This window comes from Peromyscus californicus, unplaced genomic scaffold (assembly GCF_007827085.1).
Source record: "Peromyscus californicus insignis strain IS unplaced genomic scaffold, ASM782708v3 Scaffold_5__1_contigs__length_169319896, whole genome shotgun sequence".
Lineage (NCBI taxonomy): Eukaryota > Metazoa > Chordata > Mammalia > Rodentia > Cricetidae > Peromyscus > Peromyscus californicus.
In genome coordinates, this window is record NW_026294573.1 from 159479524 (window position 1) to 159540471 (window position 60948).

General features: G+C 40.5%; 1 protein-coding gene and 1 long non-coding RNA gene across 4 annotated transcripts; one reads left to right on the forward strand and one right to left on the reverse strand.

Annotated features, from left to right (window-relative positions):
- Positions 1 to 32209: 32209 nt before the first annotated feature.
- LOC128096550 (uncharacterized) lies at positions 32210 to 38857 on the reverse strand. Of its 2 annotated transcripts, none has more exons than XR_008213670.1 (3): positions 38675 to 38857; positions 37162 to 37311; positions 32210 to 34767 (listed from the first exon to the last, which is right to left on the reverse strand). It is a non-coding gene; the product is annotated as an uncharacterized LOC128096550 (long non-coding RNA). The 2 variants fall into 2 exon arrangements; XR_008213671.1 differs by having other exon boundaries at positions 32210 to 34795.
- On the forward strand, positions 38273 to 59091 carry Snx16 (sorting nexin 16). 2 transcript variants are annotated; one of them, XM_052716214.1, is made up of 10 exons: positions 38273 to 38455; positions 39343 to 39459; positions 40038 to 40284; positions 40372 to 40511; positions 43475 to 43561; positions 44519 to 44667; positions 50088 to 50157; positions 56238 to 56374; positions 56824 to 56943; positions 57984 to 59091. In XM_052716214.1, the coding sequence occupies exons 3-10, from the start codon at positions 40137 to 40139 to the stop codon at positions 58090 to 58092; spliced, it is 960 nt and encodes a 319-aa protein (XP_052572174.1). In that variant the 5' UTR covers positions 38273 to 38455; positions 39343 to 39459; positions 40038 to 40136; the 3' UTR covers positions 58093 to 59091. The 2 variants fall into 2 exon arrangements, with proteins under 2 accessions (XP_052572174.1, XP_052572173.1); XM_052716213.1 differs by having other exon boundaries at positions 40038 to 40511.
- The last annotated feature ends 1857 nt before the right edge of the window (positions 59092 to 60948 follow it).

Genomic DNA, 60948 nt, shown 5'->3' on the forward strand with positions numbered 1-60948 from the left:
ATCCTTCCTTCCAGGTGAATTTTTCAATTGAAAATAAAATTTCAGAAGAAATTTGAAATTTTTTTCTTCTGAAACTTATCAGTCAAGCAGAATTTTGTAGCAAGGTTTATATTCTAAAGTAGTTTGTTTAAGTACAGATTTAATGAAGAAAAGCAAAAGCCAATTCAACAAAAAATTTCAATTCTAAGAATTTCATCCAACATTATATATGTGTAGTTGCTTCTTTTACTCTTTAACTTTCCAACAATTCAGAAAAGTTGTCATTGCCTGTGTTTTATAAATGAAGGTTCAGAGGCAGAAAAGGGCAAGTATTTACCCACAATCATACCACTGGTCATGGTAAGCCTAAGAATGCTAAACCAGATGTCAATCAACAACCCTTCTTTTAATGAAATGGAAATTCTTTGCCTTCTGTCCTACAGTTTCCTCTGCTCAATCACATTAATGTCAACTTTCGCAAGGATGTAGGAAACCTAGAAGGAATATATCCTTAAATGTTTTAGAGAGCATATTACCAAAACCTATCATAGCTAAAAGTGATTGTTCTTTTTCCCTTAGCAATTCACTTTTAGGAATCCATGCTATTAAAAGATTGTTTAATTTTTTTGGGCTACCATACAAGGTAATGGATTTTATCACTGCATTTTCATATGCATGTGTCATTATACTTATGCCTACTTTTTCCCTCTCCCTTCAACCCTCTCCTAACTCCAGCTCCTTCTCTTTACTCCCAGTTAGCCCTATCATCTGCTTTCTCATTTCACACACACACACACACACACACACACACACACACACACACACACACACTTTTAAATCAAGATTCTGTATATAAGAAAAAATATGTGGTCTTTCTGAGTCCAGCTTTACTGAACATAATTTCCATTTGCACCCATTTTCCTGAAAATGTCATGATTTCATTTTTCTTTATGTCTGCATAAAATCTCATTATGTAAGTACCCTATGTTCTCTATCCATTTATCTCTGATAGACATCTAGATTAGTTCCTGTTCCTGACTGTTGTGACTAGCACAGCAGGAAACATACATGTGCAAGTACCTCTATGCCCTTTGTATATAGCAAGATTGGTATAAAGGAGTCATTTCAGTCACCTATTTTCAGTTTTTTGAGGGACCTCCATACTTGTTTCTGTAGTAGCTGGACTATTTTACATCCCTGCCAGCAATGAATAAGGGTTTTTCTTTCTCTATATCCTTGTCAGCATTCATTGTCATACATGCATATAATGTGTGTTGATCAAATACCCTCATTCCTTCCTACCTGTCTCTCCTGTCCCTGCCACCACAACCACTATTCCCTCTCAGTTGTATGTGTTCTTTTTTTTAAATCAGTGAGTGCACTTAGTATGCGCATGCATAGCCTTTCAGTATTCCTGAAAGAAACTGACTGTCCCTCCCCCAACAGTCATCAATCACCAATAGCTCTGAGCTAGGGATGGGACTTTGTGACGTCCTCCCCCTTGGATGCTGGGATTTTATCCCGTTTGATCTTGTGTAAATCTTGTGCATGCAGTCACAGACACTGTGGGTTCATATGTGCACCTGCCCTGTTGGGTTTGAAATAGAAAAACAGTGATACTTTGACTTTTTTCCTTTCCAGTTTGTAACCCATTGCTCTTTAGTTGTGTTATTGTTCTAGGTAGGACTTCAAGTACTATTAAATTCAAGTGCACATGAAATAGATATGGAAAAAGTAGACAGCCTTGTCTTGTTCCAGATTTTAGTGAAATTGTTTTAAGTTTCTCTCCATTTAATTTTATGTTGGTTATTGGCTTCCTATAAATTGCCTTTATTATGTTGAGGCATGTGCCTTGTATCCCTCATCTCTCCAAGACATTATCATGAAGGGGTGTTGGATATTAACAAAGGCTAATGAGAAGATCATGGTTTTTTTTTTTTTAGTTTGTTCATATGGTGAATTGCATTGACAGATTTTTGTATGTTGAAGCATCCCTGCCTCTCTGGGATGAGGGTTCCTTGATCATGGTAGATGATCTTTTTGATGTGTTCTAGGATTCAGTTTGTGAGTATTTTATTGAGTATTTTTACATCAATGTTCATGAGGGAAATTGGTCTGTAATCTTTCTTTGTTGAACCTTTGTGTTGGGTTAGATATCAGGGTGACTGTGGCCTCATAAAATGAATTTGGCAATGTTCTTTCTGTTTCTATTTTGTGGAATAATTTGAGGAGTACTGATATTAATTCTTCTGTGCTAAAACTGTCAGGCCCTGGGCTTTTGGGGGTTGGGAGATTTTTAATGGCTGCTTCTATTTCAGAAAGGGTTATTGGTCTATTTAAATTGTTTATCTAATCTTGATTTAACTTTGGTAAGTGGTATCTATCAAGAAAATTTTTCATTTCTTTTGAATTTTCTTAGTTAGGGTTTTAGTTAGGGTTTCTGTCACTGTGCAGAGACACCACAACCACTGCAACTTTCACAAAGGAAAACATTTGATTGTGGTGGCTCCCTTACAGTTCAGAGATTCAGTCTATTATCATCAGGCAGGACATGGCAGCATGCAGACAGACATGGTACTGGAGAGGTAGTTGTTCCATGTTGATATGCAGACAATAGGAAGTATGCTGAGACACTGGGCAGTATCTTGAGCATAGAACACCTCAAAGCCCTCCCCCACAGTGGCACACTTCCTCCAATAAGGCCACACCTACTTCAACAAGGCCACATCTCCTAATAGTTCCACTCCCTATGAGATTATAGGAGCCAATTACATTCAAACTACCACAGTAGAGTAAAGGTTTTTGAAGTATGACCTAATGATACTTTGGATTTCCTCAATGTCTGTTGTTACATTTCCCTTTTTATTTTTTATTTTGTTAATTTGGATAGTCTCTGTGTCTCTTTTAGCTAATTTGGATAAGCGTTTGTCTATTTTGTTAATTTTCTCAAAGAATCAACTCCTTATTTCATTGATTCTTTGTATTGTTCTCTTTGTTTCTATTTTATTGATTTCAGCACTCAGTTGGATTTCTTCCTGCCATCTACTACTCTTAGGTGTGCTTGCTTCTTTTTGTTCTAGAGCTTTCAGTTGTTCTGTTAAGTTGCTAGTATGCAGTCTCCAATTTCTTTATGAAGACACTTAGTGCTATGAACTTTCCTATTAGCACTGCTTTCATTGTTTTCCATAAGTTTGGGTATGCTGTGTATTCATTTCATTGAATTCTTGGAAGTCTTTAATTTCTTTCTTTATTTCTTCCTTGATCCAGTGATAATTCAGTAGAGAGTTGTTCAATTTCCATGAGTTTGTAGGCTTTCTGTAGTTTCTGTTGTGGAAATCAAACTTTAATCCATGGTGGTCTGATAGGATGCAGGGGTTTTATTTCAATTTTCTTGTATCTGTTGAGACTTGATTTGTCACAGAATGTATGGTCCACACTGCACAAAGTTCTGTGAGGAGTTAAGAAGAAGGGATATTCTTTTGTGATTGGGTAAAATGTTCGGTAGATGTTTGTTAGGTTCATTTGAGTCATAACATCTGTTAGCTCCAGTATTTCTCTGTTTACGTTTCGTCTGGAAGACCTATCCATTGGTGAGAATGAGATATGAAGTTCCTTACTATCAATAGGTGAGGGTTGATATGTGATTTAAGCTTTAGTAGTGTTTCCTTTACAAACATGGATGTCTTTGTGCTTGGGGCATAAATGTTAGAACTGAGATATCATATTGATGGATTTTTCCTTTGATGAGTATGAAGTGGCTTTCTCCATCTCTTTTAGTTAACTTTAGTTTGAAGTCTATTTTATTAGATGTTAAAATGGCTACACTAGCTTGTTTCTGGGGTCTATTTGCTTGGAAAATCTTTTTCCAACCCTTTACTCTAAGGTAATGTCTAGCTTTGATTTTGAGGTGTGTTTCTTGTATGCCACAGAAGTATGGATCCTGTTTGTGCATCCATTCTTTTAGTCTGTGTCTTTTTATTGGGGAATTGAGCCCAATGATATTGAGAAATATTAATGACCAATGATTGTTAATTCTTGTTATTATGTTGGTGATAGTGGTAGTTGTGTGTGTGTGTGCATGTGTGTGTGTGCATGTGCGTGTGCGTGCGTGCGTGCGTGTGTGTGTGTGTGTGTGTGTGTGTGTGTGTGTATGTTTCCCTTCTTAGGGTTTTGCTGGTATGAGATTATTTACTGCCATATTTTCTTGGATATAGTTAACCTCCTTGGGTTGAAGTTTTTCTTCTAGTACCTTCTGTAGGGCTGGATTTGTGGACAGATTTGTGTTCTATAAGCTTCTTGTACCTTTATAGGCATGTCCTTCTTTAAGTCAGGAATTTTTCTTCTATGATTTTGTTAAAAATATTTTCTGCAACTTTGAGCTGGGATTCTTCTCCTTCCATTACTATTATTCTTAGGTTTGGTCTTTTCTTGGTGTCCCAGATATTCTAGATGTTTTGTGTCAGGGACTTTTTTAGATTTAATGTTTTCTTTGACTGATGTATGCAGGAGGCCATGGGAGTATACAGCAGATGACAACTAGTATTCAACAGTTCAACCTAGCAAATGAATAACTGATGGGGAGCCTCACTTGGTAAAGACTGTGGAGTCACTGAAGGTGAGTCCATTTGTTTCTGTTTGTAATTGTTCTCATGTGCCATTACATTTCTTCCCTTAAAACAGCTATGGGTATTTCCCCACTGCTTTTATGTTTATCTTATTAATGTATTTCATCTACTGGACACACATATAGCTGTGGATTGTCAGGAAGATGATTTCTGCTTAAGCTGTATAATTTTGATGAATAGAAATAATACAAGGATTTTTTCACAACTCAGATTGACGTAGGAAAATGATGGTATTCTCAGCTACAACGACAGCTTTTTACACACTTAGCTAATTTTAGAATTTGGAGAAAATTCAAATTAGACCAGTTGCCCTTGCAAAATATGCACAAAGGCAAGTACCCAGGTGTTTGTTTGTTGAACCAAAGTCAGGCTGATAACATTAAGACATAACTCCCTGCGCAATTGACTTTCTGCACATACTCCTAATCTCAGTGTATGATACAAGACTCAAGGTTCAACCAACTGTTTACTGTCAATGTCATTCTTGGTCTGGGAATGCTTACTTTACTCATTATGCCCAGTCAGTGTGACATCACTAGCCTGAGAGAAACTGTCATTTCTCAAGACTCAGTTTCTTATTGTTTACCTAAGAAATGCTATGTGACCCTGAAAATGTAACTCATATCAGTCTAGACTTTTGCTGTTGAAGGTGGTGATATAATGTATGTGCAGAGAGAGTTATGTAGAAGAGAGAGCTGTGTAGAAAGATGGAGCAGTAGCTGTGTAAAGATATGTGTAAGAAGAGATATGTAGAAGAGATGTATGTAAAAGAGAGGTGTGGAGAAAAGAGATGTGTAGAAAATGGAGCCATATAAAGAGATATAGCTGTGAAGGGAGATGTGTGGCTGTGTAGAGAGAGATGTAGCTATGTGTGTAGAGAGAAAAATTTTTAAGATGAAGTAAAAGAGAAAGTTACCACCAGAAAGTGTGTGTTTCTTTGTTTTCCCTTAGATAGAAAAGTTTAGTTCTCTCTGCATTCATGGACTTTTTGTATATCCTGGGCTGCTGGAGGCTGGCCCTCCAGTTGGCAATAGATGTATCTATTTCTTCTATGGTATCTTCAGTGCCTGAGATTCTCTTTTCCATCTCTTGTATTGTGTCGGTGATACTTGCATCTGTAGTTCCTGTTCTCTTACTCAGGTTTTTCCATTTCCAGAATTACCTTTGTTTGTGTTTTCTTTATTGCTTCTGTTCCCATTTTCACGTCTTGAACAGTTTTGTTTCCTTCAACTTTTTTGCTGTGGTTTGTTTGTTGTTTGTTCTTCTTAGCTCTCTTGGATTTCTTTAAGGGATTTATTCATTTCCTCTTTAAGGACCTCTATCATCTTTATAAAGTTAGTTTTAAGGTCGTTTTCTTGTGCTTCAGCTGTGTTAGAAGATCCATGGCTTGTTGTAGTAGGATAGTCGGGCTCTAGTGGCGACATATTCCCATGGCTGTTGTTGACTGTGTTCTTATATTGGTGTCTAGGCATCTGGGTTTGGAATGATTGTAAGCCTAAGTGCCAATTCCTGAGTTTGTCTTTGTTGGATGGGTGTTTTGTTCCTTGGTCTCTGTTTCCACTCCAGGCTTCAGGCTGGAGTGGCCTATGGTTGAGTACAGGGTCTCTGCCTGAGTTGGTGGTTGGACTTCTGATGGTTAGGATAGCCTTTGGATGAGCAGGGAATTACTGCCAGAGTTGGATGCTGGAAATCTGCAGTTGACATTGCCTCTGGTCTAGTTGGGGGTCCTCTGGGGTACCTGAATGGCATCTGGTGGAGTAGGGTGCTATGGATCTGGGTACCAAGGTAGCCTTTGGTGGATCAGGGGGCTTCCACCTGGATTTCTGGGTACTGGCATGGCCACTAGTGGGGCAAGTGGCTTCTGCTGGAGATATGGACCTGGATAGCAATGACAGCCATTCAGATTGGGTAAAATAAAATCTTAAAATAGCTCTTATTTGCATTTCCCTAAAGGCTAAGAGTATTGAACAACTTTTCAAGTACTTATGTCCATTTGCATTTTTTAAGACTTGTTCATTTAGCCCATTTATTGATTGGATTTTTGGTGTTTAACTTTTAAATTTATTTATGTATGTTCCATATTAATCCCCTGTCTGATACATGGTTGGTAAAAAAAATTCCTTTCCCATTATATGGTCTGTCTCCTCAGTCTGGTGATTGCTTTGCTGTGTAGTGGCTTTTCAACTTCATATAATTCCATTTGTTGGTTCCTGGGATTATTTCCTGTACTCAGAGTTCTAGTCACATACTCCTGGCCTATACCTATATCTTAAAGTGTTTTCCACATGTTTTGCTTGAATGCTAAAAAATTCTTGCTATGAATAAGTATGTCACTGGAGCATGTAAGCTCCAGTGACAGAAAATGACTAAGGTCACAGGATGTTGAAGGAGATGCAAGAAGTCCCATGCAGACAAGCCATACTTCGCTCACTCTGGATGAAGGAAGCCCATCAGATGGCTAGGCAGGCAGTTGCTGTCAGGCAACCAGGCACACACTGGCACACACAGGCCACACATAGGCAAACTGAGGCACACATGTAGACTAGCACACAGACCACACGGAAGTAGTTACACAGGCCTATAGGAAAGCATACACAGGGTGTCAAAGGTAAAGGCGGACTCTGGCCTCTGACCTCAAGGCCATGTTTATACAAAAACCTACACAAAAGTGACATTCCACCAGAAATAGTTACGAACAGATTTCATCGCTGCTACATTTGGATGTCCAGTGTCAGCCATCTTGTGCTTCCTTAGAGCTGCCCCCTTTATCAGATGTCCAGCACTGCCCATCTGGGCCTGTGTCGGATATCCATATCAGCTCTGTTGTCTGAACATAAACTGACCCATAGATACCTCTGTTCCCAACAGGATATTACTCAAGATTGCAACGAAAAACATGAACCCTGGGCTGTTTCAATATAATATAGTGTGTCGCCTCACAATAAAATGCATGATGTAGTTTCATAGGAAAGTCCCTAAGATGCATCTGTAAGAGTAAAAGCAAACCAGAATGCTGAAAATGACATGATCTCTTTTATGTGGTTTTATTAAAATATGAATAGATAATAAATAACAGAAGAATGATAGAAGGAAGCTAGCCCACAGATACCCTCTTGTGTTGCCCCTGGTATTGTAAAATTGGGCCCTACAAGAAGATAAGGTGAGAGACAACAAAATAGGAAAGGAGAAAGCAGGAAGGAATTCAGGAAGGAGGGAGGGAAGGAGAGAATGGATTTGCCTATCTTCCAATGCTAGTATTATTTTGATTTTTGTAAGCATGGCTTTTGTGTTTATTCATAGAATACTAGACTGTGTTAAAGAACAAGAATTAAAATCTCTGTGACTTTCTCATGGGTCCATGGGAGCTCCAGGACTGAGCCTTCCACTGCCACACCAATCACAGAGCACATGTGACGCCATTTTCAAGCACTTTCACTGTAAGCATCTAAACTCACCTCCCTGTGACTACAACGGTGCTACTCTGAGCAACCCAGAAGTAACAGTCGCTCTATTCCACAACTGATTTCTGTGTGAAACCAACCTAGTCACTTGACAAGAATTCATTGACTGTCTGATATGATCTAGACCCTCATAAGTGTTGTCAGCGTAGAAAGATGAACCAAATTAGACAAGTATCTTTCTGGAGTAAAGCAGCCAGCATCTGTGTAGAGGGGGTAGTAAGTATCAACACATGTACAAAAAATAACATCATTTAAATAATAATCGATGCACTTGAATAGTACAAAAATCAAGGTAAAAATTCATCAAGTGATTTGTAAATCCTGCACTCAGAGAGCCTTCAATAATAAATTCTGAACTCAGCTGTGCGTTTAATTGCTCTTGCTTATTTTTTCAATAATTCCTTTGAAATCTTACTGGTTCTAACACATTCTTTCACACTGTCTGATCAAGTAGCAAGCACATAAAATTAGAGATGCCTATGTCTGCTTGCTGGCCAGGGCTAGACATATGCATGCTGAGCCATCTAGTGATCACAGGCCCTGCCTTCAAGACTTCCAGCCAAGGTCACCAATCCTAAGGCACAGAGACAGGTGAACCCTGTCCAAATGACGCACCCATAATATCCACAAGCACCAAAAATGACTATTGTAAGAACTAGTGTAAAGACTCAATAAAATCAGAATGAGGACAGTGTTGGGAGAGTTGTTTGAAAGGTTAACTGAGGCAATACGAGGTGTTTGGTACAATTCAAAAGCACACTGAAAATTCTAAATAAACAGGTTACATTTCCATGTTATCCCATCGCAAAGCCTGTCCACTTTGCTACATTCAACATCTTTTTGCTACCTCCCCTTTGCATCTCAAAGGTAGGAAAGTCTGGTCCCAACAGATATGGTGTCACATGCCTGTGATTCCAGCACACATGTGAATGAGTTAAAAAGATGAAGACTTCAAACCATCCTGGGCCACAGAATAAGAAACTGTCTAAAATAAAAACAAAGTCCAACCCCATTCTGAAACTGTACCCCTTGAAGAGTAAGAGAAGTAAAGATTATAGACTCAAACAAGCTCTCTTTAAATAAGCGTGAACCCTGAAGGTAGACTAACAGATGACAGGATAGACACAGTAGCCACAAGTGACAAAAAGGACAATTTTCTAACAAGCCTGATTTCTGTTTCCCATTGTCATATAAGCCAGTACATGGCGCACGCGCGCGCACGCACACACACACACACACACACACACACACACACACACACACACACGAGTTGTCATTTGAAAAGTCCATGGATGTGATCAGAAATCACACTGATCAGTATTTGGAATAGGAGCCTGAACCTTCCCTCTCTGTGCATGCCTCTCTTCCTCCCTCTTTTCATCCCTCTCTCTCTCTGTTTCCCCATCTACCCACTCTGTCCCTTCATCCTTTCCATCCTTCACCAAATAGACATTGACTTAGTACTTTGTCCACACCAGGTGCTGTGAATACGAATTATCCATTAGCACAGTCTACATAGTCAGTGGCCTTTATGGCAGAGGAACGCATGCATGTGTTAGTTAACATTGACTGGATAAAAAAAAAAAAGTTAAGTGAGTAAATATCCAATCAATGTCTTGTGTAAGCAGAAATATACAGTTTGTTCCACTTCAGTCATTAGCTTTGCAACAAGTCAAATCTTTTTGTTTTTATTATTTTTTAAATAATATCTCACTATGTTACCCAAGCTAACCCAGAGCGCTTATGTTCAGGGATTCCTCTTGTCTCAGCCTGTTGAGCAGCTAGAACTTCAGCTCTGTCCCACCACACCTGGCTGATACCACCCTTTTAAAAAAGATTGACTTTTATGTGTATGAATGTTTTGCCTGCATGTGTGTGCGTGCGCTATGTGCATGTCTCCTTCCCTCACCAGCACAGGGCATCATATCCCCTGGAACTGGAGTTATAGACAGTTGTGAGCCACCATGTGGGTGATGGGAACCAAACCCAGGGTCCTCTTCAAGAACAGTGAGCCCTCTTAACTGCTGATTCATCTCTCCAGCTCAATACCATCTTTTAATCGATGAATTAAAATATTTCAACTTATCTCCTAGCTTCTACTGCCTCAATTCTTATTTTGTTTCTAAGTCTAGTATCCATATAGGGACAAAAGGAAATTTGTTTTTAGTAAATTTGAAAAATCAAAAGTGAGGCCTCTGCATCCAGGAAGAGGAGGTAAGTGTGGTTTTCCCTATTTCCTCTGTTAAATAAACGAAATTCCCTGGGTACCATGAGCAAATACAGGAAGAATCAAAGATGGAAAGAATAACAATAAGACACAAGAAATAAGTCAGAAGAAATTGTCCCAACTTTTCTGTATATCTTATATATCCTGCTAAGTTAAATAGCTAAGGGGCCTTTAACTGAGGCTGTCTCCAAACTTTGAATTCTAGCATCCCAAACTTCAACTGAACTTAGGGGTTTAACAAATAGTTGAGCTTTGGCCAATCACAGGCGGCAATAGATCACACGATGCCCAAAAAAGCACAGAGAGCCAGCTGTGACCAGTCTGTGACAATCTGTGACTTGCTACTTTGCTTCTGTGTTTGGCCTGTGAGAAGCCTGTTTGTTATACACAGTGCTGGGAAGTGCTCCCTGAATTTCCTTTGGGTCTCAGTGTTACTTGATTTTTTTTTTTTTTTTTTTTTAGTTCAAATCATTTTAGCTACTCTGACTTTTTCTAAAAGCCCTCGTTTAGCAATCTAAGATTTGGAATTGGCAAGATGGAGTTGGCAACCCAGAAACACCAACAACCACAAGTAAAAGTTGAGGAGAAAGATGAAGGAATGAGAAGCCCAAGGGAAAGGAGATGCGGAGCACTCTGGGAGCACTTCTGGCTAATTTCAGACTTCGGTGGAGAAGGAAGCAAGAGTTATCCAAACGTGTGGCCACTTCTACCTCAGTCCCAGTGCATGCTCACTAAGTTGCAAATTCACCATTATATTCAAATAATGAGACTTTTTGAAAGATATGGCAACTGTAGATGGAAAGACTTTGAAAATTGTAGATTAAAACAACAGCAACAATACTATAATATTTTATATATGCATAAATATAATCATATAGTTCAGTAATCATACTGTGTGGTTATCTTACAACATTAATACATTTTACTTTATTGTCCAATTGATTTTAGAGTGGCTTGTATTTTTTATTTTGAAAAAATATGCTACATTTTGCCACTAGGTGGCTCTTCTTATATCTTTTTCTTTCATTTGAAGACCTTTTTTATTTAAATTTTTTTCCATTTTCCATACCAACCACAGTTCCCACTCCTCTCCTCCTCCTGCTCACCCCTGACCTTCCCCATCCAGTCCTCAGGGAGGGTAAGGCCTCCCATGGGGAGTCAACAAAGTCTGGCATATCAAGTTGAGGCAGGACAAAGCCCCTTACCCTTGTATCAAGGCTGAACAAGATATCCTTCCATAGGGAATAGGCTCCAAAAAGTCAGTTCATGCATTAGCGATAAGTCCTGGTCCCACAGCCTATGGCCCCACGAACAGCCCAAGCCACACAATTGTCACCCACATTCAAAGGACCTAGTTAAGTCCCATGCAGGTTTCCTAGTTGTCAGTCCAGGATCAGTAAGCTCCAACTAGCTCAAGTCAGCTGTCTCTGTGGGCTTCCCCATCATGAACTTGACCTCTTTTCTCATATAATCCCTCCTCCCTCTCTTTGACTAGACTCACAGAGCTCCACCGGTGCTTAGCTGTGGATCTCTGCATCTGCTTCCATCAGTTACTAGATGAAGGTTCTATGATGACAATTTGGTTAGACATCGATCTGATTACAGGACAAGGCTAGTTCAGATACCCTCACCACTATTGCTTGGAGTCTTAGCTGGGTTCATCCTTGTGGGTTCCTGGGAATTTCCCTAGCACCAGGTTTCTCCCTAATCTCATAATGGCTCCCCCATCAAGATATCTCTTTCCTTGCTCTCCCTCTCTGTTCCTCCTCCAACTCGACCATCCCATTCCCTCATGTTCTCTTGCTGCCTCCCCTTACCTCCTCCCCCTTCCACCCCCATGCTCTAAATTTACTCAGGAGATCTTGTATATGTCCCCTTCCTAGGGGGATCTATGCATGTCTCTCTTAGGGTCCTCCTTGTTACCTAGCTTCTATGGGGTTGTGGATTTTAGTCTGGTTATCATTTGCTTTACATCCACTTATGAGTGTGTACATACCGTGTTTGTCTTTCTGGATCTGGGTTACCTCACTCAGGATGTTTTTTTTCTAGTTCCATCCATTTGCCTGCAAATTCCATGATATCATTGTTCTTTACTGCTGAGTAGCGCTCCATTGTATAAATGTACCACATTTTCCTTATCAATTCTTCTTTGGTTGAGGGGCATCTAGGTTGTTTCCAGGTTTTGGCTATTACAAATAATGCTGCTATGAACATGGCTGAGCAAGTGACCTTGTGGTATGATTGAGCACCTTTTGATTACATGCCCAAGAGTGGTATAGCTGGATCTTGTGGTAGATTGATTCCCAGTTTTCTGAGAAACCCTCCACACTGACTTCCAAAGTAGCTGTACAAGTTTGCCCTCTCACCAACAAGGGAGGCGTTTTCTCCTTGCTCCTCATCCTCAGCAGCATGAATTGTCACTTGTGTTTTTGTTCTTAGCCATTCTGACAGGTGTAAGGTGTAATCTCCAAGTAGTTTTGTTTTGCATTCCCCTGATGACTAAGGATGTTGAACAATTCTTTGAGTTACTTTCAGCCATTTGAGATTCTTCTGTTGAGAATTCTCTGTTTAGGTCTGTACCCAATTTTTTAATTGGATTATTTGGTATTTTGATGTCTAGTTTCTTGAGTTCTTTATATATTTAGGATATCAGCCCTCTGTCAGAAATAGGGTTGGTGAAGATCTTTTCCCATTCTGTCGGATGCTGTTTTGTCTTATTTACTGTGTCCTTTGCCTTACAAAAGCTTCTCAGTTCTAGGAGGTCCCATTTCTTAATTGTTGCTCTCAGTGTCTGTTCCACTGGTGTTATATTTAGGAACCTGTCTCTTGTGCCAATGCTCTCAAGGCTACTTTCCACTTTCTCTTTTATCAGGTTCAGTGTAACTGGATTTATGTTCAGGTTCTTGATCCACTTGGACTTGAGTTTTGTGCATGGTGATAGATAGGGATCTATTTGCATTCTTCTACACGCCACCATCCAGTTATGCCAGCACCACTTACCTGTTGGAGATGCTTTCTTTTTTCCATTGTATATTTTTAGCTTCTTTGTCAAAAATCAGGTGTGTGGGTTAATGTCAATGTTTTTGATTCAATTCCATTGATCCACGTGTCGTTTTTTATGCCAATACCAAGATGTTTTTATTATTATAGCTCTATAGTAGAGCTTGAGGTCAGGGATGGTGATGCCTTCAGAGGTTCCTTTATTATACAGGATTGTTTTGGCTATCCTGGGTTTTTCATTTTTTCATATGAGGTTAAGTATTGTTCTTTCAAGGTCTGTGAAGAATTGTGTTCGGATTTTGATGGGGATTGCATTGAATTTGTAGATTGCTTTTGGTAAGATTGACATTTTTACTATGTTGATCCTACCTATTCAAGAGGATGGGGGATTGTTGCTAGAGTTTTTCTGCCTGGCCCACAGTCAGGGCAAATCTCTCTCACCCGCCAGTCCCAAGCCGCTCAAACCCGATCAAGTAAACACAGAGACTTATTTTGGTTACAAACTGTATGGCCGTGGCAGGCTTCTTGCTAACTGTTCTTACAGCTTAAATTAATCCATTTCTATTAATCTATACCTTGCCACGTGGCTTGTGGCTTACCGGTACTTTACATCTTCCTTCTCCTGATGGCGGCTGGCAGTGTCTCCCCCACCCAGCTTCTTGTCCTCTCTCTTCTCCTCTCTTAGTCCCACCTATACTTCCTGCCTAGCCACTGCCAATCAGTGATTTATTCATTGACCAATCAGCAACACATTTGACATATAGACCATCCCACATCACTTCCCCTTTTCTTTTCTTAAAAAGGAAGGTTTTAACCTTTACACATCTCCAAAGTCAGCTTGGTATATTTGGGAATTTGGGCGTAGCTTCTCTTACTACTTCCTGCTGGAGGGGGGCGCTGTATCTTCTGGGGAAACAAAGAAAATTTTAGGATCATGGAGTAGTCCGTGAGGCTGTATCATCTGAGCCAGTTGCCTTGAAACGGTTCTGGATGTTGGATCATCTGGGCCATGGTGTCATCGGAGACCTTTCAGGTGGTCTTGGCTGGTCAAACCTGATGTGTCTTAATCTGGAACAAATCCATAGCCTCTTGCTTTCTGTGGAAACAAAAGAGACTCTTTTCCAAAGCAACATATCCTTACATCCAAATTTTGAAGTCAAAGTATCTTTAAAATATACATACTGGTTTAACTCAGCTTCCTTTACAATCAAATATCTCTCTGTAGTTAAGAATCCCAAAGACAACACAATCCAGACTCTCTGTGTAATAGTCATCTCTACGTGGCTTATTTTTTATATTAATTTTACTGTCTCTTTAAAGACTATTTTTTAAAACCATGTATTTGTTTCTATACTGTATATATCACCTTTTTTTTTCTTTCAAGCCTACGTATATTTTACACACATTTTAAACTATTACATCTGAATCTGTCTTATTGTGAATCTGTTGCTTTAAGCTGCAGCATCTGTGGCTGCTGGCTCCGCCCACCTCAGTTTCCCAACATGGCGGCAGTATGCTTACCGCCAGCTCTGGGAGCCATCATGGGTCTATGCTTTTATCCAAGCAGCATGTAGCCCAGAAACCTCTTTTTTTGTTTTGTACTAGCAAAGGCTAAATCCACAATGTAGCTTAATGTGCCACTTGCAGAGGCCTCATTCCCGCCATATGGCGGCAGGTCGAGCGCGCACGCCAGCAACCCGCCAGTAGCTCAAACCGGCAGCTGCCGCTCATTTGAGAGAGACAATTAGGAACTGTTTTTCGCTCCGTTTTAGAATCTTTTTTCTCAGGTTTTAGGTGGAAACTCTTGCCACCACGTTGGACGCCATTTGTTGCTAGAGTTTTTCTGCCTGGCCCACAGTCAGGGCAAATCTCTCTCACCCGCCAGTCCCAAGCCGCTCAAACCCAATCAAGTAAACACAGAGACTTATTTTGGTTACAAACTGTATGGCCGTGGCAGGCTTCTTGCTAACTGTTCTTACAGCTTAAATTAATCCATTTCTATTAATCTATACCTTGCCACGTGGCTTGTGGCTTACCGGTACTTTACATCTTCCTTCTCCTGATGGCGGCTGGCAGTGTCTCCCCCACCCAGCTTCTTGTCCTCTCTCTTCTCCTCTCTTAGTCCCGCCTATACTTCCTGCCTGGCCACTGCCAATCAGTGATTTATTCATTGACCAATCAGCAACACATTTGACATATAGACCATCCCACATCAGGGGATCTTTCCGTTTTCTGATATCCTCTTCAATTTCTTTCTTCAAAGACTTAAAGTTCTTGTCATACAAGCCTTTCAGTTGTTTGATTAGAGTTACCCCAAGGTATTTTATATTATTCGTGGCTATTGTAAAGGGTGATGCTTCCCTGATTTCTCTTTCAGTTCATTTTTTATAATTTGTGTATAGGAGAGCTATTGATTTTTTTTTTAGTTAATCTTATATCCTGTCACATTGTTAAAGGTATTTATCATCTACAGGAGCTCCCTGGTAGAATTTTTGGGGTCACTTATGTATACTATCATATCGTCTGGAAATAGCAAAAGTTTGACTTCTTCCTTTCCAATTTGTATCCCATTGATCTCCTTATGTTGTCCTATTGCTCTGGCTAGAACTTCAAGTACTATATTGAATAGATGTGGAGAGTGGACAACCTTGTGTTGTTTCTGATTTTAATGGGATTGTTCTGATTTCTCTCTGTGTAGTTTGATGTTAGCTGTCGGCTTGCTGTGTATTGCTTTTATTATGTTTAGGTATGTTCCTTGTACTCCTGATCTCTCCAAGACCTTTATCATAAAGGGGTATTGGATTTTGTCAAAGGCTTTTTCAGCATCTAATGAGATGATCACGTGGGTTTTTTTCTTTGTTTATATGATGGATTATATTGACAGATTTTCATATGTTGAACCATCCTTGCATCCCTGGGATGAAACCTACTTGATCATGGTGGATGATTTTTTTGATATGTTCTTGGATTCGGTTTGCCAGTATTTTGAGTATTTTTGCATCAATGTTCATGAGGGACTGTAATTCTCTTTCTTTGTTGCATCTTTGTGTGGTTTGGGTATCAGAGTAACTGTAGCCTCATAAAGAGTTTGGCAGTGTTCCTTCTGTTTCTATTGTGTGGAAGAATTTGAGAAGTATTGGTATTAGTTCTTCTTTGAAAATCTGGTAGAATTCTGCACTGAAATGATCTGGCCTTGGTCTTTTTTTGGTTGGGATACTTTTAATGACTGTTTCTATTTCCCTGGGGGTTATAGGTCTATTTAAATTGTTTATCTGGTCTTGATTTAATTTTAGTAAGTGGTATCTATCCAGAAAATTGTTCATTTCTTTTAGATTTTCCATTTTTGTGGAGTACAGGTTTTTGAAGTATGACCTGATGATTCTCTGGACTTCCTCATTGTCTGTTGTTATGTCCCCCTTTTCATTTCTGGTTTTGTTAATTTGGATTCTCTCTCTCTCTCTCTCTCTCTCTCTCTCTCTCTCTCTCTCTCTCTCTCTCCCTGCCTTTGGTTAATTTGGATAAGGGCTTATCTATCTTGTTGATTTTCTCAAAGAGCCAACTCTTTGTTTCATTGATTCTTTGTATTATTCTCTTTGTTTCAATTTTATTGATTTCAGCGCTGAGTTTGATTATTTCCTACTGTCTACTCCTCCTGGGGGTATTTGCTTCTTTTTGTTCTAGAGCTTTCAGGTGTGCTGTTAAGTCACTTGTGTGACATTTCTCCAAATTCTTATTTAGGCAAGTAGTGCTATAAACTTTCCTCTTAGCACTGCTTTTATTGTGTCCCATAAGTTTGGGTATGTTGTACATTCATTCTCATTGAATTCTAGGAAGTCTTTAATTTCTTTGTCTTCCTTGACTCAGAGGTGGTTCAGTTGAGAGTTGTTGAGTTTCCATGAGTGTGTAGGCTTTTTGTAGTTTGTGTTGTTGTTGAACTCTAACTTTAGTCCATGGTGGGCCAGTAAGATACAGGTGATTATTCCAAATTTTTTGTATCTACTGATAATTGCCTGTGGTCAAGTTTAGAGAAGGTTCCATGAGGTACTGAGAAGAAGTTATATCCTTTTGTGTTTGGGTGGAATGTTCTGTAGATGTCTATTAGGTCCATTTGAGTCATTGTACCTGTTAGTTCCCTTGTTTCCTACTAAGTTTCTGTCTAGTGGTGAGAGTGGGGTGTTGAAGTCTGAGGTAATGTCTGTATTTGAAGTTGAGGTATGTTTCTTGTATGCAGCAGAAGGATGAATCCTGTTTTCGTATCCATCCTGTTAACCTGTGTCTTTTTATTGGTGAATTGAGTCCATTGATATAAAGAGATGTTTATTATTATTATTATTATTATTAATTCCTGTTATCTTTTGGTTTTCATGGTTGGGATGGTAGTATGTGTATGTTTCCCTTCTTTGGGTTTTGCTGTAGTGAGAATATCCATTGCCTGTGTTTTCATGGATGTAACTGAGTTCTTTGGGTTGGAGTTTTCCTTCTAGTACTTTCTGTAGGGCTGGATTTGTGGATAGGTATTGTTTAAATCTGGTTTTGTCACGCAATACCTTGTTTTCTCCATCTATGTTGATTGAAAGTTTTGCTGGGTATAATTGTCTGGGCTGGCATCTGTGGTCCCTTAGTGTCTGTAAAACATCTGTCCAGGACCTTCTGACTTTCAGAATCTCCATTGAGAAGTCAGGTGTTATTCTAATAGGTCTGCCTTTATATGTTACTTGGCCTTTTTCCTTTGCAGCTCTTAAAATTCTTTATTTTGTATGTTTAGTGTTTTGGTTATTATGTGGCAAGGGGACTTTTGGGGGGTGGGGGGGGTACAGCCTATTTGGTGTTCTGTAAGCTTCTTGTACCTTTATAGGCATGTCCTTCTTTAGGTTTAGAAAGCTTTCTTCTGATTTTGTTGAATATATTTTCTGTGCCTTTGAGCTGGGATTCTTCTCCTATCACTATTATTATTAGGTTTGGTCTTTTCATGGTGTCCCAGATTTCCTGGATGTTTTGTGTTAGGAATTTATTGGATTTAACATTTTCTTTGATCAGTGAATCTATTTCCTCTATCATATCTTCAATGCCTGAGATTCTTTCTACTATATCTTGTATTCTACTAGAGATGCTTGCATCTATAGTTCCTGTTCGCTTCCCCAGTTTTTCCATTTCCAGCACTCCCTCAGTTTGCATTTTCTTTATTGTTTCTATTTCAGTTTTCAAGTCTTGAACTGCTATCTTCACCTGTTTGATTTTTTTCTTGGCTTTCTTTGATTTCTTTAAGGAATTTATTGATTTCTTCTAATTTTTTGTTTGTCTTTTCCTTGACTTCTTTTTTTAAGATTTATTTATTTATTATATATACAATGTTCTGCCTTCATGTGTCCTTGCAAGCCAGAATATAGCATCAGATTTCATTACAGGTGGTTGTGAGCTATCATGTGGTTGCTGGGAACTGAACTCAGGACCTCTGGAAGAGCAGTCAGTGCTCTTAATCCTTGAGCCATCTCTCCAACCCCTTCCTTGACTCCTTTAAGGGAATTTTTCATTTCCTCTTTAAGAGCCTCTTTCATCTTTTTAAAGTAATTTTTAAGCTCATGCTCTTGTGTTTCAGCTGCATTGGAAACACATTCAGGTTTGGCTGTTGTAGGATCATTGGGTTCTGGTGGTGCCATACTGCTCTTTAGGTTGTTGAATGTATTCTTACAGTGGCATTTACTCATGTTTTATTCCACTGGTGTGGCTTGGGCCTATGCCTGTTCTTCCAGCTGTTGTGTTTTGAACCTGTAGTCTGCTGTTTTTTCAATTGGTGTGGTTTGCACCTTTTCCTATGTAGTCTGCTGAGTTTGCTGGGGAGGGCTGGCAATGGGAAGGGTGTTCCAGTGCTTGGGGTTGGGGGTCTTGGTGGGACGATGTCCAGTGGGTGGCTGGTGGGGATTGCACCAGGGAAGTGGAGTTCCTGGCTCTTCTTATATTCTATCGTGTGAACAGCTCAAACAAATTTTTGCCATAGAGAATATATGATTCCTTTAAAGTTTTTTAAATAAATACATAAGAATAAATAAGTAGATACTTCCACCATGAATGAAGTCAGTTTAAGAAAATGGGGGAAACTCTAAGGGGTGTATGTGGATAAAAGAGAGGAAGGCTCTTAGAACTCATCTCTTGGAAGATGGTCACGCTCTCATGAAAGCAGGGTGATTATAGAAAGGGAAGGGGTCAACAGGGGAAATAGGAAAGAGGACTTGGAGAGGACAATAAATAAGGACAAAGTATGGAAATGCCATCATAAACTCAATGACTTTATATGATAATTTAAGAAGACTAATCAAAAGGAAAGGACCCTCCACATTCCCAAGTAACTAATGCAGAATACAGGACTAAAGCAACTCTGTAGCAGAAGCCATCTAAAACAGGGTCTCTCACCACTTACTGGAAAACTGGGATTTCACCTCCAGTTTCACAAAATAGCATACCCTCTATTCAATGTCTGGAGGCATTTGAAATTATTCATTCAAGAAACAGCTTTGTGAAATTGCACCCCTTCCCCCTGGGCTCCATACTAGGGCCAACAGCCATGGCAGCCTTACAGGAGGCAAGGCTGGTCCTAGGAACTCCAGGTAAGGCATTGCCCACTGCCCACAAAACCCCATTAAGCCTGCGCAACAATCCCAGACTGCACTCCATCTCCATAACCTGTTCTACAAGTTCTCAAGAAGACTTCTGCTTTACTAGAGGCAATTCCAATAAAATCAGGACCAAGACAAGGTTTTCCACTCTCTCCATACCTATTCAATATAGTACTTGAAGTTCTAGCTAGAACAATAAGACAACTAAAGGAAATCAAGAGGATACAAATTGGAAATGAAAACGTCAAAGTATCACTAGTCATAGATGACATGATAGTATACATAAGTGGACCAAAAAAATCTATCAGTGAACTTCTATAGCTGATAAACACCTTAGTCAAGTGGCTAGATACCAAATTAACTTTAAAAAATCAGTAGCCCTCCTACATACTAACAATCAACAGGTTGAGAAAGAAATCAGAGAATCAACATCCTTTACAATAGCCTCATATGAAATAAAATATATTGGGGTAACTCTAACCAAGCAAGCGAAAGACCTGTACAACAAGAACTTCAAGTCTTTGAAGAAATAAATTGAAGAAGATATCAGAAAGTGGAAAGATCTCCCATGCTCATGGATCAGTAGGATTAACATAGCAAAAATGGCCTTCTTACCAAAAGCAATCTACAGATTCAATGCAATCCCCATTAAAATTCCAACACAATTATTTACAGACCTTGAAAGAACAATATTCAACTTCATACGGAAAAACAAAAAACTCAGGATAGCTAAAACAATCCTGAACAATAAAAGGCACCACCATCCCTGATTTCAAGCTCTACTACAGAGCTATAGTAATAAAAACAGCATGATATTGGCATGAAAACAGACACATTGATCAATGGAATCGAATAGAAGACCCAGACATAAATCCACACACCTGTGGACACCTGATTTTTGACAAAGAAGCCAAAATTGTACAATGGAAAAAAAGAAAACATCTTCAACAAATAGTGCTGGTCTAACTGGGTGTTGGCATGTAGAAGAAGGCAAATAGATCCCTGTCTATCACCCTGCACAAAACAGAAGTCCAAATGGATCAAAGACCTAAACATAAAATCAGATACACTAAACCTTATAGAAGAGAAAATGGGAAATAATCTCGAATACATTGGCAGAGGAGATAACTTCCTGAACAGAACACTGATAGTACAGGTATGAAGACCGACAATAAATGGGACCTCATGAAATTGAAGTTTCTTTAAGGCAAAGAATACCACCAATAGAAAAAAATGGTAGCCTGCAGAATAGGAAAAGATCTTCACCAACCCCACATCCTACAGAGAGCTGATTTCCAAAACATATTAAGAGCTCAAGAAACTAGACATCAACAAACCAAATGATCCAATTAAAAAAATAGGACACAGATATAAACAGAGAATTCCTAACAGAAGAATCTCAAATGGCCAAGAAACACTTGAGATGTTCAACATCCTCAAGCCATCAGGGAAATGCAATTCAAAACAACTCTGAGATTCCATCTTACACCTGTCAGAATGGCTAAAAACAAAAACACAAGTGACAGTTTATGCTGGAAAGAATGTAGAGCAAGGGGAACACTCCTCCACTGCTGGTAAGAATGCAAACTTGTACAACCACTTTGAAAGTCAGTGTGGTGGTTTCTCAGAAAACTGGGAATCTACCACAAGATCCAGCTATACCTCTCTTGGGCATATACTCAAAGGGTGCTCAATCATACCACAAGGTCGCTTGCTCAACTATGTTCATAGCAGCTTTATTTATAATAACCAGAATGTGTAAACAACCTAGATGCCCCTCAACAGAAGAATGGATAAAGAAAATGTGGTACATATACAAAATGGAGTATTACTCACCTGTTAAAAACAAGGACACCAGGAAATTTGAAGGCAAATGGATGGAACTAGAAAAAAAAAAACACCCTGAGTGAGGTAACTAAGTCCCAGAAAGACAAACATGGTATGTACTCACTCATAAGTGGATATTAGCTGCAAAATAAGGGATAACTATGCTACAATCCACAGATCCAGAGAGACTAGGTAACAAGGAGGATTCATGGGAAGATGCCCGGATCTCCCTGGGAAAGGGAAATAGAAGAGATTTCAAGAGTGTCCTAAGGGAGGGTGAGGATGGGAACATGAGTGATCAGGTTCAGAGTGTGGGGATGGAGGGGGAGAGTACTGAAAGAGACTACTGGAAGTGGGGTCATTTCGGGGTCAGGTAAAAAATCTGATGCAAGGGAATCTCCCAGGAATCTGCAAGGATGACTCCAGCTAAGACTCCTAGCAATAGCAGACACATAGCCTGAACTAGCCATTTCCTGTGACCAGATTGGTGCCTAGCCCAAATGTCATCAGCGAGACTTCATACCTCAACTAGTGGAAATAGATGCAGACATATAGCCAAACATTAGGTGGAGTTCAGAGAATCCTGCAAAAGAGGGGGATAAAGGATTGTAGAAGCCAGATAAGTCAAAGACATCATAAGAAAACTCACAGAATTCACTAACCTGGGTTCATAGGGCCTCACAGAGACTGAACCACCGACCAGGGAGCCTGCATGGGACTGACCTAGGCGCTCTGCATATATGTGACAGTTGTGTAGCTTGGTCTTCTTGTGGGACTCCTACAGTGGAAATAGGGGCTGTTTCTGACTCTGTTACTGATGTTTGGGACATTATTCCTCATAATGGGTCACCTTGCCCAGTCTTAATACAAGGAGAGGAGCTTTGTTTTATTGCAACTGGATATGCTATGTTTTGTTGATATCCCTGGAAGGCCTGACTTTTTGTGAATAGAAATGGAGGAGTGGATGGTGGGGCAGGGGAGAGGTCGGGGAAAAATGGTAGGAGAGGAGGGAGGGGAAAATGTGGCCAGGATGTAAAATTAATTAATTAATTAATGTTTAAAAAAAAGAAAGAAAGGAACAGCTTTACTAGCATTTGAGGAAAACTGAAAGAACAAAACAGCCATTCATTCCAGCAGGGTATACTTTCCCAGACTATATTTCATCCACAGTAGACAGTAGAGCAGGGAGAGTAATCATTTTAAATCCAGCATCAATCATTTAAACCCAGCACCTACTGGGTGTAGTGGCACACACCTTTAATCCCAGTACTCAAAAGGCATAGACAGATGAATCTGTGAGTTCCAGAATGGCCAGGGCTGTGTAAAGAGATCCTGTCTCAAAAGTAATAATAAAATAAATAAATCAGCACCCACGCTGGCATGCGTGATGAATAGCACAGAGTGCCATCAAGGGTAGCTAGAAAAAAATGACAGAACTTCAAAGCCATCCTCCCAGTCTCTTACACATGGAGCCCATTTATTGTTTTGATGAGGACACAGGAAAAGTCGTGTGGTTGCCCTGCCAAGAAGACTCAGCTGAAGGTTCCAAGAATGCTAGATGAGCATCAGTGTATAGACATGCAGATGACAGAGTCCACAGAGATCCAAGTCCCCATTCTCCAAGCCACCTCAGCCATGGCTGTGGAAAACAGAACAGAGTTGAGCCTGCCAGGCAAGATATAAAAACAAAATGGTTTTTATTGCCAACTTTATCTGTGGTTAGTCACACACAAGCAAATACCACAACCCACAAAAACTAAAAGAACTACTTAAAGAGCAGTGTGGCCTACTACAAAATGAAGTATTATCTACTGAGAAAAGGGTGGCCTTTGAATCCAGAGAGCAGGGTACCAGTCCTCTGTGTTTGCTTTCAAGCATACCTACTATTTCTTATCTACATTTGGAATTTCTGATTATCATTTTCAAAGACACTCCATTGGTACCCAAATCTGAAGATGCTTTCGTCACTAATACAAAATGGCACAGTAAAAATGGGACTGGGCTCAGTGGTAGGGTACTATACCCCAGGTTTAATCCCTAGCATCACACCAAAGATAATAATAGAGAATATGTTAACTGCATGTAACTTATGCAATCCTTGTGTGGACTTTAAATCATCTCTAGATTACTCATGTCTAATAGACAGTTGGTACACTAAAATGCTTAGAGAAGAGTAACAATGGAGAATGCCAGCTCAGAATGGCTTCAAGGACTTCTTTTTTTTGGTATATTTTATCTAAGGTTGGTTGAATGCATGAATAAAAGCATGTAGACACTGAGGACTGACTGGAACGGCTGCTGTTGAGTGACGGCAGCCCCTCTTCCCAAGCCCCCTCTCTGCCTTCAGTTCCGCCTCCTTCTATTTACTCTGGACACAGCCTGTTGCAATGCTAGTCTCGCTCTGGTTTCCTCCCCTTATTTTCCTCTTCTTGGTGGTGTTTGGGGCTTTTGGTTTCTTCAGGGTCTCATAAGGATGTGATTAAACTCACCACAGAGGATTTAATAATAATAAGCAAACACTTGACACTGAGCTACAACCCCAGTTTCCCCTCCCTGTCTTCTTACCACCCACAAGTAGCTCATTTCTAACCCCTTTACCCTTGCTTTCAGGGACTTTATGACCTAGTCCTCCTTTGCTTTTTCCTCCATCCCCAGCAGACAAGCTGTGGGGTTGGCGCTGTCAACTTTTTCTACTTCATTTTACATTACCTTCTAAAATTCAAGTAATTTGAATTGAATCAAATTCCTCAGAATCCAGTGTCTGTTGGTACCCCAGCCACAGCTCATGAATCTGTCTCTGAATGTTTGACTGGGTGGAGTAGATCGGAAAAGCAGAATTCTTAAAGATAGTACTGGAATGGTACAGAGTTCCTGTAGAATCTTCCTAAGCATCTCTATCTAATGCTTTTTCCCAAAGGTCTCCTACCCTTAGCAGCCCACAGAAGGTCTGGATTTTGCTCTCTGCCCATGGAGGAATCTCCCACCCAAGCAAAATCCTCGGGTACCAGGTTCCCAATCAGGCCTAAACTACTCTGGAGTGGCCTAGGAGAGACAAGCAGCAGATCCAGGCCCAGGACTTCCGTATGCTATCAAAGGGAAATCACACAGAGATTTTCCTGGAAAAGATGGTATCCACTCCATGTCTGTTGCTGAGAGGGGAAAATAAGCAAGGGGAAGAAGGGAAGGAGAGAGAGAGAGAGAGAGAGAGAGAGAGAGAGAGAGAGAGAGAGAGAGAGAGAGAGAGAGAGGAGAGAGAGAGAGAGAGAGAGAGAGAGAGAGAGAGAGAGAGAGAGAGAGAATCTACGGAATACTAGGTTATCCAAAAGTCCTAGTCAACTCAATGAACATTTGACCTTGAAAATCAAGGATATGTAGGAAATTATATATATTTGTGTAGGCATAATGTGTTACCTCTAAAGCATGTGACTCCACCAAGCTAGTTTTCATTTCCAGACTGGGAAATAACACACACACACACACACACACACACACACACACACACACACACACACACACACAAACGATCCCTTCACCTCATCCTTCAGGTTGACCTTAGATGCCATTTCCTTCTGGAATCTTCTGCTGCTTCTGCACTCCACAGCCTGGGTTGGCACCCCTCTTCTGTGTGAGCTGCCTGGATATTACCAGTTATGGTTGGTGCCTGCTTGGTCTGTCTCCTCCGGACCCCACTATGAGTAGCATGAAGATAACAATTAATTCCATTTAGGTCATCACTATTTCACGTACAGTAAGTACAGCAGCCATTTGTGTTCAGTAAGTACTGCTGATGGTAAAACAATGAACACGATAACATATACAAGGTGACAAGCAGTGAACCTGACATGATTCCCCAACTCTACGTAAAATTGTTTCTCTCTTCTTTCTGCTGCTCATGGACCTTATGGCAACATCCATCTTAGTATCCAGAATGCTTTCATATTCATTAATTTAAATGCCTATCTCTACCCAAGTGCTGACTGAGGCCAACAAGTATAAAGTATTCATTTTGATGGAGCCAGGACCCCTGCACACATGCAAAGTGTCGAAGACGTGTAGGCTGACAGAATGAATGGGGAGGCCGACAGGGAAACAATTCCAGTTCAGTATGATAAAGGCCAAAACCACACAAAGGACAAACAGAGTCATTGAAGAAGAAATGCCAGATAAGCTACAAAACATCATTTTAGAGGGAGACAGAGAGAGAGATTTGAAATGTGAGCATTGGTTCAACAAGACAACTCAATGGGCAAAGTCCTTGCAATGCCAGCCTGGAACCTGAGTTCCCCAAAAATCACAGAAGGTGGAAGTAGATAATCAGCTTCACGAAATTGCCTGATGACCTCCACAGGAGCATGATGACACACACACACAGTCATGTGTATATACACACACAATAATAATAATAATTAAAATTTTCAAACCTTAAAAATACAAATAAATAGAATATGAGTACCATGAATGGATTTTTTTCAAAGGAAAGGGAAGAAACTGTATGAACCAGGTAAAGAGTAATAATATTACATGTATAGTAAATGATTCATCTGGGCCTGAAGTAAGGAGAGAGTAAAAGAAATTAGGGATGATGAGGCTAGAAAGGGAGGCAAGACCACATCGTCAAGTTCATGGGTGTAACATAAATAATAATGAATTTTGATAAGATGAATTATAACACGGGTAGATGCTCACTCTAGTAACAAAGGGGAATGGGATGTACAGTGTCAAGAACTGAGTGTGGCTGGGCATGGTGGCACATGCCTTTAATCCCAGCACTTGGAAGTCAGAGGCAGAATCTCTGAGAGTTCAAGGCCAGCCTGATCTACAGAGTGAGTTCCAGGACAGCCAAGGCAGTTGCATAGAGAAACCCTGTCTTGAAAAAACCAAAACAAAACAAAACAAAAGAACAACAACAAAAAAACTTCGTGTGAGTGACTAAGGATTGTACTTACATTGAAATAGGAGAGAAGGCATCATGGAATATATTTAGTAAACAATTGACAGAGATTGCTCCTGACAAGAAGCAAGGAATGGAAGAAGGGAAATTGATTGATGTAATATCAACTTTTAATTTTGGGTGACCTGGTAGGTAGTAACATTATAGCTGACAGAAAGAAAGAAAGAAAGAAAGAAAGAAAGAAAGAAAGAAAGAAAGAAAGAAAGAAAGAAAGAAAGGAAGGAAGGAAGGAAGGAAGGAAGGAAGGAAGGAAGGAAGGAAGGAAGGAAGGAAGGGATGTACACCTACAGAGAGAGGAAAGTGACGCTAAGGAATTGATGGCTTTAAAACATAAATGGCCATGCACGTGTGAGCTGCCTGGAGCTTACCAGTTATGGTTGGTGCCAACCTTTGGACATAGGCTTGGGCCTGCCTTCACCTTCTCCATAGAACACAACGTTCTCTGAGAAAGAGAAGGCAGTGGGTGAGGCCAGCTTTGCCATTTCTCTAGCTGGGCAGCTGTCTGCAGGCAGGAGTTCTTCATCACTAAGAGCATGATGCTGTCAGCACTTCTACCAGTAGGTGTGGGAGGGACACACCTGTCCTCTGCATGCTCTAGACACCACCTCCCCTGACTTCCTATGTACAAATGAGCACAGTCTCAATGAAAATGCAGGAAAGTTATTGTTGAGGACAAATCTTCAAAGTTATCCCAAGCTCTAGACACTGCATACCTTTACCTATTCCCTGGAGTGTTGTCCAATCTTCGACCCTTAACCTAGGACCCAACAAGTTCCCCATGATTAATTGCCCCCATGAGTTCACTTTCCCTCCTTAGAGAAGATATTACTGATTGTGCCTCATCATCTGTGGTGTGTGCCCCCTCCTAACAGTTTTCATATTTCAGTTCAGGTATCCATCTGCATAGCCATGAATGTGGTGGTTTGAAAGAAAATGGCCTCCTAAGGGAGTGACACTATTTGGAGGTGTGGCCTTGTTGGAGTTGGTATGGTCTTGTTGGAGGAAGTATGTCACTGTGGAGGTCTCACATATGTGTAGCATGAACTCTAATTGGTCTTAATAATAAAAACCCAGAGTCAGATATTGGGGTAAATGCTGAAAGATCAGAGAAGTAAAGAAGAAGCCAAAGTCACCTCTTACCTCCACAACTCCTCAGACCAAAAACGGCCCAGTCTCCTGTCTCCATCCACCTTATATTCCTCTCTCCACCCCTGTCTCCTGTCTGTACAGACCTCCAGACCTCTATGGTGAACTAATGGCTAGCTCCACCCTCTAATCTTCAGGCAAGCTTTGTTTGTTAGAGCACAAACAAAATATCACCACATATATGCTCAAGCCATGCCCAGTATTTCGGTTCATTTCCTGTTGCCATGGAATCAAGATGTAAGGACTCTCAGCTCCAGCACCACGTCTGCCTGTATGCTGCCTTGCTCCTCACCATGATGATAATGGACTAAACCTCTCAAATATAAACAAGCCACCCCAATCAAATGTTTTCCTTTATAAGAGTTTCTGTGGTCATAATGTCTCTTCACAGAAATAGAAACCCTAAGACTCCATGCAATATGGGATAAAGTTGACTCAAAGTCTCTAAACATGGGGATAGATCCTGAGTGACATAAGAAGACAAAAGTATTCTGTTCTGACACAGTCACTAATGTATTATTGGGTATATGACAAACAGTTTAACCAGGATGAACAATAGGATTCTTAGTTGGAACACTCTGATAGAATTCCATTCTGATACCAGAGTATACAGGGAAATGAAACACTGGAAGAGTCCCAGTAGCCATTCCACACCTGCACAGCCAAGCAGACAAATGTCACAAGTGGAACAGAACCATTAAGGCTTAAACTCACCCTTTCCTTTTTTTTTTTTTTTTTTTTTTTTTTTTTTTTTTTTTTTTTTTTTGGTTTTTCGAGACAGGGTTTCTCTGTGTAGCTTTGCGCCTTTCCTGGAACTCACTTGGTAGTCCAGGCTGGCCTCGAACTCACAGAGATCCGCCTGGCTCTGCCTCCCGAGTGCTGGGATTAAAGGCATGCGCCCATCGCCCGGCTTAAACTCACCCTTTCCTAAAACCTCTACTATGTCTGCACTTTCAGGTAATTGAGACCATAGATTTTCTGATTTATATTTCAGCAATAATTTAATATTTGCCCAACACTGTGGTTCATACTAGCATATGAAAAGGTCTGAAAGAAGCACAGGTTAGGCACATCTCAGGCTGAGTAGGTGGCCATCCTCAGCATAAAGGTGAAACGATGCTGGGTAAACTATTGGCTGCAGTGGGAAAGAAAGAGCCTAAGGGACCCCCTCCCTCCTCTCTTCAGGCCTCTTCTAACAGAAAGAGTGGGCTTGGGGATTAGGGCAGTCCTCTGAATTAGCACCCCTCAATATAAGGATTTCAGGGACACTATAGGCCAGGGAGATGGCTCAGCAGCAGGTAAAGATAGTTGCTGCCAAGCTGGCAATCTGGGTTTCATTTCCTAGAGCCCCACGGTGGAAAGAGAAAAAGTCAACTCCCACAGTTGTGCTTTGACCTCCACATGCTCATCAGGGAACAGCAGCACTCGTGTGTGTGTGTGTGTGTGTGTGTGTGTGTGTGTGTGTGTGTGTGTGTGTGTGTGCGTGTGTGTGTGCGTGTGTGTGTGTGTGTGTGTGTGTGTGTGTGTTATGTGAGTACCACAGCATGGGTCTGGAAAATCTTGCCTTCTACCATGTCCATCCTGGGGATGGAGTCCAGGTTGGCAGGCTTGTCAGCAAGTGCTTTAAGCCACTGAGCCGTCTTCCTGGCCTAGTTGTGTATCTTTATGCCTAGATCTATGCCTATAACCATTTCTATAGCCAGAGTTATACCAATATCTATATGTACCTCCACATATATGCCTCTATACAATCTATATTATCTCTATCTGCTTATGTCTATAAAGAGTATGCACATGCAGATCCATAGATAATACTTTTATTAGGTTTATTGTAATGACAGAGTCATTCATTAATACATTAGTGTTCAATAAATATTTGTTGAATGACTGTAAAGAAATCCCTGTAACCTTTTAAGTTCTGGGAAAGGCTAGGTGTTGTGTCTTATATTTATTGTTGTAAAGCTAATATCAACAGAAAATCCAGCATTAAACTTGCTTGTCACTAGGAAATGCATTTTCTCAGTTATTTCAATTTCAGCAGCAGAGTAGAATTGAGGCTCAATGGTGTCGCCCGAAGGCTTTGTCCTGCTTCCCTCTGTCATCCTGGTACTGGCTTCACTTCAGACTGACTCTCCCAGGCTATCAGAATCTGTGTTTCCTCGTTTATGTGCCCTCAGGGGGCCATAAGTCTCTCCTCTTGGTCTTTCTCTTGGCTTGTTCCTTCACATCACTAGGAGGCAAGCACTGTCCAATTTACAAAAGAAAAATGATATTGTAGTAAAGATACTAACTAGCTCGTATAAATTCTAGAAAATTGGGACAATATAGCCAGGAGCAACCCTTAGGGCAAACCTCAAACCTCCTGAGCATTCGTCTCTGTATCCCAGATACCTATGAAGAAGGCATCCTCAATGGCTCATCTGATCAGAAGTGCTCATAAGACCTGAGGAGGCAAGGGCCTTTGGGATGTCCAGCCATGGGCTCAGACCTCCTGTGAGTCATAGGGCAGCAGTGACTTAGACACAAAGAGACTCAGAGAGTGGGCATCCAGGGAGGCCCACTACACGCCTGCTCAAGACTTTTTCCCACATGAGCCACCCACGTGGCACATAGCTCCCTGGAAAACAAAACTCAAAGGTTGACTCACCACTCTGCAATGCTTGAGGACTCCAGCTGAAGAGAAGGAAGCCACTTCATTATGATTATCAGCTGCCCACTGCTCCATAGCTCTCCCTCACGGGGGCGGGGGGAGGGGGGGTCTGCTAGCACCGCTGGCAGAGCTCCAGCTTGCAGCCGTGTGGGGTTGAAGTCAAGAGACAGGGCACATCTAATTCCTGTCAGGGCAAAGGCCACTGTAGAGCTGTCAAGGCGAGCGGGACTCGGCCAGCAGCAAGCCCAATGACAGCAGCCCATCTAACAACAGTGGCAGGCAGCAACAACCAGAACAGGTTCCCTGGAGCACTGGACGGCACCCCCAGGGGTGCTGTAAAACACGCTAGGAAGGGAAAATTTATGTGGTGGGGATTCCTTAAGAAGCAAGCGAAGATTTAGAAGCAGCAGGTACTAATGTTTTTTAAAAAGCAAAAAAAGCATGTCTCAGGGGGCATGCAGACCACATTTGTGATTAGAGAAACACCTGTCACCTTTCCTGGACCGGAAACAAGGACACTAAGAAGGAAAATAGAGGCTTTGCTAATTAGCTTGTTTCCTTTCTTCTCTGAGGACACCTGTGAGACTGCTTGCCTGAAGGCTTGACCTCCAGATTTTTGCAAGACTGTTTTCTTACAGACTTGAAATCTCAGCAATCCAGGACATTTTCCCCCCAGAAAAGCTGGCAGTACAACAGAGAACTGCTTCACTTCCTCTGCCACTTTTACTATACTACTCGGTTTTATTATCTTCCAAGAATATAAGTCTAGCTAAATTCTCAAAACTTATTTCGTATACTTATTGACTACCCCTGCACACATAGTCACAAGATTGTGACTTCCATGAGCACAAGGACCTTGCCTATCTTGTTAATGGATTCCTCCAGGCTTCGAGCAATAACCACTGCACATGGCAGCCACTCGACCAGTATAGTTAGATGAAAATTAAGACACGGCTCCTCACAGAGCTTGAAACATGTTATATGCTCAGATGAAAATTCAGGCGGGGTGACAAACGCCTATAATCCCAGCACACATTTCTACATAATCACCTTTGTCTAGTCCTGCCTGGGGTAGTTGTCTATCTAACTAAGCCCCCAAACTCTACTTCAGAAACACTTTTCATCTGGTAAGCCACTTCCCCATCTTCCAATTTTCCTGGTTCATTCAGTCTTTGAACAAGGAAAATAAAAAAAGTACCATTAGACACACACCAGAGAATAAGTCAAGATAAAAGCAAAAGGACAGAGCAGGCCCAGGGTAACGGCGGTCTGGAGGGACAAGAATTTTAGGGGCCATAGCTAAGATGGTAAATTAGGTCAGAACTAGCTAACGGTTCGTGAGAAAGAAAGAGAGGCGAAATCAGTTTTCCCTAGATATTATGTAAATTATATAATTACACAACTCCTGTAACTATGTTAATTTTCAACCAATGTCTGGCCAGTGTGCTGTATGAAAGTCCGGTTCCATCCCCAACTCCTGCAGTGATTCATAACTGCATAGTAACGTGGGAATCTGAGAATGCAGGATGGAGGCGGAACTAGGTGGAATACCAACATATCAACAGGCTCACCTTTCAGAATAACATTCCCATCAACACACACACACACACACACACACACACACACACACGGTCTGTAAAGTACCAGCTACAGTAACAATGGTGTCTAAGAAATTATTGTGAGAATTAGGGAAATTAATGCAATGTGTTCACTACCTTTATTGAGGCAAGCATTTCCTAATACATACAAATCACCACATAGTATACTTTAAATTTATACAGTTTGTCAGCCTTATTTAATAAAGCAAAAAGACAGAGAGAGAGAGAGAGAGAGAGAGAGAGAGAGAGAGAGAGCACTATAACTAGACGTCACTAGAGAAAAAAGACAGAGAAAACACAATTAACATACATGAAACATGAAGCCAATACAGCAGTTCTCTGTAGAGGTTCCCAATATCCATTCATTCAACATATGTCCAAGTACATTATTACTGCTGCTGTTCACACATTTGAAAAGTCACTGCCTTGATGCTCCGGAAACAGCAGTGGGAGCTACTGTTCCTTTTGTCAGTATTAAGCCCTTCGAAGGCATAATCATTTCAACTCTCACATTAACCGAGTGGAGGACTAGTACTGCACCACAGTATACGTGCAATAGTGAAGAAGTCCCTGACGAGACTCCCTGGACGATGTCCAGCTCCTCTAGGAAACAAGCAACCATCACAGTGTTGACCGACAGCAGCCGGTCCTTCCAAGTCTTAGCTTCTTACCCTACAGGATTTTTAATCCCCTTTTTGGAAGAATGTTTTACAAACTGAGATGCTGAAAATGCTGACACTGTGAGGAACTTAGAGATTTCATTATTTAGTCATATGCCAGGAGCATTTCTCAAACCAGCTTGAGACTGTCAAAATGCAATACAGTCTGATTCCCTGGTCTGGTTAAGTTCAGAAGTTTGGCTTCCTGGTTTTCAATGTATTTTTGCTTTCCTAAGGCTTTATATGGACCTCAGCGCTGCTAACTGGACTATGGTGCTTGTTCTGCCATCCAGTTCTGACTCCAAGCAACATACACTGGAAGTGTGAGTCTGAAGTAGACCTTGCCAGTCCCCTGGCCAGTCCACTGGCTTACAACTAACTACCCTCAGTAGTTAACAGTGTTCATTCTCCTCAACCACAGTTGTTCTGATTTTGTTCTTATAGCTTCCAGGTGTTTCTTCAAAACAAAATTCCACTGAGAAGGTGTGGCTGTTAGAATCACTAACCAGAAGAATAGAAAATGAAAATGTCATCACTTATTTACATTCATTCATTTGTTCAACTTAGCCCTACAGAACTTAGCCGGAGGTTCTGTCAACCAGTGGAGAAGAAAACCCACCTTTCTTGCCCTTGAGGTGTTTACATTCTGGTCCAAGAGGCTGACACAGAGATAACCTCATCTGATGGAGATGGGTGTAAAGCCACACAGGGGTTGTCAAAGGGAATGTGTGCGCTGTTGTAAAGAGTTTGACTCAGCCCCTTAACTGGGATGCAGGACACAGGAAAATCAGAGGCAAGAGCATCAGCAAATCATATAAGAGAAAACCTGAGCACTCAGAGTGTCCAATAATTGGTCCAGCTGGCCTTTGAGGTTCATTTCCTATGACAGGTTTCCAGTAAGTAGCTGATTAATTGATCAGCTGACTGACTGTTCTAGGGGTAAAATAAACTTCATGATAGAGTTCCATAGGTCTCTCAACAGTATGTGAATTTTGTTTTGCAAATTATAACTAGGAAGCACAAATGTCTAAAATGATCTTGTGAAAATGTGAATGTGTAAAAAGGGCTAGGTATAAATAAAACAATGTAATTGTGTAGACTATTCCTTATGTGGTGTTAAGGCTCTGTGGGCAGATAGATATCTAATACATAATCCAGTCCCCAAGGCTGAACAAGTAAGCACTTATGATATAATATGATGTCAGCCTCCATTCACGAACCAAGAACAAGAGGGTAACAGAGGGTGGCTTCCTGAATTCCATCTTGGGTGAGCAGGAAGGCATTACTGATAAGGTCACATTTGAGATAGTCTAAAGGACAATCAGAAGCTCATCTCTATGTCCAGTGACACCCTACAAACACCTTTCAGTTCTATCAGGCTGTCCCTAACCTTCCCTCAACACCCCACACTTGGTGCTGTGTCTTCTCTCAAGCCTTTCACTGTGTGTAGAAAGACCGCCTTCCCTCTTTTAACAATTCCTTCTAGCTCCTGAAGGCCCAATGCAGACATTCCTCATACATAAGATCCATGGAAATCTCCCACACAACAGCTGTAGCAGCAGCTAACCATTAGAAAGTCAAAGACACCTAGGGAAGGACAGAACGTGGCTGCACTGGGAGAAGGAGGAAGTGTGAATTGGCTGTCTGAGCTCAAGAAAATGGCCAGGATCCTTCTCAGTAAAAGAAAGGCTTTTCCTCATAGAGAGCATTCATGCTCTCAGGTCTAAGACTATGAATCTGATTTTGAGGAAAAATTTGTATCACTTTGATACGTTCCCAGCAGGATGTCCACACAGCATGAAAAGTAACCGATGACAGCAGCCATCTCTGTACTAGTACGAGTATCAGATGACTGTCACTGTGACTGGAAGACTTTGGAGAGGTCACAGATTCGTGGGGATAGATTCAGGTGTCACGGTCGCCACGCTGCTGCTTTGCTGACCTCCCAGCTCTCCAGATATAGATCGCCCGTGGTTCTTTCTCTAGACTCAATGTCTCGACAGTGAAGAAAGAGATCAAGTGGAGTGTAGATCCTAAATAGCAAGATGACAGGAATGCCACCTATGAAGAACAAGCATGAACCAGGGAACTCATTTTTTTAAAACTTAATTCGGTTATTGCATGGGTTTTTTTTTGTTGTTGTTGTTGTTGTTGTTATAAATTACTGAGGAATTGTTTTCCTACACTATAAACATTAGCTCACTATATAGAGGCTTCAGAGGAATGGACTAATGTTCCATTATGAAGGACCTCACTTTATTTTAAAATCATATATTTAAATTATTGTCTGTATATGTTTGTATGTGGTATGCATGATTGCAAGTGTGTTCACACATGTGTGTGCACATGAAGATGCTCGTACACATGTATGCACATCAGGCATGTATCATCCTTCATCCTTGATTTCCTTTTACTGAGGCAGTCTGTCACTGAACCTAGAATTAATCTAGTTGAGGTAGCCTAGATCCAGGGATCCCCCATGTCCACCTCCCAAGAACTGGGATCACACACACACACACACACACACACACACACACACACACACACACACACACACTCGCACACACGTGTGCATGCATGCATGCACGCTCTTGGTTGTTTTATGTGTATACTGGGGATCTGAACTCTGGTCCTGCCACTTGTCCAGCACGGGCTTTACCCATTGAGCCATCTCTTCAGCCCAATTCAAACGTTTGTAAGACTGTTCTCTGCATCTGCTATTCATTTTCAGTTTGCCTGTCTTACTTGCACTTTGAGTTTTACACTAAAGAACTAACTTTGACTAGATTTAGGTAAAAAGCTAATATGTTGGGAAAACCCATTGGGCTATTTCATAGAGTTCAAGGAAAAGTCAAGAAGGGGGAAGGAACTGATCGATTTTAGAGAAATTGGCAGTGAAACTTTGAGAGACTTCTCGCCACAGATACTCCTTTCACATTAGTTCCTATGACATCAACCTTATGGCTTTCCTCAACTCCACTTCCATTTCAGTTCTCTGGAAAGAGCTCCTGTTGGACACTTAGATCAAATATTCTACTTGAAAAAAACCTTTTAGTAAAAATATGTATGAATGGGAAAATACGCCTAGCCACTGAAGAAGCCAAATGCACAGAAAATAGAGCAATTTCTTAGAAGGGGAAACTTGGGAAAATACCTTCCCATTTCAAATACCTCTTTTCTGATGTAGTTTTACCTCTTATTTCTTCACACCCCACTACCACCTCAGGCTGATAAGAGCCAAACACCTTATGTGACAATATCCTGGGTGAGCTCAAATGCCATTCTCTCTCTCTCTCTCTCTCTCTCTCTCTCTCTCTCTCTCTCTCTCTCTCTCTCTCACACACACACACACACACACACACACACACACACACACACACACACTCACACACAAACACACACTATATATGTGTATATATATATATATATATATATATATATACATATAAAGTCAGAAAAATAATCGTATTCTGTAAGTTGTGAAAACAATCCAGTTCAATGGTGGACTGTAGTAGCTCTTATCTTGACTACACATGATGTTCTTCCTTGGTTACTAAAGCCATTTAGCTATTTCTTGAAAGTAAAATCTAGACATTTATCAATACCAGAAAATATGTGATGTGATGTGATGTGATGTGATGTGATGTGGTGTGGTGTGGTGTGGTGTGGTGTGGTGTGGTGTGTGTGTGTGTGTGTGTGTGTGTGTGTGTGTGTGTGTGTGTGTGTGTTCTGTTATGCTCCATTCAATAATCTGTAAAAAAAAAAAAAATTACTCTTGGTCAAGTCCAACCACCTTGCCAAGATCATCTTTCTTCACATTATGGCACCTGCACACTCTTATTTCTTGAAAGTTTTGATTTCTTTGGCCCTTGTAACCCTGTTCATATTGAGGAAACTATTCCAAGGCTCATTTTTCTTTGTTTTGCTTTTTTCTTCTCCTTATTCAATGACATTACTTATAGACAAAACTGTCAATTTCATCCTGAAAACTACCTTCCTATTTTCAAAGAATTCTATTTCATTCATACTTAAAGAGTAGTATTTCTCCAATAAAAAAACTATAATTATGTCAGAAATCATATAATCATTTTGGAATTACCGCTATCAATTTGCCCCTTCTTGGTGTTAGGTTTCAACCCTGGGACAGGTGGCTGAACTGTCTGTTGTAATGCCTATTCTTGGTTGTCAACCTGACTATATTTGGAATGAACTATAATCCAGAAATGGAGGGCACACTTGTGATCCGGATCTTGGGGCAGGAAGCCAACATGCCTTTGATCTGGATCTTGAGGCTGGATGACACACTCTTTTGATCCAGACCGTGAGGCTGGAAGGCACACCTTTAATCTGGGCCACACCTTCTGTCAGAAGCCTGTATAAGGACAATGGAAGAGGGAACAGTGTGTTCTTCGACTACTTGCCCTCACCTCCGTCAGCACATCCATTCCTTCTTGGAGATCCCAGCAGACCAGCTGAGACACCCAGCCGTGTGGGACTGAGCAGCTACTAGATTCTGGACTTTCCATTCATAACGAGCCATTGTTGGACTGCAGCCTGTAAATCATTCCAATAAATTCCTATATATATATATGGAGAGAGAGAGAGAGAGAGAGAGAGAGAGAGAGAGAGAGAGAGAGAGAGAGAGAGAGAGAGATTTTCATTCAATAAGTTCTGTGACTCTAGAGAACCCTGACTACTACACCTGTTTAACACATCAAATCGGACCTACTGCACCTGGTTCCCCTCTGTCCCCTCTCGCTTCCCAGACTGGCCTCTCCCGGATGTCCCTGTGTCTGTCTCTACCTATGCTCTCCCACATATTTACAGTAAACCTTCTCCTCCACCATACCTAGGAGCAGTCATGTTCCCTTTCCTTTTCCTTTTTATTTATTTATTTATTTTCATTCATTCATTCGTTATTGCTCCAAAGTCCTAGAAATCATGAAATGATCTTTAAATCAGATTGCACAATTCTACTGGTCCTGTAAACGTTGATATAGAACCATCAAATAATAGTGTTACTGAAACATTATAGGTTTTCAAATGAGCAGACCTAAGCAGCCCAATATTGTTATCACTTGGGATAAATTACTAAGAAATTTAGAAATCTTTGCCAGAGAAAAGTCCTAAATTTCATGGGACGAATACAAAATATAATAGTGTTCTACCTGTCTATTTTTTAAATCAGTTTTCATCCATCAAAGAGCTGCTAATTATGGAAAATGACTAATAACCTTTTCGAGCCCCCAAACCAGTGGTAACTACAAGTCCCATGATGCAAAGCTCGAGCCTGAACCTAGGTTACCCACAGTGCCTCCTGGGAATTGAAGTCTTTTTTTGTCATCCACTTGGCAAACTAGATATCGTAGCCCCACTTCTCAGAAAGTCACTTTTAATAATAAAGTCTGTGGAAAAACCATCGATTCCCTGCGAGGAAATTAGATTTGTTCTGGCTCCTGCGGAGACGGGGGACCAACAACTCGCGTGCGAGCCTCCGGGGGGGGGGGGGGGGAGGCGGCGGCGTGGTGTGACGTCACTTCCTGGAGCGGCTCCCCTCCCTCCGGTTCGCGGGAACCGGGCTGGGTGTCCGAGCCGAGGCGCAGAGCGGCTGCTCTCGGGCTGAAGGTCACGTGCGCCGGCCCGGGTCCCGGGAAGGAGGCGACCCGCCGCAGTCGCAGAGGAGCCGCCCGCCTGCGCCCGGACGCGCGGGGCCGCTCCGAGGTAGGGCGCGGGGAACACCTGCCGCCGCCGCGACGGCCGGCGGGAGGGTGCGGGGACGGTCCCCGCCGCACCCCCTGGCCGCCCCTGACCTTCGGTCGCCCCGGAGGGCTGGAGGCGGCGGAGCGGGGTCCGAGGGGCCGCGGCCCGCGCCGACCACACCGCCCCGCCGGGTCCCCCGGGGCCTGCGTTCCGCCGCCTCCTCGCTGTCACCCGCCTCACCTGTCCGAGTGAGACAGGTAGCCCTGGAGCATCCTCCTGGGGACACGCGGCAGGCGCCCCCGAAGAGCGCGACACGCCCTCCGCACGCTCGGCGGGCAGCTCCCGGGTGGAATTCCCGGGCACACTCGGGCCGCCTTCCGCAGCCCCGGGCCTCAGGTGGCAGATGTCAAAGGCCAGCTCGCGGGCGCTGGGAAGTCGTGCTCAGTTATTCTTTCTTTTTTTTTGGGGGGGGGGGGGGGGTTGGGTGCGTCTGAAAGAACGCAAGAGGTGAATCAGCAGCTCCAGGTTCTTGAATATTCGACTCTAAGGAAGGTTCACTGGCCACGGGAGGTTAAAAAAATCCTGTTTCAGCATCTTCCCAAGGGCAGTAGAGTTGAGCAAATGAAATTGGGCTGGTAGATCCCCTGTTGTGTGTAGACCTGTCATTTCTAGTGGTCGGCACCTACAATTCTAGTTTATGCCTTCAGGATGGAGTGGTAAATCATTACATCTTTATAGTACAAAATTATTCAGACACAGCCATCTTTTGGACCCTAGATTATGGAGAATTAATAGTCTACAAACTAAAACAAAATTTAATCATTTAATGTTGACTGTGAATCTTGACCAAATCTTCATCAAGATTCATCCACTTGATCAAGTTTACTTTTGATGTATTTGACTTTCAGAACACTTGTTGCTGGGTTGGTGGTGCAGGTGTGGATCCCTGCCACCGGAGGCTGCAGCGAGAAGATAAAAGTTCAAGCCTATCTGGGCTACTGAGCAGGTTCACAGGCAGCACCTTGGTAAGTTATCCAGACCCTGTCTAAAAATTTAAAACATCATTTTTTAAAAAGAGAAGGGTAGAGTACCTGCCTTAGTATTTCCAAGTCTCTACCAAGATAAAAGAGCACTCCTTAATACATACCTCCTAAGTTTCTGGTTGACTGATTAGCATATTTAAGTCCTTGGTATATAAAAAGGCAACGTGAAGAATTTTTCCTTTCTGTTCCTATACTCACCCTGTAGCACTAACAGGATGACAAAACTTCTTATTCTTCCTCTTTTGGGGGGAGGGCGGGGTATGTTTGTATGTATGTTAGGATTGAATCCATTTGAAATGAACATTGCAAAAAAAAAAGGAATTAAAGTAGGCCAAAAAAAATGCTGTGTATTATGAGTGTTAAGAAAAGAAATATAGAATAAGTTCGTTCTCTTCACCTTGCAAACAAGAGTCCACCGAGATAATTTAGATGAAAGGAAGGTGTTAGAAGTATGTCTTCATAGACTAATTGAGTGTCACAAATTCAAGAGAACATTTTGTTTCTTTTGGATTGTGTTCTAGGTAGAAGACTAACCCTTAAGTGTTTCCTTCTCATTTTAGATAGTGAGTTCCTAAGAAGAAAAGAATGAACTGCGTATTGGTTGTTGTTTAAGTGTTGGGAGTCAGGAGCATCCAGGTTTGTTGCCAAGGCTGAAGAAGATGGCAACCCCCTACGTCCCAGTTCCTATGCCAATAGGAAACTCTGCTTCCAGTTTTACAACCAACAGAAATCAAAGGAGTTCTTCTTTTGGTAGTGTTTCAACAAGCTCAAACTCTTCCAAAGGCCAGTTAGAAGACTCAAATACGGGTAATTTTAAGCAGATGAATGTTCAGGATCGGATGGACAGTACATCGTCGGTCTGTGGTAGTCCTCTCATTAGGACTAAATTTACAGGTACAGATTCATCCATTGAATATTCTACTAGACCAAGAGACACTGAAGAGCAGCATCCTGACACAGTGAACTGGGAAGATAGACCTTCTACACCTACGATTCTGGGCTATGAAGTTATGGAAGAGCGAGCCAAATTTACTGTAAGTATTGGCTTCTGCTGCACACCAGTAACAAGTAAAAGACCTGTGTGCTTAAGTGCGTCCTGATTAAGGCAAGCCTGTACTTCAAATTCTTGACCATAAAATTCTGTGGCTATTACCCAGTGAGTTCCACTATGCTTTTGCAAACTCTTATTTTACCACCAGACATACCTCTGTAATTAGCACATAGATAGAAAAAGAACATCATAGAACACCCCATGCTCCCTGACAGTCAGTACCCACTTACCCAATATTTTTCTGCTAGCCTCTGTTAATTTTGCCCCTTTTTGTACATGACATGAATGTGGTTGTTGAGCACATACTCTTTGGGATCCAGTTTTGTTTCAGCATTATGCTTGTAAGAGTCACCCTTAATCTTGCCTAAGATTTTTTTTTTTTTTGTTTGTTTTTTTTGTTTTTTCGAGACAGGGTTTCTCTGTGTAGCTTTGCGCCTTTCCTGGGACTCACTCGGTAGCCCAGGCTGGCCTCGAACTCACAGAGATCCGCCTGGCTCTGCCTCCCGAGTGCTGGGATTAAAGGCGTGCGCCACCACCGCCCGGTGAATCTTGCCTAAGATTTAGGCAAGCTTTTTAGGTAGCTCGTTTTTTTATTGCTGGTAATACTTGTTTTTTCAGGTTCTTTCAGACACTACTGCTGTGATCATTTAGTACTAATCACTTGGGAAACACATGTACACGTTTCCATTTGTAGTCTCTTGAGGAGTAAAGTTGCTAGTTCAGAGGCCCAGTCTTGGAAGTGAGCCATGCTCTGTAGGGGTCATGCCCCTGCAGTGTGGGATTTCCACTCATTCCACACCTTCCTAGTGTGTCACCTTTTTCCTACCTTCTTAATTCATGTATTCTGGTTTATATAAAATGGGAGTTTTCTTAGTAACTAATTACGTTAAAACATTCAAAACCTAGCCAGGAAGTGGTGGCGCATGCCTTTAATCCCAGCACTTGGGAGGAAGAGGCAGGTAGATCTCGAAGTTCAAGGCCAGCCTGATCTACAGAACAAGTTCCGGGACATCCAGGGCTACACCAAGAAACCCTGTCTCAAAAAACAAAAACGAACATTCGAAACCTTTTTGGCTATTTGAATATTCTCTTATACATCTCCATTTTGCAGTTTTCTGGATTCCAGACACAAGTCCTTTTTCAGATACATGTGTTGTAACTGTTTTCACCTTTCCTTGGTGCATGCGATAAACACAGCCTTAACATGGCCCCGTTTGTTATTCTCTTTTATTACTAATACTCTTCCCTCTTGTCTCTTCTTTTAAGATGGGGTCTCACTGTAACCTGGGCTTTTCTCAGACGTTCCATTCTGCTGCCTCTGCTTCTCAAATGCTAGGATTGGACATGTCTACCGCCCTTGGCTCTGGCTAGCACTTTTTTATAATCTTTGCCTCCTCTAATGTTGTAAAGGTGTTGTCTGTGTTTTTGTCCAGCAGTTTTTTGTTAGATCTTTCACATTTATATCAGCAGACCATCCAGGAGTGATTCTTATGTCCATGTTATGATGAAAGGCCAAGCCATTTGTATTTTTCTACAAAATCTCTTAATCAGGCTTTTATTTAAAAGCGCTCTTCATTTCCGATGTTGCCTATGACATAATTCATAAAGGTGAATCTCCTTCTATGCTCCATTTTTCTGTCTTTACCAGTCCCACAACCCTGATTAGTAGTGTTTAATAGGCCTTGATCCCCAGTAGTTTCAGCACCCCAGCTCTGTTGTTTCTCGGGATGGCCTTTGCTGTTCTCTGCCCTGTGCGCTGGGTTTGTTAGATCTACAAGTCACTGGAGAGACCCTTCATCTTCACAGTACTGTCTTCAGCTGTCTGAGGAACCCACTGATTAAGTCTTTAATTCCTCCTAATAATGTTTTGTAGTTGCTGGTGGGGGTCTTGTGGTCAGATTTGTCTGGTACAGCTGTTTGATACTCTTTGAAGAGATCTGTAGTTATTTGTTTTCTATTTATAGCTACTATTTACAAAATCTGTCCAGTTTTAATATTTTTAGGTTTTGTTTTGGTTTGCTTGTTTGTTTTTTAGTGTTTTGAGACAGGGTTTCTCTATGTAGCCCTGGCTGTCCCTGGAACTCACTGTGTAGACCAGGCTGGCCTTGCACTCATACAGATCTGTCGGTTTCTGCCTCCCAATTGTTGAGATTATAGGCAGGGGCCACCACACCCCACCTAGTTTACATACTTTAATATTGTGTGTTTATGTATATTGGCCTGTATGTGTTTACCATTAACCCTGCTAAAGTCACATTAGGTTGAAGAGTTTGTTTTTGGATTTTCTTGCAGTAAAGTTTTTATGTTTACTCTAATGTTTCATGCTGTTAACTTCTGCCTGGAGGAGAGGACCTCCAAGGAAAACTGTTGACATTATTTTTGAAGAAACAGTCTAGGATAGGATGCAGGTATCATACCACTGGGATAAAATGTGAATCTGTGTGAAACCATCATTTAGAACGTGTCACCAATTATAACCTGAGGCTGTTTCTTTATATTGACCTACCCATTTTAAGAAAGAATGTGTACTCATTAAGAGTCTGCTAGGGTGTGAGTGTTTTTGTCCACCGAGAGCCACAGGTTGAAACCTAACTTCCACGATGATGATACTGAGAGGTAGGACCGAGCTGGTGAGATGGCTCAGTGAGACGGCCTTAGCTCATTCCTAGTTCTCTCATGGTAGAAGGCGACAACAGTTCCTGGATGTTGCTATCGATGTCCACACATGTACTGTGGCATTTTATCTTGGTCGTATTTTTAAAAAGTATTTTGTTGTCTCCCATCTCCATATATTTGATTATCTAAATGACTTTATATTTCTTGCATGAAAATTGCTTGATATATCAAGTTTTCAGAAATGTTTGACCTCTTTGTTTTCTTTCTCTTTCTCCCCCTCCCCTCTCTCAACATCACTTTTCCTGTATCGATCCTTTTCTCTCTTTCTAGGTATATAAAATACTAGTAAAGAAAACCCCAGAAGAAAGCTGGGTAGTTTTCAGAAGGTACACCGACTTCTCTAGGCTTAATGACAAAGTAAGTAGTAAATAAATCCCAAGCTGCCTCTGAGTTGTGAGTTATCAATCTGTTCCCTGTGTCTTTGTGGGTTCGTAAGAAAATCAGACTTCATTTCACTATAATAATCTTCAGTGTCATCTGCATGGTTAGCTGCGTATTTATGAAAAATTGTTCTAATATAAATATGAAATACTTAATATTTCATATATAATTAAGAACCTGAAAAGTTTGAAGAAAATCTACTTAACATCACTTATAATTAAAGGAAAGTGAACAAAAATATGTAATGTTAGTATTAGTTCTATTGCTACCTACACTGTTAAAACTAATAGTGGCCTAGGATGGGGTGTGGGTGCTTTTTAGGGCCAGACAAGCTCACAGTCAGTCTTTTGGCCAGCCTGGACTCTTATCTGGCGTCTCTGGGGAAGAATCAGCTTCCAGACTCATTCAGGTTTTGGTCAGAGTTGAGTTTCTTGATGTTGTAGGGACAAGGCCCTTGTTGAATTACTGCCTGTGAGCCAGAGATCATTCTTAGGGCGTGAATCCATCCTTGTATGTGATTCCTCCATCTTCCAAGCTGCAGCCCAACTTTTTTGGGTTTTTTTTTTCCCCAATGTCTGGTCCAAAGATAGATAACGCACCAGAGAAGATATGCAAATAGCCAGTTATATAGTATTTAACAGTATTTATGAAATCAGAAATGCAGATTACAGCTGCAGTTAAATCCTACTCCTTTCCCCAGGATGACTAACCAGAGAAAGTGGAAAATACCATGTGCAGGCACTGGTGTGGAGCAACTGGAGTGTCTGCGTGCACAGCTCTGGAGGCATCAAGACACAATGCAGAAAAGGGCTTAGCTGCTTTAGTTATCTTAATGTTTGGTGAATAATTTCACATAGTCAGTGGAACAGAACAGTACTCAATTCCTGTAATTGAGTTTAATGTGTTTTTTTTTTTTCCCTCTCTCTTTTTCAGTTAAAAGAGATGTTTCCAGGCTTTCGATTAGCACTTCCTCCTAAACGCTGGTTTAAAGATAATTACAATGCGGACTTTTTAGAAGATAGACAATTAGGATTACAAGCATTTCTCCAAAACTTAGTAGCCCACAAGGACATTGCTAACTGGTATGTAACAAATTGAAATAAGAGATTATAAAATTATTTCAAAGCCCAGTTTAAACTGAAGAATAAATTTAGGACCAACTTCATATCAGAACATAATGGAGGGTGGGAATTGAACTAGTTCTCCCAAATAAATCTCTGCATGGAATTTTCTTGCTTTCTTTCAATTGAGGATTTTATTTAGCATTTTGTTTGTATTAAAGCTTTAAACATGAAGGGAAATTTTCAGTGTACACTGTCCTCAAACTATCCAGCATGTTAACAATCATTTAGCCAAAATAGCTCACATAATATTCAACTTTTGGTTAATGTAACAATAATTTTAAGGCTAATATTTTTGTATTTCTCCAAAGTAATATAAAAATTAGGAAGTTAGATTAATTCATATAGTAAAGTAAAATTTTTAGAGAGCATTTTCAATGAACAGTAGCATACGGTACATGTCTGAGCTGTTTGCAGTTTTTCAAATAATGGTGGAAAGTAACCAAGAACCCCTCTATCTCTTTTTTCTTTCTCTCACTCCATCTTTGCATGTCGCCTTCAGCCCTGCATGAGCCCTGCATGCTCTACCTGAGCATCTGCTCCTGGCGTGTGCTGCCTCAGCTTAAGAGTCGTCTTCAGCCAGTTTTCCCCAACTTCAGCGTCAGTATCTCCCCAGACCTACAACTCTTTCACGCATCCCTCACTGCTCTAACCCCGTATGTTTTAGGACCACTCAATCTCGTCTCCTTTTCCTGTGGCACGGCCCTCTCCATCCTAGTACAGCAGCTCCCTGCCATAATTACAGTAGTTTCCTGCTCGTCTTCCTCTCCTCATCCCCTCTTCCTTCTGTAGCTCACTATGGCCTGATGGTTTTGTGGTGCACTTTGATGAGATCATTCTGGTCCCAGCCTACTTGACTGTCTTTCAGCCACGGATTTGTTACTTCTCCATTCATCCATTCTCTGTACATCAGCTGTATCCATCTCTTTATCTAACATTATCATGCCTCTTGGTCTTCAAGTATATTGCTTCCTAGAAAGGCAATATTTCAAACTACGCCACTGTAACTCCTATACATCCCAAAAATTTCAACACAAACTTCACTTCATTGGGTAACTGGCTTTCTTGACTAGCCCTTTGCCTCTCCACTATGGAAAACAAGGTCTCTCCTTCCTCAGAGTATTTGTAGGAGCTCTTCGATGGTTTGAAAGTTGTCTCCTAGTGCTTTAAGACACCTGTAGTTGTAATGAACTTCTCTACTTCTAGGTAGGATGATACTTACTCACTTTGTACCAGTCTTAAGAATTGAGAAGATAACACTTTAGTCATTACCAGTATAATTTAATTTCATGACGTCTCAGTTTTAAAAGGCTGATTGGTTCTTGACTTTCATCACATTTTGGTTTCACAGTATTTTTGTGATTATTTGGTTTTGTTTCTTTCACCAGATTGTAAGATCTAGTTATGTGGTTATTTCATTTACTGTGCAATGTCTGTGCTTAGCGCAGTGCTGACTCAGTCAGCTCTCAGTATCTCTTGAATAAATGAATGGCAAACCTGTTAGTATTCTGTTAGAAAAGAGAAGTTTGTACAAATGAGACAGAATATTTGTGTGTGTACATATACAAATATAGATGTGTGTGTGTGTGTGTGTGTGTGTGTGTGTGTGTGTGTGTGTGTGTGTGTGTGTATACTTACATTTCTCAAAATCCAAAAGAAGAAAGATTATCATTAATGCCAGGACAGAAAAAGCAGTAACAAGAACTAGTAAGAACTAGAATCATAGAAAAGGCCTTTGAAATTTATCTTACACTGTACCATAAAGGAACACTGTAATGAGGAAATCTATACATGCTTTCTCCTGTCCCATATTCAATAAGCCTGATGTCTTTGTACTGAAAATATGCTAAAGTACATTCTATGGACCACTTTAAGTAACTTGGTTTACAATTTTAAGTAGCAAAATGTAACTTATTCAGATGCATCCTTTTTAGAATTACCAGTACTAGATTTCAATCATTAAAAATTAGGCATTGCAGCCAAGTATGGTACAGAAGCCTGGACTACCTGACCTAGGAAGGTAAAGGCCAGAAGACTGTGAGTTTGAGGCCAGCCTGGGCTACCTAGAAAGGTCATCTCAAAAAACAAAATAGATGAAATAAAATAGATCAAATCTACTTGTCAGGAAAAAGAAGAAGAAAGATGTAGGTCAGTAAAGAACATATGCCTTGTTTTTGCATCGTCTCTCCACCTTTCAGGACTGTTTCTTCTATAAACAGAAGTGCCTGCTTCTCAGCCTGTCAGAGGCTCAGTTCCTTGCAGCAGTTCTGCTGTCGATGGTACCATTCCTGTGGTGCTCCATGTACGGGATGACCATGGTCTCCTCCATCCCAAGTCACACAGTAGAGGGAAAAGGAATTCACTGTTCCAAGACTTCATTGTGTTTGAAAATATAGGCGAGAAGAGTCTTTCACTTGTTATGCTGAAAAGAGAACAGAGGACATTCCTCCCAAGGGAAAAAGGAACAGACAAAACTTCTACACCTCTTTACGAAACCCTACTTGCAGATCTCTACAGAGAACTGTATGGTGGTTTACCAGAGACTTCCAGCACACAGGAAATGAGGCATGGGGATCTCAATTTCGAGACCAGCCTGCCCTACACAAGAGATACTGTTTATTTGTGTGATTTGGGGGTGCTGGAGTGTTGGCTCAGGGGTTAACAGCACTGACTGCTTTTCCAAAGGACCCAGTTTCAAATTCCAGCACCCACATGGCAGCTCACAACCATGTGTAATTCCAGCCCCAAGAGGATCTGACACCCTCTTCTCTTCCCCGGGAGCACTGTGTGTGTGTAGAGCAAACACACACAGGCACACTCCCATACACAGCAAAATGTCAAAACACTAAACTCGAGTGTGTCTTTATACGCGTCAGTAATCGCTCACGTGTTAAGTCAGTCTTCACTTTCCCTTCTGGTGGATTATGTGCACTCTGCTAGCCGGTGCGCCTTGCCACACAGCTGTCCTCATCACACAGCTGGAGGCGGTGCTTAGGACTGTTAGAGTTGCTCCAGCTGTGACAAGGCGAGAGTGGAGGAAGGATGAAAGGAAATTAAAAAATCCTAGTTTAAAGTACTGAGGATATTGTTTTCAGGTCTATTTATAAAACACAAAGGAAAAACAAATTGAAGATAAACACTATTTCCATGATAGCAGGAATTATTAGAAATTTTACCCTTTCAACACATTTTTATTTAGAGCTTATTGTATGAAAGTATGGCCTCACAAAGGTGAAATAGGTGCCTGTCCTGTATTAAATCTAAGTGGGAAAATTTGCCCCGGAAATGATAATAGAAAGAAATATATCTTTTCACCGAGGAAATGTCAGAACTTATGACTGGATGACATTTGAGCTGGTCTCTAAAGAATTGATGATATTTGGACGATGTTTGAGAAAGTGAAGAAGGATTTGCCAGATGAAAGAGAATTTTGTAATCAAACTGCAGAAGTAAAGCCTACGGGTCATATGCTGGGAACATCGTGGTATTTGGTTTGTCAAAGTGAAGTACAGTTGTTTGCACAGTCTCATAGTCAAAACACAGCTGTTTTATGCTATCTCCTACACTAAGATCATTTCACCATCGCATCTTAACAGTGTTTAACTCTTCTCTGCTTTCACAAGTATTTCACATCCCGTTTCCAGTGACTCACTGATATCTAACTGAAGGTACTTCGTAGAAAGAGTGAGTAGGTGGGGTTATAATTCCTACGCCAGAAGACTGGTAGTCCTCTTCTGCTCTGTGCTGTTAGACCAGTTGCAGTATTCTCAGCACCAGAACTTGATAGTCATGCATGCAGATGGAGTGTGTTCAGAGGGAAGTGTCCTACAAAGAAGCATTTGACTTAACCAAGACATAAGACAGAAAAATTTTCAGATAGAAAGGGACACACACGCATTTATACTCAGAAGACACATTTAATGTCCTTCTCTACCACTTGTACTTTGTGACACTATAATGGTCATTTTTCTGTCTAGACTTTGATATCTGAGATAGAGAAATAGGTATCTTGCCTTGCAGAGCTGCTGCGAGTGTGAAAGCGGTGTGATGCCGTGTGAAAGTAGGAGTGCATTGGAGTTGCAGCTAGGCATTGAAGCAGTAGAGGAAGTGGAGAAACAGCCTTACTGCTTGGTGTTGTCGAGTAAAAGACCTGGGGTTATCCTGGCTGGTCAGAGAGCTGAAGGAAGGCCCCTATGTAGAAACCTTGGGGAGGCAAGTCACCACTTAGGAAAGGAAGTAACTGGTTCACCCACAAGTGGTTTCTATAAAAAACCGAAATAGAATGGCCCCTGTTGTTGCCTGAAGCTTAGGAGGGACAGAAAGTGTAGCAGGTGGTTCTGCATCACGCCAAAGCTCTGCCAGGATCATGGACGTTTGCCTTTCCTCAGCCTCCCTGAGCATGTGTCTTTCCCCTGTATTGTAAAGACTTGACAGTCTAGGATCTGCTTGCCATCAGCTTCCTTGCTGTCTTTGGACTTTCTGTTAGTGTCTTAATACTACTTTTTTATATTCCTATTTTTCTTTTTGAAGAGCTCTCAATATCCACCCTATCTCTTCATGATTACACAGCCTTGTCATTAGAAACCTCTCAGGACTAATATAACCCCAAAGCCCCATTCTCTTCGATGTAGGGTGGCATCTCCTTTATGTAGTGTATCAATTAGTCATGTTCCTCTCTTTTACAAGGAAAAAACATGTAAGCTGCACATATATGTCGTTATCTCTCAGGCCCAGAATCGCTGTTAGGAAGAGGGGAGTGTTTTATTGTGAGGATGTTGATGATCCACCTTCTTAACCCAATGCTGATGGAAAGTATATACTTCATTACATAAAACATTTAGTAATTAAGAGATACTCAGAATTTTTCTCTTAATATCTGGGGGAAAATGTATATATAAATCAATAAACATAGTAAGGGCAGTCTTTAAGGTATTTCAGAGTGAAGACTTTTTCAGACTTTAGAAGTGTTCCATGGAGGAGAGAATAAATAAGAATTGCTTTCCTTCTTAGCAAGGTGCCAACTGTTCAGCTATTGGTACTGATGCTTCTCTGAAGGTCAGAGTGAGATTCACTACTCAGGTTGCTGCTCTCTACCATTATTCTGAATTGTGTTTATTGCGTCTTATGGTTTGTGTAACAGTAAACTTACAATTTTTATTTACATTTGTAAGATCCTATGGATAGCATAATACCTTTGTATCTTTTGTAATTTGATATTTGCATGTGGCTACTTATGTGAAGACACATACATAAATTGCTTTTGTTTGTATTGTCTACAAATTTCTTGCCTTACACACTGTATAGCTTCAATGTGCCTTTTGTTTTCTGCTGTCTTTTGTAAAGTTATTTGTATGCCAGCTAATTTTTTTACCTTTGAAAAGCCTTGCAGTGAGAGAATTTCTTTGTCTGGATGATCCACCAGGTCCATTTGATAGCCTAGAAGAAAGCAGGGTAAGTCCTGTATTACATGTCACGTGAAAGAGGAATAAATAATACAGTACAATTACTACATTGTTTCTTGATGGACCAGCAGACAGCAAAATATTATCAGTTCGAGTGGTTTTGCTACAGGCAGCTTTTAATGTTTGAATCAAAGGTTTCTTTCATTGAAATACATGGTCCTAGTTTAGTGAAAAGATGAAAATTCATACATGGCATGTAATAAATACAAATCTAAAATTAAGTCCTTTCTACTATATTTCTACTGCTTAAAAAAATTAATAAAATGCTACAGGGCTTTACTTCATTTGGCAGTCTGATTTTATGGTGATCATTCCTTTTCTGAGGTATCCAAGTGAGGAACCTACTGTTAGATTCAAATTGAACTGATCTTCAGAGGTAGATGGGATTGTCTTGTTAGCAATTCAGCTTGTGTTTGATGATACTCAGATTACAATAATTGACACATTAAAGTGGCCCATTTCTTGAAGCAATAGGCTAGATTTACAAAACAGATTTGGTAATAATAGATTAGCTGGAATTTTATGCAAGTTTACCCCCAAATGTTTAATGGCATTTAAATGAAACAGATTTAATTGGTAGGCTTGTAGTTTTGTTCAGCTAAACTGTAGCACTTCTTTGTCTTGGGGTAAATGCTGTAGCTTTTAAAAACAGCTTTGTTGAAAGAAAGCCTTCAAAAGCTTTATTCATTCGTTCTTTTGTTATTTCATTGTTAAATATATAGCGTAGTAGTTTTTAATATTTATACATCTGTGGTACCAGCACCATAATCCAGTTTTAGAGTATTCACATTACCTCAAACATTTTAGTCTGCACTCCCAGCCCAAGACAATCCGTAATCTGCTTCCATTCCCTATAAATTTGCCTTTTCTGTTTGTTTTATATATATAGGTTCATGCAATAATGTGGGTGTGTTTATATCTATAATCCATGTACATAATCTTTCATGTATATGATGTGCATGATAGTTTACATATTTTAATCTTTTCTGCCTTCCTTCACTTAGTGTGTTTACAGGCTATTCGATTTTATAGCCTCAGTTTTTATGCTTCTGTCATTTTTATTGTGTGCACCAACTTAATGTTTCCCCCATCCCCAGCTGAATGATGCTTAGAGTGTTGGCAGTTTTGTACCATCCTAACTCACACTACGGACAACTTCTTCTAAACCCTGATGCATGTATGCTTTCCTTTCTCTTAAGGTGTTTGCTGGGAAAGGAATTATTTTCTTCTAAAGCATCCCAACGTCTAACTTGAAAGAAACCTTTTTAAACTAATGGACTATTTTACTGAGTAGTTTCCGGAACACTGGTAGTTTGGGAGAGTTTCTGTTTCTCCATTCCCTCACAAACATTTAACATTATATACTTCCTTTTCCCCCAGATTGTTTTTCTTCCAGCCCCTAGGATGGGTCATTTCATTGCCTTCTCTGTCAGTCTAAATGAAAAGTCAGCCTTTACCTTGATTGCCATTCCCATTGTATGATGGATACCTTTGCTCAGTTTGGAAGAGCTCTGTCTTAGACTTTTACTAATCTGATTGTGATGCATCACCATACGGCCTCTGTGTTCTTCACATTCCTCTTCACTGAGCTTCCTGGGCCTGGAGGCTGCTGCTTTACCTCAGATGTGGAGGTTTCTTAAGAAGGCCATTATCTCAAGTAGTTTTCAAGCCCCTCTTCCCTTCTCCCTGGGTCTCCTTGTAATTTTCATTTTGTTGCATAACTCTGAAGTGTTGTTGATTTTTCTCCAATTAATTTTACTCAGTTATTTTTTTTCTTTGTTTGCAAGATTGGATTATTTCTATTGGTTTGTCTTTGAATTCAGGGATTCATAGTTCTGTCTTGTCAGATCTGCCAGTGAGTATTTCTTACTGATTTGTTTTAAATTTTAGTCCTTGTGCTTTTAATTCCAGAATTTTCATTTGCTTCTATTTATCCTTCTTATTAAGATTCACTATTTAGTGAGAAATAAATACACCTTTAATTTTTTTAGTATATCTAATATACAAACTGCTTCAAAAATCATTTGTTCTGTATACCGTTATTTGAGGTCATTGAGAGACAGCTTCTGTTAACTGTTGTTTTTTCCAGTTGTGCTTGGGTTTGGGGGGTTTGTCTGTCTGTTTTCTATTGTTTTGTTAAATACTAGACAGTCAGGATGTGTTTGGCAGCCTTGATCTGGTTTCTGTTCTGTAGATGGTTGTTATTGGTCTCCTCATTTATTAGCTGTGATATTTTGTCTCTGCAGCGTCTGTAGTCCCTGGGTTTGGGCTCATTTTGTTATTTTGATCTAGAATGTGTTTGGAAAATTAAGTTCCATTTTAGGTGGATCTATTGTACTACAGAATGGTTGGCATTACTACTTTTTAGTTTATAAAGCTCATGATTTCTATTCCTTTCAAAAGTGTTCTGCCTTCCTACAAGACAGTTCTTAAACATTTTTAATTTTTACATTTTTTTCCTTTTTACAAAAATAAACTTAATATTTTTAATTCAAAATATGCACTGGTTGAGTTGGGAAAGAGTGAAGTTGGTTTGCGTTAAGATTTTTGAAAGTCCACACTATTGCATTAGGGACTGGATAACTCTTTGGCAAAGGGAGCTGACCAGTTCATTGCCAAATTGGTTGGGAAAACTAGTTCAATAAATCGCTATGGCTATATTGAACCTATACATTCAACAAGGCAGTGTGAAATGTAGCTCCTAGAAATTTTTCTGTAAAATTAATGTATTTTCTTAAAGCTGTATTTGAAAATGAGTATTTGTTTAGATAAAAAACTTGAAAAAAATCCACACTGACTCTTCTTTTTCAAAACAAAAGAGACTACAGTGGCTTACACCATTAGCTTGTAGACTTCCTTCAGCAGCTTCTTATTAAAGAAAATGTATAAAATGACAATAATAAACTTCTTTTCAGCTTAAATTAAACTATTCAAAAGATAAGGCTCAACCCAATAAGTCTTATTTCTGCTTTTTCAATTTGCACCTTATTATCTATTGTTTGTTTATTGGTTTTTCAAGACAGGGTTTCTATGTTTAACAGCCCTGGATGTCCTGGAACTCTGTAGACCAGGCTAACCTTGAACTCACAGAGATCTGCCTACCTCTGCCTCCCAAGTTCTTGATTAAAGGCGTGAGCTACCACACGCATCTTACCTGCACCCTGTTAAAGGGAAACATGTCTGTGCCTCCAAGTGCCTGTACTAGAGAGGAAACTCAGACTGGGCATATTAACTTGGTCTGCCACCTTTGGCAGAGCCATACCTCTGTGGAAATAACATCATTAGAAGAAATGAGGTTGGGCGTACTAACAGTAAACCAGTTGTGATTAGACGTGAGTAATGAGAACCGGGTACAGTGGCACATACCAGTCATCCCAGCACCAGTGGGAGCAGCAGTGCTGGGTTTGACTCATAGAAAGACCAATTCTCAATAATCAAGAATTGTGGTGTGGATTCAAGTTTTTTAAAGGAAAAGTTATGACTACAAATAATTAAACCTAAATCCTTAGACTTTCTACCCCCAACTTAGATATTCTGCAGCTTAGGAACTTAATTTTTCTTGTTCCCAAGTTTGAGAAAACCAGAAAGGCAAATGAAGAACACCCGTGAGTTGTATACATGTTTTCTAGAAGCTGCTGCTAGTCACAGAAGATTGCATACATCACATTCATCATCATTTAATGTTACAAGTCATTCAGAGCAGTTTTGTTTTGGTTGTTTTCTAAGAGCACAAACCATTTGGAGGTCTCATTAATAGGTAAATAGTTCCATCAGCATATTTCTAATGATTATTCTGAAAGCGTAGTCTCTAGGGACATTTTTTCTCAGATAATGCTCCCTTGTGGAGATAGTTTTTCATCCTGGAAGAAACCCAAGGGTTTACAGGAAGCTTGTTTGTAGGGGTGGAACTATCTGATACTGTGTGTTTTTACTCTTCTATTGGTGAAATTATTAAGGCCACTCCATGTAGTTAAAAGGGAGGTTTATTTTGTGGGGTAACTTACAAGTGACGGGATAGACTACAGGGTCTGGGAAAGGTGCAGTCCCGCTGTTCTCTGGAGAACTCTGCTCAGTTCTACCCCCAGCATCCAGGGTCCAGGAACCAAGAGAGCCACACATCCGGATCTCAGGTCTTCAGCGTCCTCTCTCAGCCCCGCCTTGTAGGCGTGACTGTTACCGAAGCCTCAGTGGGGGTTGGAACTTCCAGGTCACAGCTGGAATGGCTACCCACTACACTCTTCAACTTCCCACCATTTGTTCTGCCAGTGGACACAGCAGCAGTGTGTTTCCAAGTGCTCCCTGTCGTCACTCACCTATAGTGATATTAGCCTTTCGATTCTAGGCTGATTTTCTTGGTTACCAGCTGCCTTTTCTAGATTAATGGCTACATAGGGCTCTTATACAGCTGTCCGTTACCATACTTCATCATATTTCCTGTGATTTTTATTTTACTACACTCCAGGACACAAATGTAATCTTCAAATTATATTCTGAAAGTAAAACTTGCTTTTCACACCGTGCTTTAATTGACTTAGCTTTCTTTACGGGTGACTACTCATCCCAATACCACTTATTAAAGTGTTCACCATCCATCACTAGTTAAAAGTTCTCCTGTCTCATGAATCATTCATCTGAGTGATTTGTAGATCATTGTCTGTTTGTAGCCAGTCAGTTCTATTTCAGTTAGTTATCTCCTGACAGTTCTATCCAGTTCATTCTAGTATCTGGAGAAGCTTAGAGTCCCAAGAGCAGAGGTTCTCACCATTTTTGTTTGTTTGTTTGTTTGTTTGTTTTCAAGATTGGCTTTTCTTCCATGTGAATTTTATAATCAATTCATGAATTCCTTGAAAATCCTATTGCATTTTACTTGGGAATACCCTTCAGTAAAGGTTTTGTTTCTTTTTCTCCTTTAACTTCCAAGACATCATTAACTTTCAATCATTCTGTTAGTAATTGCTGTTTTATAATCTAAATTTTTGTGATTGAATTGTTGGGTTTTGTATGTTTATTTCCCATCCTTACTATATCTTTGTAGATCCTTTTGAATTGCCTATATAGGTAATTGTATCCTTACAATACTAATATCCACAGTTTTCCCCTACTGGTCTTTAATATTGTGCATGGCATTTTCCTGTATTATTGTGCTGGCTAATATATCCTTGGAGCGAAATCAAAGCCATCGTAGTGGGCATACTTTACCATTCTTCCTAACCTTAAAGAAACCCTGTATCATTGTGAGATGTTTTCCCATAAGCTGTTGATAGTTGTGGTTTCTCACTTGTTACTATCTTTTTGTGGATTAGGAAGTTATTTCTACTCCTAGTTTGCTAGGGTGTAGGGTGTATGTATCTGTGTCCTACTGATGGTTTTTATTTACATATGTAAGGATAACTTTGAGGGGTCTTTAATCAGCACAAAATATATTCATACATTTTCAAATTATAAGGAATTATTTGAGAGAAAATTTCATTTTTAATTGCTGAATATAGATGATAATGATTTTGTATCAGATTGCTGAGTGTATTGTTTTCCTTTCTATCTCTTGTTGAATCTGGTGTCAGGATTATTCCAGTTTCCTAAGCTCAGGATCATTCCTTTTTCTCTTTTCCTGAGCTACTTGAATACAGTTAATGACTTTATTACATGAGTCTTCTTAGAATTTGCCTGGAAGACTAATTTGATAATTCCTCTAGTTTATCAGAATATATTAACTGACTCTATCGTTTCTACTAAATGACTGTAGTTTTATAATTTTAAAAATAAAACCATGTAATACTATTCCTCATTTTCTTACATGATATTCTGTTACTTTATCTGTAATCACATATCTACTTTCAGAGTTTGCTACTGTAGGTATTCTCAAGGAAGAGAATTTACAGGTACCCTTGTGCATGGGAACTGAGTGCCAAATTAGCAGTAATCTAAAAAGATAAGCACCAAGAACAAATGGTTTGGGTTTTTACACCTATTTCTTTGCTATCTGTGTTCCTGACTCTTTAGTAATGTTTTCTGAGAAAGGTACTGCTTCAGTACATAATTTTTTTCTCTGCCTGCATGTTCTCTGTAAAGGCATTCTGTGAGACTTTGGAAGAGACTAACTACCATTTACAGAGAGAACTGCTGGAAAAGCAGAAAGAGGTAGAATCCCTGAAGAAACTGCTCGGGGAAAAGCAGCTTCACATAGACGCGCTGGAGAACAGAATGAGGTGGGTCTTGACACTTCTGCCTGTAGTCTGGGCTCAGTGTCCTTTCGATTTGAATGCAACTCTCAGAGTCCTGGGCTCTTGGCCTGTGCCCTTGTAAGCTGATTGGATGTAGGAGGCTGAACATTTGAGGATGAGAAACCACAGGAAGATAAAGCTGTAGCTGATGAAAAGTAAAGTGTTTTCATGTTGCCGACATGACATGATAGACTAACTTGTGTCTACAAAAGCTGGAGTTTGCCTCCCTAGTGGTATATACTGAATGCATGTGGGAAGGATTCTGAATGATTACAGCTGCTGATTTCACTGTCGGTCCTCAGTTAGCAGTTTACTAGCCACTTGACTGCATGGACTTAGCGGCTGGAGGCTATGAATGCTGCATGTTTTTGTGACAGTGACGGCACACCTGTCTTGCTCAGAAGAAATAACTTTGTGTTGTAACGTACTTTTAGAACACTGTCCTTAGAACCTGACGCGTCACTGTATGTAGCAGGAGCAGAAGGTGGACAGATCCTAAGGGTGGAGTCCTCTGTACTTCAAATCAATCGGGATGTCTTGGATGAAGACTCTAGGTATATAATTGTCGTGGTTAGGGTTACTGTGGCTGTGGTGAAATACCATGACCAAAAGCTACTTGGGGAGGAAAAGGTTTATTTGGCTCACCTGTTCATCATGGAAGGGAGTCAAGACAAGAACTCAAGCAGGGCAGGAACCTGCAGCAGGAGCTGAAGCAGAGGCCATGGAGTGGAGCTGCTTACTGGCTTGCTTCCTCGGGCTTGCTCAGCCTGCTTCCTTATAGAACCCAGGACCACCATTCCAGAGGTGACACTTCCCACAGGGGCCTGGGCACTTCGCTGTGATCACTAATTAGGAAAATGCCTTACAGGCTTGCCTACAGCCCAGTCTTATGGAAGCATTTTCTTAATTGAGGTGCCTCCTCTCAGATGACTTGTTTATGTCAAATTGACATAAAACTATCCAGCACAGTAATGTTTAGTTTACTACAGCCTGCTCATTAAATCCAAAGAGTGTTCTTTATGAACTTTGTATTACTGTATCATGAATCTGCTCATCAAGAAAAGAAAGATATTAAAGTACCCTAGTTTCTCCCTAAGAAGCGAGTTTGCTGGACCACCAACCTTTCCTAGTTGGCAAACTCTAGGCCAGTCTGAGACTTTGTCTTGGGAAATTAGGTGGTGGCTCATTGAGTAAAGGTGTTTGCCGCCGAGCCCAACAACCGGCATCCAATTCCTTGGTCCCACCTCAGTGGAAGGAGAAAACCAACTCCCTTGAGTTTTTCTCTGACTTCACACACGTGCTGGGGGGCGCACACACACACACACACACACACACACACACACACTGTAAATAAATGAACGGAACTTTTAAGTGGATAGCATCTAAGGAATGACACCTCAAGTTCACCTTTGATCACCATAAGCATGCGTGTACATATACATGCACACACAAAGACACAAATAATTTCTGGTTGAATATATAATTGCTTTACAGTAAATGTATAAGTAGCTCTTCTGTGAGGAGAGAACAATAAAGTGAGAGCATATATCTGTCCCCTTGTCCATCTCACTAACATGATCCTCTTTCTTTTCAGAGCTAATAATAAGGCACACTTCAACTCCAGAGAAGCCAGAAGTGCGGCGGCGGTGGCGATCGCAGACATAGAAGTCGCACAGTTGGCGTACAGTGTTGAAGATGACTGACACTGTGACAGCTCCCGCCATTCTGGCATCTCAGCGGATTTGCGGCAGAGTGGCAGATCCCACCACAAAGACTGAACCAGAAGAGAGCAAGAGTGCACGTGTACAAAGTTTACATAAAGTCTCTTTAAGTTATTGGAATAAGAACTGTATTCCCTGCTGCTTTGAACTGTCTTTTGTCCAGCATTGTATTTACTACACTGAAAAATAACAACAAAAACTAGTTAGAATTGTTATCAGGGCCCATATTCTTAAATACTTTACATAAATTATTACAGTGTCTTGCCTGTATATTGCTCCAAACTACTGTGTGTGCGTGTGTGTGTATGTGTGTGCTTGTCTTAAAATCACCAGTTATAGTAGGTGAAAACTAATTGCATGTTAGACTCTGGGTAACGTTTCTATCTCAGACATGATACAGGATTAAGTCAGTGAACACCGTAGGGAAGATAAAGATGAATCCAGTGTGAAATGTTGCTGTGTCTATCATCTCTAAATAAAAATGGCTTATTTGAAATGTTAACACTATTTAAAAGATGACTTTCTAGAGCCAAAGATAATGTGCTTTGAAGAGCTGTAATTAGATAGGCAAGCAATAAAATAGCCTTGATTTAAATGATGATTATTAATGTCAAGCTACTTACTGGAAGTGTCCTGATTTATTAATATCTTATACGTGGGTATTTTCTGCATAATCTTCAACTCAATTCTCTACCCATAGATTCAGTGGGGTTGGCCTCATTCAGAACACTACCTCTTTTTGCTAATCAAGGCATAGTCTTTTCAAAATATATTACACTTGAGGCAAGTGAGTTACAGAAAAATAAAACAAAATAAATAACCATATATATTGCAAAATTCCCAAGTAGCTTGACTCCTGGTGTTCCATTTGTATTTCTATGTATGTGAAGATGTTATGCTGTATTATGGCTGATTTTGTTTATAATGTATTTAGCCAACTGATGCACTTTATGATAATTAAACTCTTTTGTGCCAAGTTCATCTGGTGAGTTTCTTTAGTAAGTGGAGTTAGCTGGAATAATGATGTGGTGTCTTTACTGTTATTATAGAAGTCTGAGCCAGCCTTGTGAAATATTTATGCTTATTTCAGCTCTGTGTATAGTTGTGAAAATGACTTGTTTCATCCTGACAGTGTGAACCTGTATATTTTATATTTCCACTGTTTGCATATTGTTTTTTCAAGACAGGGTTTCTCTGTATAACAGCCTTTTCTGTCCCAGAACTCGCTCTGTACACCAGGCAGGCCTCAAACTCAAAGAAATCCGCCTGCCTCTGCCTCTTGAGTGCTGGGATTAAAAGGTATGCACCACTACTGCCCGGCTACAAATTATTTTTAATGTGCATTGTAATCACAATAATATCTTGAAATCCCAGTTGGTATTGGGCTACATAAGCTTTCTAAAATCTGAAAGAATCTCCTGGAGAAATGGAATAACATTTTCATTTCTCCTTTATAATCTAAAATGCTATCAGTATCTTAAGATACATATCAAGATGCAATTGTTTAAAATTCTGCTAACATAAGTCATTACATGCAATGACTCTTGTTAACCTTTGATCTTACAAGGAAAATACTTTTTATTAGAATACTAAAATTAAGTCTTTGTCAGAATACAAAGATATGCTCTGAATCAGAACATTTTCCACAAAGAGTATTTAAAATGTGCTTACTTATCCTTGGAGATAGAAAAGAAAATAATAAATTAGTCTGCTCATTCATGTTAAGGTATTGTAGGCTTTGCAAAAAGCTCAAAAAGACCGATCACTTAAAGTACTCAATACCATTTGACCACAATGATGTTTGCAAATGCATTGTGTTAAAGTATTCCATGTCTGCTTTAAAGGGAACTCCATACTAAAAATCCAGTTTCTCAGATTATTAAAGTTCTAAATGGCTGAGAAAGCCTGTCTTTTAGGTAAACTACTATTATTTATATTTAGAGGCTATATTTTTTACTTTTACAATACATTTTACTCACAAGTATTATCCCCATTTAATAAATGAATTTTCCATTACAAGAGCAGCTGTGTTGCTCAGATGTTGACTACCTTTGCTTTCTTATCTAGTTGCTACCGGTTGCTTTTGTTGTTTACACAGATCTGTGTCATCTCTACACAAAGCAAAGAGCAAAGCAGCCAGGGTATGCGTGAGAAGTGAAACGGAATGCTTTGTAGTAGATCCTACTGAGGATAAGTTGAGCCTTGCTACGATGTTTCTAGATGAAGTAATTGTTATCAAGAGGTAGCAGTACTTCACATAGTACTAAAGTCCTTTGAAAAAATGCAACCCGGGTTCCTCCATGGACTCCTGAGTCCATCTTCCCATCCAAGTTTCTTGTTTCTTTAGACGGCAGCCATTGTCTATGAGCTAAGTCAAAATGGTGAGTGTTTATTTGCACCCCCAGGTATATGTCAGGGGTAGCTCTGCATGAAGGCCCAGAAAGGCCATTGCGTGAATCTGGAGGGTAAAGCCCGGATTGTGTTGCCGACCCTAAGATGTTGGAGATGCCAGGGTTGTGGGTTCCTTGCCAAAAAACGCTGCAGACTGGATGCAGACAAAGCTGAAAGGAGTTGGGGATGGGAAAAGCACTTTGTCACCAGACATGGAGATGCAGAGTTTGGAGTTTGCCCTGCTGGGTTTTGGGTTTGCTCTGGTCCAGTATTTCCTCACTATGCTCTCTTTCCACCCTTTTAGAATGGTAATGGATGTTCTGTGCCACTGTATGTAGGAAGTAATTGTAAGGTTTATTCTGTGTCATTGCATACTGGAAGTGGGTGATCTGCTTTTTTGTTTTGATTTTACAGGGGTTACAGTTAGGAGATTGTCTTGAATCTAGA

What these genes read in the sequence shown, in the direction of transcription:
- Snx16 (XM_052716213.1), top strand. Translation starts at nt 40,137, where the DNA reads ATGGCAACCCCCTACGTCCCAGTTCCTATGCCAATAGGAAACTCTGCT. An exon ending in ATAGCCTAGAAGAAAGCAGG is followed by an intron (nt 50,158 to 56,237) that starts GTAAGTCCTGTA and finishes TTCTCTGTAAAG; the next exon opens with GCATTCTGTGAGACTTTGGA. An exon ending in GCGCTGGAGAACAGAATGAG is followed by an intron (nt 56,375 to 56,823) that starts GTGGGTCTTGAC and finishes ACGTACTTTTAG; the next exon opens with AACACTGTCCTTAGAACCTG.